General features: G+C 32.0%; 9 protein-coding genes across 18 annotated transcripts; 4 read left to right on the plus strand and 5 right to left on the minus strand.

Moving 5' to 3' along the window:
* Positions 1-2414: 2414 nt before the first annotated feature.
* On the plus strand, positions 2415-8119 carry LOC115698670 (A-agglutinin anchorage subunit). 8 transcript variants are annotated; one of them, XM_030625802.2, is made up of 9 exons: positions 2415-2832; positions 3296-3339; positions 3552-3666; positions 3768-3876; positions 4412-5311; positions 5401-5701; positions 6124-6285; positions 6738-7160; positions 7470-8119. In XM_030625802.2, the coding sequence occupies exons 1-9, from the start codon at positions 2652-2654 to the stop codon at positions 7782-7784; spliced, it is 2550 nt and encodes an 849-aa protein (XP_030481662.2). In that variant the 5' UTR covers positions 2415-2651; the 3' UTR covers positions 7785-8119. The 8 variants fall into 8 exon arrangements, with proteins under 8 accessions (XP_030481662.2, XP_030481663.2, XP_030481664.2 ...); XM_030625803.2 differs by having other exon boundaries at positions 2426-2832; positions 6127-6285; XM_030625804.2 differs by having other exon boundaries at positions 2426-2832; positions 3771-3876.
* A 377-nt stretch (positions 8120-8496) lies between these two features.
* Positions 8497-11418, minus strand: LOC115698671 (pentatricopeptide repeat-containing protein At2g42920, chloroplastic). 2 transcript variants are annotated; one of them, XM_030625809.2, is made up of 2 exons: positions 9712-11418; positions 8497-9457 (listed from the first exon to the last, which is right to left on the minus strand). In XM_030625809.2, coding segments are annotated over exons 1-2 (1596 nt in total). In that variant the 5' UTR covers positions 11307-11418; the 3' UTR covers positions 8497-9456. The 2 variants fall into 2 exon arrangements, with proteins under 2 accessions (XP_030481669.2, XP_060958127.1); XM_061102144.1 differs by having other exon boundaries at positions 8497-11418.
* On the plus strand, positions 8592-9689 carry LOC115698672 (AT-hook motif nuclear-localized protein 16). Its single transcript, XM_030625810.2, has one exon. The coding sequence runs from the start codon at positions 8592-8594 to the stop codon at positions 9393-9395; it is 804 nt and encodes a 267-aa protein (XP_030481670.2). The 3' UTR covers positions 9396-9689.
* A 9632-nt stretch (positions 11419-21050) lies between the features above and the next one.
* LOC133030656 (protein FAR-RED IMPAIRED RESPONSE 1-like) lies at positions 21051-22841 on the minus strand. The gene has a single exon (XM_061103466.1). It carries the CDS (start codon positions 22839-22841, stop codon positions 21051-21053), a length of 1791 nt encoding a protein of 596 aa, XP_060959449.1.
* Positions 22842-25152: 2311 nt separating this feature from the next.
* Positions 25153-26012, minus strand: LOC133030082 (uncharacterized). Its single transcript, XM_061102293.1, has 2 exons — positions 25930-26012; positions 25153-25840 (listed from the first exon to the last, which is right to left on the minus strand). The coding sequence occupies exon 2, from the start codon at positions 25645-25647 to the stop codon at positions 25165-25167; it is 483 nt and encodes a 160-aa protein (XP_060958276.1). The 5' UTR covers positions 25648-25840; positions 25930-26012; the 3' UTR covers positions 25153-25164.
* A 4309-nt stretch (positions 26013-30321) lies between these two features.
* LOC115698592 (PLASMODESMATA CALLOSE-BINDING PROTEIN 3) lies at positions 30322-34183 on the plus strand. The gene is made up of 4 exons (XM_030625699.2): positions 30322-30964; positions 32234-32731; positions 33494-33524; positions 33616-34183. The coding sequence occupies exons 1-4, from the start codon at positions 30883-30885 to the stop codon at positions 33776-33778; spliced, it is 774 nt and encodes a 257-aa protein (XP_030481559.1). The 5' UTR covers positions 30322-30882; the 3' UTR covers positions 33779-34183.
* An 8048-nt stretch (positions 34184-42231) lies between these two features.
* LOC115700504 (glycerol-3-phosphate acyltransferase 1) lies at positions 42232-45221 on the minus strand. The gene is made up of 2 exons (XM_030628048.2): positions 44345-45221; positions 42232-43323 (listed from the first exon to the last, which is right to left on the minus strand). The coding sequence occupies exons 1-2, from the start codon at positions 45077-45079 to the stop codon at positions 42373-42375; spliced, it is 1686 nt and encodes a 561-aa protein (XP_030483908.2). The 5' UTR covers positions 45080-45221; the 3' UTR covers positions 42232-42372.
* An 11430-nt stretch (positions 45222-56651) lies between these two features.
* Positions 56652-60390, plus strand: LOC115700475 (ribose-phosphate pyrophosphokinase 4). Its single transcript, XM_030628016.2, has 7 exons — positions 56652-57023; positions 58345-58660; positions 59105-59200; positions 59364-59432; positions 59528-59656; positions 59789-59885; positions 59988-60390. The coding sequence occupies exons 1-7, from the start codon at positions 56902-56904 to the stop codon at positions 60119-60121; spliced, it is 963 nt and encodes a 320-aa protein (XP_030483876.1). The 5' UTR covers positions 56652-56901; the 3' UTR covers positions 60122-60390.
* Positions 60391-60465: 75 nt separating this feature from the next.
* LOC115698751 (protein MEI2-like 2) lies at positions 60466-66942 on the minus strand. 2 transcript variants are annotated; one of them, XM_030625917.2, is made up of 13 exons: positions 66427-66942; positions 65601-65659; positions 65365-65511; positions 64780-65249; positions 64517-64675; positions 64316-64432; positions 64056-64207; positions 63411-63502; positions 62356-63298; positions 62161-62245; positions 61939-62007; positions 61615-61794; positions 60466-61160 (listed from the first exon to the last, which is right to left on the minus strand). In XM_030625917.2, exons 2-13 carry the CDS (start codon positions 65641-65643, stop codon positions 61047-61049), a joined length of 2571 nt encoding a protein of 856 aa, XP_030481777.2. In that variant the 5' UTR covers positions 65644-65659; positions 66427-66942; the 3' UTR covers positions 60466-61046. The 2 variants fall into 2 exon arrangements, with proteins under 2 accessions (XP_030481777.2, XP_060958128.1); XM_061102145.1 differs by lacking the exon at positions 66427-66942 and adding an exon at positions 66132-66414.
* Between the last annotated feature and the right edge of the window lie 4056 nt (positions 66943-70998).

The raw sequence follows: 70998 nt of genomic DNA on the forward strand, positions 1-70998 counted from the left end.
TCTTCCTCTTCCAATATAAAAAAAAAAAATTAAAAATTATTTTCTCATAAAATCTATCTAGAATGTTTTAATGTTTGCTTATAAAGATATTTTCCTTTTTCAGTATACAAATTAGTTAGGAGTGGCAAAATGTATGTTCGTGTCATGTTTTATTTGATTCATTTTTATATTTCGTGTCAGGTGTGTTTATCTGTTTTTAACTCGTGTCTAATTTTTTCAATCCTAATTCGACCCGTAAAAAATTGTATCGTGTTCGTGTTGACTCACTTTAATTTATTTTGCTATTCTTGAAGCTAAAGTTGTAAAGAAAATAATAGATTTAGGTTCATTAAAAAAATTTGTATACGCATATATAATTGTTTATATATATTATCTATACATTAAATATTAAATTTTTAAAAATAATTTCAATTTCTTTCTAAATAAAATTAAATTTAAATTTTTAAATTTTTACATAGTTATATTATTAATAATTTTTTATTTTATTGTTCAAAATTTTATTTTATTTTATTTAAAAAATCGAATTAAACGTGTTAAATTCGTGTTAAACAAGTTGTGTCATATTTAATCCATTTTTATTTTGTATCAAGGTGTGTCGATCCACTTTTAATTTTCTCGATCCTAACTCGAAAAAATCGTATCATATTCATGTTTATACCGTGTAAAAATATATTTTGCTACCCCTAAAATTAGTAGGGTTGTTATTATATTTAGGTATTGAATTTGGGTTTTTTTTTTTTTTGAGTGTAGCGTAATGGTATTTTACAATCATTTAATAGCTTAATAGCTACAAGATCCTATGTTCGAACTCATGACCTCTCCCTTTTTCCCATCCCTCCCTCACCACTAAGCTAGCCTTAGGGCCAGTTTGGCACAGCTGTGCTGTGGGGAAAAGCAGCTGTAGCTGTGCTGTGGGAAAAAGCAGCTGTAGCAGAACTGTGGAAAAAAGCTGAGCTGAGTGTTTGGTAAATTATAATTTTTAAAGTGCTGTGAGTTGTTAAGATTCTATTACAATAATGATAATATTTTAATTTAGTTCATTATAATTACAAATATATAAAAAAATATGTTATATAAATTTTTTATTTTTTTTGTATATTTTTAATTATTTTTTTCTATAGTATAAATTTATATGCATTTGATAAAAATAATTTTTAATATTTTTAAATTATATTTTTATCACTTGCAAAAGATAAAATTGTAGTTTATAAGAAACATAAATTGATATTGTTTGTTAATAATAAAAATATAAATATAAAATATTTTTTAAAATAAAATAAAAAATTAGAAATTTAAATATTATTTATTTTTAAATATTTTTTCATTTAAAAATATTTTTATTTTTTATAATATATAATAAATAATTAAATAAATTTTTAGTAAAAATAATTTATTATAGAGTCTTTTAATCAAAACAGCTTTTTCTAAAAGTTGGGTTGTACCAGCTTTAGCTTTTAGCTGTAGCTTTTCCATAATTTCTTCAATAAGCTGTTTTTTAACTGCTTACCAAACACCTTTTTGTCACAGCTTTTTTGAAAAGCAGCTTTTAGCTTTTCCAAAAGCTGTGCCAAACGGGCCCTTAGTGGCTTGAATTTGGGGGTTTCAAACTTCAACATCCTCACAAGCTTATGACCGCACTAAGAAAACTAATTTTTAGTCAAAGGCATGTCAAACAAAATCTTTTATTCCCATCTTCTCTCTTTTTTTCTTTCTACTTTTCTTTCTACTTTTCCAATGTACCTTTTTTTTTTCACTTTTTTATCTCCTTTATTATTATTATTATTATTATTATTATTATTAATATTTTATAAGAAATTCATTTAATTAAATTTAAGAATTTTTTTATTTTTACCCCTTAAAATAAATTTTTTTTACATTTTTACTAAATTTTACATAATAATTCTTATTGCAACTAGTGTTGCAACTTAAATTGCAACAAAAAATCGTATAAAAACTCTATTACAACTAGCACTGCAAACACTAATCCAAACATTAAATTTTAAAAAAAAATTAAAAAAAAATATATAAAGTAATTCCCTTAAATTTAAACCTAGCTAATTAACTATCTGATTAAAAACTATAACTAAACGAGACCCACTCACTCAACCCAAATAGACCACGATTATTGTCCTAACCTCACGGGCGAATCTCGCATCCACGATCGACCCATATCAAACCGTCAAATTGTCAACTTGAAATCCTTATTACACGTGGCACACGATTAAGTTAGCTGTGGTAGAATTACATGACTGGAAGTAAGATTAGCAGGCATCTATGACTTTACAATTTAATAAAAAAATTCGGGAAAATAATTTTTATTATTATAATTATATTTAAATAATTAAAAATAAAGATCTGGAGAGAGAGACAGACAGAGAGAAAAAAGGGGTTATTACAATTAATTATCGTGTTCTAAATTTATAAATAAATATATATATATTTATAGAGAGAGAAAAAAAGAGAAAGAGCAGCATAGAACGAAAGGGTTTTCTGTGGTGTTTGGTTGATCGGGAAAATTTGGAGTGAGAGCCGCAAAGAGTGTTGGAGTGTTTTCCGGAGCGAGAAAGTGAGGGAAAAACATTTCTTTGCTTTCTTTGAATTTTGAGTAGAAGGGGAAGAAGAAGAGAAGTAGTAAAGAGAAAGAGTTGGGGATGGGTAGTGACAGTGAGAGCAAGAACGGAACCGGATTAGGCGAGGTGTCGCCGGCCATAAAGAAGATTATTAAGAATCTTAAGGAGATTGTCACTAACATTTCCGAAGCAGAGATCTACGCCGTTCTTCTAGATTGTAATATGGACCCGGATGACACGGTTCAGCGATTACTTTCTCAAGGTTTCTTTGTTATCTTTGCTGTCTTTTTCATGCTCATCTTTTGTTTAAGGGTTTCCTTCTTATCTGTGTTTGGTTGAATGGAAAAAGTTGAAGAAGATAAGAGAAAATATTGAATGTGGTGGGATTTTTATTTTTTATATTTTTTTTAATTCTATAAGTATAGTTTATAAAATGTTATACTTTTAGAGGTGAGGGTTTGTTTACACTTAAAGATAGTTTTTTTAGGGGGAAATGGTTGAGTTGAGATTTTTGTTTGTTCTCAATAATTGAATGTTGTTTTGTTTTTGAGGCTATAACCAAAAGTAGGCAAGGATATATTGATAAGTTCTTTGATTTTATTTGTCTTGAATTTTGTGTATTGTTAAAACAATGATTAAGGATTCTTGAAGATTTTTCATACTCTAGTCATTCTTGAAGTGTTTGAATTTTATTTTCAATTGAACTAGTAACTTCAATTGTGTAGATACTTTTCACGAAGTGAAGAGCAAACGTGAAAGAAGAAAAGAGGTACAATATGAAAACACGTTTAGTTCAGTTTTCTTTTTCTTCTTTTCTTTATCATGTTTGGACTTATAAAGTGCTACACTGGTTTTTCTTTGGGAAGTATTCCTAGTTCTGGCTGAATTAGATTGATAATTGGTTTAATATAGAGTGTACATCTTATTACTTGTAATGTTTATACTGATGATTTTGTTTTTCTCTGTGTTAAATATTTTTAGATGAAGGAGACACAAGATTTAAGGCCACGATTTGCGTATTTAGGTTCAACTCGTGGTACTAGAACTGCTAACGAACGTAGCGGATGGAGTGGATCATCACAAGCCAATTATGAGGGTATCTTTAGCACATTGCTTAATATCACAGTTATACATATTCTTACTTATTCTATCTCCTTATATAATTCTTAATTTTCTTTGTGGAATTTTATTTGTTAGAAGGTGGTGTTGCACTCAAAGGAGATAATGTGTCAGTTGCTCCATCATCGTCTTATTTGACTCCTAATGCGAAAGGAGAAACTGTAAACCATCAACCTTCATTTAACAGGTTGGTTGCAACGTTCTTCAATGAAATTCTTGTCTATGGTTCCTTTATTTTGAAGTCACAATGTATACTGAGCAATGTGTTGAGAAAGTGTCTTAGATTTTTTGTTTTTTACTTGTGGTTCAAGTGGATAATGATGGAACTAGGAATATTTCAATGGTGGTTCATTCATTTAGCAAAAGTACAATACACTGATCAGTTATTTTATGGACTCACTGTGGAAGTGTAGGTATAGATAAGTAGGATGAATAACACTATTGCTTTGAGTATGGCACATGGTTTTATTTAAGATAAATCGAAAGGATATTAACTTTGAGCAACAGAACCACATCTTCATAAGTCTTCACTTGACCACTGCATGCTATTTTTTTTCTTTTCAAGACTGTGGTACTAGATAATATGTTGTACTAAAAGTAATTATTTTTAATATTATTTTTTTAGAAGTAACAAAGCACCTCTTAATATATGTATGTTTATTTGATTGCTCTCTAATTGGCAAAGTTTCTATGTTTGAGTAATTTTTTAATATCTGCTGCAGTGATTCTTTAAATACTGATAGTAGAGGACAGTCAATAGGAACAGGTGATGGCATCTCCCACACTCTGGAACCCACTCCTGCACAACAGCCTGCGTGGTCAGGGACAAGTGCTCTACATCTTTCTATGGCTGATGTTGTCAGACTGGGTAGACCTTCCTCAAAACATTCACATGTTCCATTTGAGAGTACCTCTTACACACATCAGGATGCAGCTACAACAAACTTAGATCATTACTATGAAAAACCCTCCCAAGCGTCAACAAAAACCCAAACAGAATTGCACCATGATCTGCATCCTCAAAATTCTTCGAATGTTATGATCAACAATTCACGCACTACTGGTAGCCAGAATGCTTTTCTAGAAGAACAATCAACAGCTCCTAGTTTGTTATCAAAATTAGATTCGTCTGCTGTCCCAGATTCTGACAAGTATTTTACTCAATCCAACTTATATGGTAATGAGTCTGAACTATCTAGGAGCAGTGGCTTAGAAAATATCCTAGCATCAGAGGAACATGATGCTGATCTCAATTCAGACGACATTGTGTCTGCTAACGCTTCCAGTAGGCAGAAAGATGTTGAGTCTTCTGCTGGAGTTTCTCATTCTGAATTGACAGAAATAGGCAGCAGTTCAAAGTCATCATCTGATGCTTTGGCTGATAATGATGTTGCGAAGTTTCAACACCTCAGTTTAGGAAAGGAGGACTCAGAAAATAATTTGATCCTCCCCAGTCATTTGAAAGCGTTCTCGGCTGATTGCTCACATTTGAGTTTTGGTACATTTAAATCAGGAAAATGTTCTTCATCGACTGGGTTATTACCATCTAATGAGTTAAATGGTGATCTCCAAGAAGCCTCTACAATGTTGGATGGTTTACCCGCTGGTCACTTAGAGACAAAGTATGAGGGATTTTATTTGCTTTTAATATATATTTCTTCATCAGTTAATTTTTTTTTTCTGATTTTTTTTCCTTTTGTTCATTACACAGGGATACAGAATATAATGCTAATGACTCAATTGGATCCTTGTATAATAAGCATAGAGAAATTGCAGATGTTATAAGTTGTGATTTACAGTCAGAACTGACGAAGCGAGATGTCTCTAGAGCAACCCATGGAAGTGAAACTGAATTCATCTACCCTTCTTTGAAAGATTACAATGCCATTAAACAATCAACCCGTGGAAGTGAAACTGAATTCATCTACCCTTCTTTGAAAGATTACAATGCCATTAAACAATCAACTCCTGAGTTGTCTCTTGGAGTTAATGCAAATGCTAGAAATATTTCTGTGAGTATGCTTTACAATTTGCATTTGCTAATCATTAATGGTTCGTCTTAACTTATTGATAAGTGGTTGCCTTTGCCATACAAGATTGAATGCATTTACCAAAACAATTTGAATTAAAGATCTCTTTTGTATTACTAGATTTGATACGAACAGCTGTTTGTTGATTTGTATCTTGAGTGCATTGTGTACTTTTCTTCTTTTAATAATTTCCCTTTTTTGCCAGTGATAATGATTTGTTTTTGTTTTACCCATATACTCATATTAAAGATAATCATGTTTTCATCACTATATAATCTAATGTAGGTGAACGTGTTTTATATATGTTATGACATACTCAAGTAGTCAAGTGGCTTTTTTTTTGGTACTGTGATTTGAACATTTTAATAGTATCTTGAAACCTTTATTGGATTTTATTTTTTAAGCAGACAATGCCGAAAAGCACACTAGATGACCTAGTGCAACAGTTGCAATTATTACAAGCTCCTGATAATCTCCAAGGGCAGTTCCATGCAACACAATCTTTACCTTCCAGGCACAGCAATGTAGTCCCATCCATAGGCAATCCAAACATCCCCTTTTCAGAGGTGAGTTAGGAGTGGTATTTTGTGATTGACTATGATGTGAAGTGATTTATGTAGTTTCATGCTCAAGAAGTATTTACCAAATTGGTACATATATTAGTTGGTAAGCCATAAAGAACAGTGTCTATAGCTTGCAATTGGAAAAAACTTGGATCATTATTCTTAACCAATGCTCTAGTTTTAGTTACTCAATATTTACTTATTTCATTTTTCAGATTATTAAGGATTAATATGTTACACGACCACATTCATACGTACTTGTTATTTTTTTTGGAATGTCTAACAAGATTTAAATTTTCTTATAATTATGATTTTGATTTTACATGTTGTGTGGTGGTCTCACTGACATATATTAAATGTGATGTCCTTCAGTGATTTTTCCCCTTCCAATGATAGATTTATGCAAGTTTATTTTGTGATCTTTTGGATTGAGTTATTATATGTTGATATAACAGTATAGGAATCCACTGAGCAACACCATTCCATCATCTGTGCTATCTTCTGTACTACCTCAACAACGGGTGCCAAATTACCTTCCCGTGGAACAACCCTCCAACAACTTAATGGGCTATTCTGGCTTACCTCAGAGTTATTCGTCGCATTTGCCTTCAACTTTCCGATCTGCATACGGAGGTGGTGATGAGTTCCAGCAATCTCTGGCTGATCTGAAGTACAGCCTTCCAGATTATGGAGCATCAGGGAACAGATTTCCTGCAGGTGCTCCTCCTGACGCCTATGGAGCTTACGGGGTGTCTAACAATGATCCTGGACACTATATACAATCTTCATCTGCATCTCCTATGATGGCTAATAACAACTATGGTGATGTTTTTCACCCTCGATTCAAGGATGGAAATCATTTCACTGCTCTTCAACAGGTACAGATTAAAGAACAATGTAATTACAGTTTGAATAATTAATCTGTTTCTGCCTATAGCAAATGCATCTGCGACGTTTATCTTTTTTCATCTCTGTGGAACATTTTAGTTTCTCAGGTTTATTAAAAAATTATGGCACTATCAGATGGGTAATTTTGCATGATTCTGCATTTGATGAAAGTAAATTAGTTACTGTTAAATACTTGCTATAATGATTTGCTCTAACATTTACCTCAAATAGAACCTTAGATATTTAAATGTATTTTTCTGGTCACTGTTATTATCTGAATGTTTCCCCCTGTTTACCAGAATACCAGCCCTTCTACATTGAATTATGGTCCTGGCTCAAGAATGCCATCTGCTGTTCAAGAAAGTGCTTACTACAACAGCTCACTAGGACAGAACCAGCAATATCCCAGATATCGACAGGTACCGCAGCAGCAGCCCTCACATCAATACGGGTCTTTAGAATACTCTGACCTCTATCGTTCGCAAGCAGGAATGACCCGTGAACATCAGCAGCGCAACTTTGGCAGTTTGAGCAATGACACTTCGGATCTTAAGTCTGAGCAATTGAAACAATTATACCGATTGCAGCAATTTTGGCAGCAAAACCGCCGCTGAGCATCTTAATTTTATTTAATTACGGTCTTTTTTCATGGGGATTTTCAAGTGAGTTTGGGGTTTAACTAAGTGTTTAATACAATACTGATCTTGTGATGGTTTTTCGTGTATAGCTCTGTCCAATTGTACATAATCGGAAGAGTTATTCATGCAGAGTCTGCCCCGTTGTATCTTACGAAACTTCACATTGGGGCATGATTTTTGATATTAGATAATAGCTTTCTATTTCAAATTTTCCCAATGAAGAAAGCTTTGTGATAGAACAGTTTTCTAACTTAAGTTAGTTTCTACTATATAGATATTTTGAAGTCATTTACGACCATATTCAAGCAAAATATAACCTGTCTCTTTTTTAGTACTATTGTTCATTCTATTTTTATGGTTTTATCACCAAATTTTCCTCAGATAAAACAAGGATGGGTGGTGCAGGTAGCTTCAAGACTTAAAAAGAAATCTTTAAATGTGTACTTTGTGCATCATTTATCTCATGTAGAATATATATTAGATTTTGGGTTATCTGTTGGGAAAGACAATTGACATGGAAAATTCAGTTGAAAGGTAGGCAGTGAGAGTAATACATTAAATTATATTAAACAATTGGATTTGGTAGTACTTAACCATCTCCTAATTCCAAATCATTCGTTCAGGTTCTTATGATATAATTATTGGCACAAATACTTGTATTTAAACGCTTGTCCTCAACACAATCCTCACTGTATCTTTCTGCTAAAATTTCCTTAAATAAGGAAAAAAGAAAAGAAAAAGGAAAAAAAAAAAACAAAGTTGTGTTCCTTTCGAGTTGGATAAATGGCAGGTGGTGTTGATCAAGCTGTCCCTTCTGTTGTGTCTAAAACTGCCATTGACAGGAGCCAAGAACCTGACAAAACTAACCACCACAAATCTGGTATTGAGGCCTTACTGATGGCACAGAAAATACCAAAGGCAGTCACACCGGTTTCTTCTGCTTCCGACAGGGAATCCATTAGACGGCCTCGAGGAAGACCAGCAGGCTCCAAAAATAAGCCCAAACCACCCATCATTGTTACCCGTGAATGTGCAAATGCACTTCGGGCACATGCCATGGAAGTGAGCTCAGGTTGTGATGTGAGTGAGAGCTTAGCCAACTTTGCCAGGAGGAAGCAACGAGGCATTTGCATACTCAGTGGCAGTGGATGTGTAACCAATGTCACACTTAGGCAACCAGCCTCATCTGGTGCCATCGTAACTCTCCATGGCAGGTTTGAGATTCTCTCCTTGCTGGGTTCGATCCTGCCTCCTCCAGCCCCGCCTGGGATTACAGGACTGACCATCTACTTGGCCGGGGCTCAAGGCCAGGTTGTGGGTGGATGCGTTGTTGGCTCGCTCATTGCCTCGGGCCCTGTTGTGATCATGGCTGCATCGTTCATGAACGCCACATTTGATCGCTTACCGTTGGATGAGGATGAAGTAGCTGCAGCCCTGCAGAATCAGCACTATCAAAATGGTCGTCATCATCCCTTAGATGTCTCAGATTTATATGGGATGCCTCAGAACTTGCTCACCAGTGGTAATATGTCTCCTGAGGTCTTCTCCTGGGCTTCATGCCGAACCATGTCAAAGACTCAAGTTTGATTTGGAGAATTTCCCATGTCTCTTTACTGATGGTGTTTTTATTCTGTGTTGTTCTCTGTTATCTGTTCAGCAATATATAAAGCTTTCTGAGTAGATTTTCTAGCTTCACTTATTAGATAATACCTCTTATACTACCACTTTCATTGTATTAAACAAGTGTGAATCTAAAGATTTAATATTCTTCTTTAATACTTTGAACACCTTTAAAATAGATATTAAAATTTAGGACGAAACTATGTAAAATTTCTTTATATTAACAAAGTATATTGTGAATCTGAATTTACAATTTATAAACAAGGAGTTTAACAGTCCTTACTAATTCAATAGTGAGTAGATCTCTTTTGCTCTAGGATGTGTCCTTCCAAAAGCTACAAACTCATGAACTTGTCCATCCACTTCAATAAGACTACACCCTGGTTCTTTCTCTACCATTTTCTCCTTCATGTTAAGCCTTTGCTCAATTGCTTCCTCAAACTGGCTTGAACCAGCATAAAGGTTTGACATTAGTACATAAGCCGAACTCTCACCGGGATCCAACTCAATCACTTGCTCGGCCGCTCGTTGTGCCATCTCAATGTTTCCATGCTTTCTACAAGCTGAAAGCAGTGACCCCCAAATAATGGCATCTGCTTTTATTGGCAGGCTTAAGATTACCTTTTCTGCTTCTTCAACAAATCCAGCTTGGCCTAACACATCAACCATACAACTATAGTGCCTTATTGATGGTTCAATCTTGTATTTATCTATCATTAATGAGAATAAATCAGTAGCTTTATCAACCATGCCAGAGTGAGTACAAGCCATTAGGACAGCAAGAAAACCCACATCATCTGGTTCAAGATTAGAGGACTCAAATTTTGAGAACAATTCAATTGCTTCTTCCTCCCAACCATTCAAGGCTAGACCCATAATCATAGAGTTCCAAGAAGATAATCCCAGTTTAGGAGCTATCTCAAACACATGAAGAGCTTCACTAATACAACCACATTTACAATACATGTCTATAATTGCTGTAACAACTATGACATTCAATTCAATTTCGTTTTTTATAATATAATCATGAATCCACTTCCCTTGCCTGATTGCTCCTAACCTACCAGAAGCATTTAACAAGCTTACCATAGTATACTCACTAGGCTTTATTCTCTCCTGCTGCATTTTGCCAAAAAGCTCTAAAGCCTCAAATAATCTCCCATTCCTAACATACCCACTAATCATAGTATTCCAAGAAATGGGATTTCTTAATGGCATCTTATTGAACAATCTTACAGCCTCATCAACTTCTCCACATTTAGAAAGACCCATAATCATAGAATTCCAAGAAACAACATCTAACTCAGAACTTTCATCAAACAGTTTCCATGCTTCACTCAAAAACCCACAAACGGCATACATATGTATGATGGTGTTACGTATATACCTATCACTTCCAAGACCCAATTTTGCTATTCTCCCATGAAGCTGGGCCCCAAAATAAGCCTGCCCAAGTCGAGCATAGGCCTTAAAAACAGAAGGGTAAGTCAATATTTGAGGATCAAAGGATGAAGTGAGTAACATTTCAAGGAAGAGAGAGACTGCCATTTGAGGAGTTGAGCTGTGAGCGAAGCCCCTGATGATTGTGTTCCAAATGAAATGATTTGGGTGTCGTATTTGCTTGAAAACCATGAAAGCGTAGCTCATGTTTCCGGCGGGGGAAGCGCAGAAAGCCAAGACGCGACTGGCGGCGATTTTGTCTTTGATTAGTCCGGTTTTGATGAGTGGTGCATGAATGTTTTGGAGGTCGGACATGGTGGTGCAACGTTTTTCTAGCAAAGAGAGGTATGGTTGGTCGGAGATGAATTGGGTAATGGAAGGGGATGATGATGATGATGATGATGGAGTGAAAGAGCAGCAACATGATAATGAAGCCATTTTTGGAAGTGGTGGTGGTTCTTCGTTTTTGTTGCCTCTTTCTTATTTTATCTGAAATGTTTGCAATATTTTTTTTCAATTTTTTTTCATTTGTTATAATAAACCATTTTTGTAAATGATTTTTGTTTTCTGTATTGTGTATTTTATTTAGAATTATTTAAAAATTTACATAATATTATATATAACTAACAACAAAATTTCAAAGAAAAAATTTGAACTTAATTAAAAAATTATAATTAGTATTTCCCTAAATTACTTGCGGAAGGACGAAAACTGAGGAGAAAATGTTAATTAGATGAATTTGTCAGGATTTTTTTATTTTTATACTTGTAAATATTTTTTTTATAATTTTATGAAATTTTATATAGAAATTTTTTATTAATTATAATTTTTTTCACAATAAAAAAAATATGTATGTATTTTATTTTTTTTAAAAAATAAGCATTTACAAAAGGAGTTTTTTTATGTGTATACTAAAATAAAAAAAAAATATTTGAAAGTTATTGTTAAAAATATATGAAGAAAGATCTTTGTTATCGAAAAACTATTATGTTTATTTTTATTTAAACGAAAAAGAATTTCAAACTAACTTTTATCATTACAATAAAATAATTGCATATATTTTTTATAAAAAAAAATTAAACATTGTACTTGTAATATTATTAGTATACCAATTAATTTATAAAATGATATAAAAAATATATAAAAATTTTAATAACTTTGAAAATGAGAGATACAAATTTATTTATTAACATACAATTTCAAAATATACATGTCAGTTATTTTATAATAAATCAAATAAATTTTATTATTATTTTTTTTGAATAAATTTAATAGAAATTTAACACTGTATAATATATATTTTTGTGGTAAGAAGAGAGATAACTTTGTTAAAACTTAAAATTAAATGTCACATCTAAGATGTGAACAAAGAAGAAGAAAGTTAATTTATTAAAGATTACTTAAAAATCATGAGTTTAATTTGAAAAGGCTAAGAATCTAATCTATATAAGGAAAAGAATTAAAGAAAGAAGAGAGAGAGAGTAGAGTGGCATGGAATTTTACTAGCTACCATAACTGAAAGCATGAAAGAAAAGAAACTACCATCTACCATAGTAGTGACCACACCACACAACCCCTATGAAAATGGCCAAACAAAGCTTGTAACACCATGCATTGTTGTTGGTTGGTAGTAACTCTATTAATTCTTCTCTTCACCAGCTCAAATTAGACACTTTGCAACAAGTAACATATATAACATTATTCCTTTCTTTCTTTCTTTATTATGAATATATATATAGTTGAAATGGACACTTAGAAACAAGACATTGCACCTTTTCACATACTTTTTAACTACCCTTTTTCAATTCTTCACTAAGCAATCTCCAACAACAAATTCTCATTATACAAATTAGTAGTGTTCAATTATTCCCATATGTTTTAAAAATATTACATACTATAAACTTTAATTTTGTCCAAACAAAATTTGATTGCATAATGGGAAATGACAAAAGACATTATGATATTAGTATGTCAAGGAGGACTAGAAGGCCATTCCAAGTGAGAGATGTTAAGGGAATGATCTCTCCGAATAGTGGTGGTGGTGGTGGCGGTGAAGGAGAAGAGAATGATCGAAAGAGCTTGAAGCAACTCATCGACGGGGATGAGAAAAAAGTAGGGCATGAGGGCGATGAAGGCGGTAGAGGGAAGAGTTCTCTCGGCGAACACTTAGTGATGGAAGGAGGAGAAAGAGAAAGACAAGAAGAGAATAAGATGCAATTGCAAATAGTTGGAGTGCAAAATCAGAATGATGGTATGAATTTGAAGAAAATGGTGAGTCGTTATGCTAAAGTTTTAGGCCATTTGATCAAGAAAAATAAGGACTCTTCTAAGAAAAAACCAACTCTCATGTTAAAATTCTAGATTATATGTATAAATATATACTTGAGCTTTGAGTTGCATTTATAGAAGGCTGTGATATGCAGTGTATATATATATATAAAGAATATTGAAATATGTATATGCTATAATATCCAATGATCTATAATACCCTGATGGTTTGAGAATAAATTTGTATTGGTTTTGTTTAGAATAGGTGGATATGTAGTTAATAGTTTGATGATGTTGATAAGTTGGATGATTGGTGGGATAAGGAAGAATTATGTAGTGTTTTAATTTTTATGTGTGTAGTAAGAGAGGAGACAAGGTAGTAGGCTAGTAGTAAAAGACTTGCTTTGGCTACTCAAGCTTAGTTACAATTTGGAAGTTTGATGGGGTATTTATAGTTGCTCACCCCTTACACTTTATGGCTAGAATTATTTCTTCTAGATCTTTCTAGTTCAAGGATTTTATCCATACATTTCTACATATTTCTTAAACATGCATAACTAGAAACTTCTAGACTAAAGTTTTCTAGAAATGCCTATGTTCTATTGGATTTCTACATGTCTAGAAAATTCTAAATTACTCTACAATTATCTAAAAGTTTAGAGTATGTTTTTCTACAAATGTGTAGAAAATTCTAGACTTAATTTAGTATTGTAGAAATGTGTATCAATTTCTAATACTCCTCCTTGGTACACATTTCTGTAACTCCAATCATGTTTCGTAGTAGCTCGAACTTGCCTCTTGGTAGTGCCTTTGTGAATATGTCTGCTACACCGCTCTTCGCCTTGCGGTTGCTTGAGCTCGATTTCTTTGTTTGCTTCTGCTTCCCTGATGAAATGGTACTTGATGCTTATATGTTTAGTTCTACTATGAAATACTGGATTTTTCGCCATTGCTATAGCTGATTTGCTATCGCAATATATCTTTGTAGCTTCTTCTTGTAATTCTCCCATGTCTTCAAGTATTCTTTTGAGCCATATAGCTTGGCTTGTAGTCATTGCTGCTGCAATGTATTCTGCTTCAGCTGATGATTGTGCAACAGTTGCTTGCTTCTTTGATGCCCATGAAAATATTCCTGATCCAAGTGTGAAGGCATATCCTGACGTGCTCTTCATGTCGTCCATGGATCCTGCCCAGTCACTATCTGTGTAGCCAACAAGTTTTGAGTCACTTGTAACTCCGTACCATATTCCATAGAATTTTGTTCCTTGCAAGTATCTGAGGATTCGCTTGGTTGCTCCGTAGTGAACTTGACTTGGATCATGCATGAATCTTGATAGGAGACTAACTGCGTACATTATGTCTGGTCTTGTAGCAGTTAGATATAGAAGGCTGCCAATTAGACTTCGAAATTTTGATTCATCAGCTTTCGGTGAGCCATCTTCCTTCTTGAGAGCTTTGTTATTGTCTAATGGAGTTGATACAGTCTTGCATCCCTCCATTTTGAATTTCTTCAATAGTGTCTCTGTATACTTCTTTTGTGAGATGAAGATCCCATCTTCTTTTTGAGTTATTTCGATCCCGAGAAAGTAGTGCATTAATCCCAGGTCGGTCATCTCAAAATTTTTCATCATGTCTTCTTTAAACTTCTTTATCATCTTCTCATTATTGCCTGTGTAGATGAGATCATCAACGTATAAAGAGACAATTAGTGTATCATTCGTACCTTGAGTTTTGATGTAAAGAGTTGGCTCACTCTTGCTCCTCCTGAATCCTTGCTCGGTAAAGTAGCTGTCAATTCTGCTATACTAGGCTCGCGGAGCTTGCTTTAGGCCATATAAAGCCTTTTTCAATTTGAGGACTTTATCTTCTTGTCCTTGTACCACGAACCCTTGAGGTTGCTCCACATAAATTTCTTCTTCAAGATAACCATTTAGGAATGCTGACTTCACATCGAGTTGAAAAATCTTCCATTTCTTTTGTGCAGCTAGAGCTATTAAAGCCCTAATAGTGTCGAGGCGTGCAACTGGAGCAAATGTTTCGTTGTAGTCGACTCCGTATTGTTGTGAGTATCCTTTCGCAACTAATCTTGCTTTGTGCTTTTGGATAGAGCCATCTGCGTTGAGCTTTGTCTTGTAGACCCACTTGACTCCTATAGTATCTTTGTCTTGTGGACGATCTACAAGCTCCCAAGTCTCATTCTTCATAATCATCTTTATCTCTTCATTCATAGCTTTTCTCCATACTTCTTGTTTATGAGCTGCTTCAAAGCTTTCTGGCTCCATAAGTACTAAGTTGCATGTCTCGTAGATTTCTGATAGTGGTCTTGTTCGCCTTACTGGTGAGTCTGGCGGAGATTCTATGACTTGTGCAGGTTCTTGTGTTCTTGGTTGAGTAAGAACTTCATTTTGATCAGTTTCTTGTCTTGGCGGTAGAGGAATATTGACTGTCTTTCTTTCAACTTCTTGTGTCTCCCAGTTGTATGCAGCATCTTCGTCAAATTTTACGTCTCGACTGATTATTAGCTTATTTGTTTCTAAGCTATAGACTCGATAACCTTTTGATTGAGTACTATAGCCTAAGAAGATTCCTTTCTCTGTCTTCTCATCAAGCTTGCCTCTTTTCTCTTTTGGAATGTGACTGTAGCATATGCAGCCGAAGACTTTGAGATGCTTTGCTGATGGCTTACGTCCGCTCCAAGCTTCGATCGGCGTCTTATTCTGCACGGCTTTGGTTGGACATCGGCTTGAGCAAGTAGACCGCAGTTGCCATCGCCCGCCCAAAATCGTTTTGGGAGACCTTTCTCTAGCAGGCATGGCTCTTGCCGCCTCCATAATGCTCCCGTTTTTCCTTTCGGATACACCATTACGTTGCAGTGCGTATCCAACAGTGAGTTGGTGCTCCATCCCTTCATCTTCACAGAACTTGTTGAATTCATTAGAAGTGTATTCTTTGCCTCTATCACTTCTAATTGTCTTGATGTAGTGACCACTTTGTCTTTCAACACGGGATTTGAACTTTTTGAAAATATCGAAGACTTGCGACTTTTGTTGCATAAAATAAACCCATGTCATTCTAGTAAAGTCATCAATGAAGAGAATGAAGTACCTGTTTTGGTCATTTGATGGAGTGCGCATTGCCCCGCAGACGTCAGTATGGACTAGCTCCAGTGGCTTTTTGGCTCTCCAAGCTTTGCCAGATGGAAAAGGTTGTCGATGTTGTTTCCCGAGCATGCATCCTTCGCAGACTGTGTTGATCTCCTTAATTGCTTTGGGAGGTCTCGCATCATATTCTTACGCTTGAGGATCTTAAGCCCATGGAAGTTGAAGTGACCAAACCTTCTATGCCATAGCCATGACTCATCTGTTTGCGCTTGCATTGCCACATTGCTTGCATATCTCCATTGTATTGGAAAGCATCTATTTTCTTTCATTTTTACCTTTGCAATTTGAAAGGATTTATCTTGCTTATCATATATTGTGCAAGAATCTCCTTCAAATTGCAAAGAGTACCCTTTTTCAATCATTTGACCTACGCTAAGTAGGTTTTGATCAATGTTGGGTACTAAGAGTACATCATTGATGTATCTCTTGCCTTTTTTAGTGTCAATGGCAATGGTGCCTTTGCCGACTGCTTCCATGAAGTCACCATTACCGATTTTGACTTTAGTCTTGGATCTATCAAGACTACAAAAGATGCCTTCATTTTTCGTCATGTGGTTACTGCAACCACTGTCAAGATACCAAGTATCCTTTTCTTCTTCTATTGCAGCTTGGCAGACATAGAAGAGATTATTTTCATCATTTTTCTCTTCAGAAAAATTAGCTTGATGGGATTTCTTTAAACGACAAGTTTTTTCAGTGTGGCCAAATTTTTTACAATTTTGGCACTGTGGTTTTCCTTTAAACCAGCAGTCTTTCTCCAAGTGACTATTTCTTTTACAAATGCCACATGGAGGATACTTGTCGTTATTTTCTTTTTGTTTTTCTTGTGTCTTTTTCCCATCAGCTTTTGGTTTTTGAGACCGCGAATTGATTTTAGACTGAAAGGCATTTTCAGCTTCACTTTCCTTATGCCTTTCTCGTCTACTTTCATATGCTTCAAGAGAGCCCATTAGTTCAGTTGGTGATAGAGTTTCTAAATGTTTAGTTTCCTCTATCACAGAAACTATTGAATCATATTTTTCTGTACAAGAAATTAGTATCTTTTGTACTATATTCTTGTCAGAAATTATTTCTCCATAGGCTCCCATTTGATTTACTATTTCTTTAATTATAGAATAGTAATCTTTTGCAGTCTCATTATCTTTCATTCTAAGATTCTCAAAATCTCTTCTAAGCTTTTGTAGTCTAACTGCGCGTACCTTGACTGTTCCTTGGAACTCCTCCTGTAGCGTGTCCCATGCTTCTTTTGCCGTTGCTGCGCTCATAATTCGTGGAAAAAGATTGTCCGCCATAGCTTGTTGCAAGCAATATAATGCATGAGAATCCTTTTGTTGATTATCCTCGAGTGCCTTCTTTTGGTCTTCCGAAAGAGATGTAATATCTTCCGGAATAGTGATTCCTTCTTCAACAATTTTCCATAGATTTTGTGATCGAAAATAGGTCCTCATTTTGATGGACCAAAAATCATAATTTTCTCCATAGAAAATTGGAAGAGGTAGTGAAGAGCGATTGTACTCCGAACTCATGTTGATGAGTGAAAAAGATTACGCCCAGTGATATATGATCGAACGGGGCTCTGATACCACTGATGGTTTGAGAATAAATTTGTATTGGTTTTGTTTAGAATAGGTGGATATGTAGTTAATAGTTTGATGATGTTGATAAGTTGGATGATTGGTGGGATAAGGAAGAATTATGTAGTGTTTTAATTTTTATGTGTGTAGTAAGAGAGGAGACAAGGTAGTAGGCTAGTAGTAAAAGACTTGCTTTGGCTACTCAAGCTTAGTTACAATTTGGAAGTTTGATGGGGTATTTATAGTTGCTCACCCCTTACACTTTATGGCTAGAATTATTTCTTCTAGATCTTTCTAGTTCAAGGATTTTATCCATACATTTCTACATATTTCTTAAACATGCATAACTAGAAACTTCTAGACTAAAGTTTTCTAGAAATGCCTATGTTCTATTGGATTTCTACATGTCTAGAAAATTCTAAATTACTCTACAATTATCTAAAAGTTTAGAGTATGTTTTTCTACAAATGTGTAGAAAATTCTAGACTTAATTTAGTATTGTAGAAATGTGTATCAATTTCTAATATACCCTTTAGTTGTTAAGAATTGTTTGATGAAAGATCTGAGTAAGAATTGTTTTTTGGATTTTATATGGGTGGAGATGTTGATGAAGCTACTTTGATATGCTATCAATTAATCTCATTTCTTGGACTAATTGATTATTGGATAAGTTGATAGAGTTCATAGCTTTTGGAGAGAGAATTTATCAAAAGTGTAAAACATATAAAGTTTTCTTGGTTTTGATTTTTAAAAATATGCAATAAAAAAAAAAATAGTTGTTCCTATTTATGTGTGATTGATTTGGAAAAGGTGCGGTATGATATTTATGCATATATTTTGAGTGCACATATCATTACTCAATAAAAGAAAGAAAAAAAAATAAGAAATTAAACTTTTATAACATTGTTAAGTTTAAGATTTTGTGACATTTAGATGTTTTACTCTTTATAAACAAAAAACAAATTGATTAATAAGAAAAATTAAAGGATGTTAGTGCACAAATTGGTGACACACTGCACTCACCAATGTCCACCCTCACATTTTTTGCTAAGAAAATATTTAAACAACACAAAGAGTCATATTATTGTTGGGTTTAGGAAGGCTTGCTTTTAGTTTTTTTTTTTGTTAATAATTGAAATAAAATGCACTAATCATTTAAAAACAACATTAAAGTAAACTTTGCTAATCTAATGAAGATTAATATTTACTGAGAAATGTGGAAATTAAAATCAACTTCTTTCTTTCCCACATGGTGCTCACTCACTCTAACAAAAGCTAGAAGAAAAAAATACTAAGTATGAGGAAAAGCATGCTAATTTTCAAAGATAAAATATGCAAAAGCATAATTTATTAAGGAAAAGGAAGTTTGTGTTGTAATAGCTACTAGCTAATAGCTATAGCTATTAAGAAAAAAATCAATAAATTACCATGGTAGTAGTAGCACCAAATTATAGATTATTAATTAATTTATACACTAATAAATACTAGTCTTAATCAAAATATTCCCACTAAATTTTAATGGAAGCAACAATCAAGAAGGGCCTTTAGTTTTATTTTGAGCCAAAAGAATCAAAGCTACTAGGAATATAAAATTCACATAGGTATATTTGGAATCCAATTGGTCAAAAGTGCAGGTCTAGGATTTATAGTCTTGGATTGGAAGATCAACTTTATTTTGAGGACTAAATATTTATTAATTTCACCAATACAATATATAAATTAATCTTGGTCCCCTCTCTCCATTACCACCATTATTCATCCTCTACAAGATAATTAATTCTTCCCCTAACTTCTTCTTCATATAATTCAAAAATAATGTCATTGTAGTAAAACTTGCTATAAAGCATAATGAAGGAGGGAGCTCATTATGGTGTTATACTTATAGTGATTACCAAAAATTATTGTTTTCTATTATTAATTTTTTAAAAAAGGAAAAGAGAAAGGTAATCATTCCCACATACATACATTCATGTCAAAGTCAAAAACATTTTCCTTACATGGAAAAATAATGGTCATGCAATTTGATTATTTATTATGGCACTAAAACATAATAACCTTCCTTGCTTCCACACAAGGCCTTGGCCAAGCAATCAATATCAATCCAATCTCAAAAAGAAGAAGGGTTTTATTTAGCTTTATAAAAGAAAGAAAGAAAGAAAGAAAGAAAAGAAGGAAAAAAGGGTAGGGAAGGAGTCAGAGAAGTGAGGCTTAGATTATTATTAGATTCTTTAAACTTTTGGTAACCTGGGCATGAGTTGAGGGGTCCAATATTCTTAAGACTTCTTAAGTCATTGTTCCCCTTAATCTTACTACTCGGTTCACTTGATAACCTATTTTATTATGTAGTGTTGCTCTTCATTTCATACATATATATATATAGGCAGCCGATTTTGTGCCCATATATGCAAAACACGGATTGGAATCCGTTGTACGGCAGGGGGGCCCCACCGTACTTTTAAATGTTTTTTAATTTTTGAAATGTAAGTGGTAACCGGTTGTTGTAGGTGTGGTTACCGGTTGGGATTTTATTTTTGTAATTATAAAATAATTAGGTACGGAAAAAGTACAAAATGGTACTGTTTGTGTTAGTTAGAGTACAAAAAGGTACATCAGTCTTCACTGTTCCTGGCAGTTGATGGTACGAAAACACTGTATGCAGTGGGTCCATGTTGTCGGATTAAGGCTATTTTGGTATTTTCCTTCATTCATAAGATCATATGTATTTGTGGGATGGTAATTAAGTACATTATATAGAGTACCGTGTACATTACTTATTTCTGCGTGATGTTTAGTAAAATTAGTGTACATAATATCACGTACCGAGTACAAAATTTCACGTACCGAGTACGTTCATTTACGTTTCGTAGTATAATGTTTAGAAATTTTTTTTTAGTGATGAAATTATTTGTTGTTATACATTGAGTTTTTAGTTGGTGTAATTTTGTAATTGTAAATATTTCGTATATAAAAATTACCAGAAAAATATATTTTTTCACCTTATAAGATTCAGTTTTTTTTCCTAGGCATAATTTAGTTGTTTGTCAATAATAATTTTGAGGTTTGGTGAAGATGAGAGAATTACCTTAAACACAGCAAACATAACAAGAAGTATATAAATGTAGAATTTTTGAAGCAATAAGTAGAGTCATAAACGTTAAAACAACAATGGCTAAAAGTAGCTAGTTATAAGAATGACCATAGTAAGACTCTTGTGTGGAGGAAGGCGGTTCCGGGAAATACGCGTTGGAGTGGTCATTGAATGAGTCAGATGCTGGTTGATTGTTTGGAGGTTGTTGCCCCTGAGATCCAGTGTTATGTTGACGATTTGGGCACCGTCGATAATCATGGTCTGATGAGCGACAAATGCGACAATGTCTTGAGTTTCTTGGGATCTGCTCCCCGTTTGGTCCTTCCCTTGTATTTCCCGTACCCTTTGTTCTCACAACTTCGGGGTCTTTAATAATGTTGGGGTTGCTACGATATCTTCCAGGTTGTGGCGTCTCTCCTTCCGGATTGGAATTCAAGTCAAATTCTTCCTTGAACATTAGAGTTAGCCGTTCAAGCTCTTCCTTTGCACGGTTGTACGAGTCCTCTGATTTCGCTGCATAGAAAGTGAAGTTATAAGTCAGTGAACTGAGAGATCCAAACCTAGCCATCTCGTAAATGTGCTGTTGTGGTTGTGCTGGCAGGTTAAAATGTAGGTGGAGATTTATCTTTGCGGATTTGCTCCATCGCTTCATGAGAAGAGAATTAGGTATTCTTCTCATGTTTAATCTTTTCATTGTAGCCCATAAATGTCTACAAGGGTACCCTTGACTTTCATAGAGCAAGCAACTACAGTGTAGTGCTCGTCGGCCTTCACAGTAATGAACTCGGTATTGGACGTCCGGATGCTGGAACTTTCCAATGGTGAATATCCGCCACTCTCCTTCTTGCTCTTGAGTTAGGACAAAATAGTTATTCTCTAAATCAAGCTGCTCAGCAACCTTGTGGTACATAGTTCTTGTGTAGAATTCAGCACATTGGTTGTAGTAAGTGGTCAAGCATGTAGGATTAGGTGGGTGAGGTCGAGTGCATCTACTTTTGAAGTCATTTGCAGTCTCGTTGTGTCTGAGCTTTGAGACTGTCATATCTATGGTTGTTACAAATTCACGCAAGCAATAATTCTTCTCTAAAAATTTTTTTAGAGCGGAGTTGATGGATTCGCAACGTTGTGTGGTTCTCATTCCTGCAACGAATGAACCCCTTAAATACGTTTCTGCCCATTGTTGTCTTGACTCGAATGTTGTTTGACACCATTCATTATCTGTTAGTTGTTGGGTTTGGATGACGTCTAACCATCTTGCTTCAAATTCTTCCTCCTCGTAGTAGTTGTACATGAGATCCTTAAATGTTTTTAAGAAGATCGGATCTTTAACCTTTTTCGAAGCATTTGTATTGAGATGCCAAGCGCAGAGACGGTGCGTAACATCAGGCATGTGTTCAACGATAGCCTGTTTCATGGCCGCATCTTGGTCAGTAACTACAACACTTGGCTTCTTATCTCCATGGCATTCTAGAAATTTTTGAAGTAGCCAAGAATATGATGGAAGCTTCTCGTGGAGGAGGAGAGCAAATCCGAAGATGCATGTGTTGAAATGGTGGTTGACGCCAATGAGAACAGTGAGGGGCTTATTGTACTCATTCGTCATGTAGGTTGTGTCAAATCCTAGTACATCCCAAAAAGCTACATAGTCCACGCGTGAGTTTCCATACGCGAATAAGTTAGCCAAGCGATTCTCGTCGTCAACCCGATAGACAACGAAGAAATTAGGATCCTTCTCTCGCGAGACAATCAAGAAATCCCGCAGCCCCTTCGAGTCCGTCTCTATCTTCTCTTCTCGCTTCGCACCAGCAACCCTGTTGTACACATCTCGAAGTTGACATGGCATTTTCTCGTAACCTCCACTTTGCAAAGCAACATGAGACATTATGTTGGCAGTTTTAATTCCTACGGAGTTCATCGACCTAACTTAGGCAAGCAACCTATTGGAGACAACTCTATATGATCTCAAAAATTGTACCTCACTTGATGAAGCCAGCTCGTGATTGTGCATTGTGCTGAACTCTTTGCATTTCCAAGTGTTACACGGCTGTGTGAGTAAAATACGCAATGCTGCCTGACATCCGATTTTAGTGACATCATGAGGTCTTTTTTTTCTTGGTGTGTCCGGTGATGCGATTTTTTTCGAACCCTCGGAACAACAAACCCACCTCCGCATTACAATGACCCCATGAGAACGTCGTACATCGTCTTTCCTTGTGCCGAAACCCATCCGTTTCGCATACATTTCGTAGAATGCTTCCCATTTTTCCAGTTTGTCGAGACTCTTGCCTAGCACGTCCTGTATCTCAATCTCATTCACTGGTTTTATGATGTTTAGCTCTGCTGTGATGGTTTCCCATTCATAAGTGTGTTCGTCATTCATGTTGGCTTGTTATTGATTTGTAAGAATTGTAGATGAGGAGTAAGGTGTAGAGGGTGCTGAGGGGATTGAAATTAGATTTTGTGAGTTTAAAAGGCTGAGATAATAGGGTTGTGTGGAGTTGGTGATCACATTTAAAGTCGTTGGCCGATATTAATGGGCCTCTTCAATATTACAATCTGAACTCAACTCCTCTCGTACGTCATAACAGTATAATAGTACAAATTGTTTTAATTTCATTCCACATGTAATTGTGAAATAAGGTTATTTGACGAAAAATTTGAAGGGTTGATGTTATTGAGTTGAAAGGTTTGGTGGTGGGATTTAAATAGATTGGGGTTATGTTAATGGGCCTTCACCTAAGTTTTTCAATGAGTTGAACCATATTCGTACGTCCGAAATAAAACATTGTACTTTTTTTGTTTTTGAAAAAAATATGTTAAGAAAAGAAGAAAATTTTAATAAATGGTTAGTTGTTCACATTTAAATCCATTGGGCTTATATTAATGGGCCTATACCAACATCTTTTAATGAATTCAACCATTCCTGTACTTTACAAAGATAACGCAGTACTATTATGAAAACCCCATGCGTGTACACGTGTATTAAAGTGATGACTTTTTTTAGTAGAATGGGTAGTTTTACTGATTTATATATGTTGGGGATTTATTTATGTTGGTGATATTAATGGGCCCTTCACCTACATCTTCTTATAAGTTAAACCATCGTCGTACGTTAGAACGATGCAAGTAGGACATTAGGTTTTTTGGAAAAACGGGATTGATGAATAATGTTGACATTTGACCATACTACGTACGCCTACACGTGTATTTAATTGTGTAATTCAGAGATTTAAGCACCCCTCTTTTGACACATCACATTTGCCCAATGGAGTACAGCTAACTAAAAAACGTACTATAGGGTTATTCTCCACGACTTATATAAGACACTTGAGACGTTTTCCAATCCAGCATCAAGTTTATAGAGAAATTAATTTGTAACTTAGTTATTAGCATTACAATATATCAAGTATGAGTTCGAGTCTACACTGGGTTATTTTCAATGGACCAAATGAAGGTATCTATAGTACGTACGAAGATGCTGTAAGCAAAAACACTACTTCTGATGCGTCCATAAAAATAATTCGTTATGAATCTTTCATAGAAGCTTTTTCTGCTTTATGTCTACATGGAGAGACGGGAGAATGCTTCACTGGGCAGAAAGTTAGAGAACTTTGCTGTGTTAATGAGTTTCCCTACATGTGGGATTCTGATGATGATAATGATGAAGAGGCTATCCTTAATTCTGTTTGCTCACTGTTTGATGAGGGTGAATGTTCTGGTGCAATTAAATCACCCGAACAGGACAATGTGAAAGATTCGACTGAGAAAGGTGAGGACCGAAATGGAGATGATATAGAAGTTGGGGACAAAGGAGGAGTGGATACTTCTCCCAAAAACAGTAAATGATGCACTGTGTTAGTGTCCAAGTTATGTTATTTTATATTTTAAGCTATAATGTTGTACGATCAGTATTTGTTATGAAATATGTACTTTGGTTTATTTTGGAGTATTAATGTCACTTTCCTCATTAATTAATTGTGGAAGTAAAAGTGAAGTGAATCATTGTGAAATCACAACTGCAAACAGAAAGCAAAAAAACTTAAAATAATATAGTAAAGTTACAAACAAGTAGATATATAATAGAAGTGCTTCAATCTCATTAAATGGCCTAACAAAAAGTTGATTCAACGGCCATATGAGATGAGTTGTAACAAAAGTACAGTATATATATATGAAAAATACCACGACTGAAACCGAACGGATGTTCAATCAAGTTCTATAACTTGAGGGAACTTCCTTTGAGACGGAGGGTTATTGTCTCTGAACGGGGACTTTGGTCGTGAAGGGCTTTCTCTTGGAGTAGTGCTTGGTGATTCTTGTTTCACATGAAGTGGGTAGTGGGGAATGGACACCTCGGTGTAGTCGAGAATGTCATCCATGATACCCTCTAATTTTTCTCTTGAAGTGTTGGCTTCTTGCATGGCGTGGACTGAATGGTACAGATGTTCCGCGAGTTTGTATGACTCTTGCTTGGCCTCCGTGGCTCGTAAATGAGCCTTCTTTATAATTTTTTCGTGTTCGTGGAGAACAGACTCGAGCCTTGCACAGTTAGGACATCCTGACATGGACGCTGAACGGAGTCTTGGACTCCGTGACGGTGTACCTACGGGTCTTGTGGAAGAAAAAGGATGCGGTGGGGATTTTTGAGGACTTGTTTCAAAAGGGTTGAAGTTTTGGTAAGGGTCCATTTGATGTAGGTAACAGTAAAACGGGGTTTGATAAAAATGCTTAGTAAATAGACATAACCTTTACTTATATAGTGGGTTGGTGGGTTGATGTACACGTGATTGGGTTGATGTGTTTTGTGGTCCAAAAGTCAATTGGAGCCACAGTTCGGTCCACGTGAGTAGCAGTCCAGTCTACGTGCGTCAAATATACAAGCTGCCACCAAACAAAAGTGCATACATATATTACCACACCAGTACACGAGAGAATAAAATTACTACCATCACAATAATTCGAAAACTTACCTGTAAAAATATCGTGCAACCGGAGACATTTTTGGTGTTCTTCGTCTTGTACCGGTGTAGAGAGCTCATTAGATATCGATATCGAGCCGCCCAATTCTTCTTCTTAATTGACCTTATGTCAACTAAAGAATGCATGTAGCTAGCCGACCTCGGTACCATTCTTCGGCGAAGAACACGGCCCAATACAGACAAGGAGAAACTTAATGAGAAACAGGTAGTCACTGTCGCTGGTTTCCCTGAGCTCATTCTCCAGCAAAGTCAGGGAATACCTATAGTCCTTGGCCTTGAAGAGGACGTCAAACTCAACCAGGTCACGCTCACTTTCGGTTGCCACGGGTTCTCCGCCATCCCGGATTCCCATGACATCCTCAAACAGCTTGGAGGATAGTTGGATTGTTCTTCCAAATATCTCCAGCCGAGAAGTGGTTGGATCCACGTGATCGATCAGCCAACTAACTATCTTAGCGTCTATGTACGGGGCATCCTCCCTTAAAAATGTTGAGAAATCGGCATTTCTCACCATTTCTTTTTGAGCCTCGTTGAGCAGTGGGACTATTCTCCCCAAACGCTCGAATGAGCAACGACCAGAATCTTGAACGTCCCCCACACCTTCGTTGTTGTCAATCCCTGGCTCAGCAGATAATGTCTCCTTCACCTTCTTCCCTTTCCCTCTACCACCAACCTTGGCGGGGGAAGCCTCGACTTCGTATGCAGCCCAATTGTCAATCTCTTCATCGCTAAGAAGCTTGAATTGCTCCTTAAAACTACGAAGCACCTGCAATATTAAGACTCGATTATTAACAAAAGTACGCTAAATCAAAGATAAAAAATAAAAGATCCATAACACGATCCAAGTCACTCACATCCGCTTTAGGTTTCTCTTTGTGTGCATCAAAGCATAAGCATAGAAATTGGCTTGGCCGCATCAATTAAATAAAGGAATGGAATTATAAATATTATTTTCAAAACCAAAAAATATTACCACTAAAATAATCGCCACAAATAACTCACTAGTACTTCGGCCAAGCTTCCTTCGGATCCTTCTTCTTTATCTCTGTCGCATCCTTTTTGTCCGCAGCAGCCCCCTCTTCCGTTTAAATACCATTTTATAAACCTATTACACAAGACAAAATAACTTAAATTAACAAACATTCAAAACACTAAAATATTGGAAGACAAAGACTTTGAATAATTCATGCAATTGTCTAACATTTCAGTGTATTCATGACATCCCGACACTTAATTTTCTATATGTGTACAATAACGAGTAAGCATCTCTTCCCATATAACATAATTTCATAATATGTATTACATGGAAACTGTTAAGTACAATGTACCAATATGCCTAAATAATAGATTCTGTAAATTGTTAGTTTTGTTATAATTCTAATTTCCCAAAAGGAAAATTCAAATAAGATTAAAATTCAATTAAAAGCAATGTCAATTTCCCAAAATCGAGTGGGTTGTACCAAACCAACAACCTCCGATTCTTGATTGGAACAAAAAAACCGCAAAGTACAGCAGTTCACAAACAATTAATAAAATAAACAAGTAATAATAACAATAAAAATCACTCATCTTGTTGCAAAATAGTCTCCCTTTGCTTCCAAGTTATCATATTTTCCTAAGATAATTTACTATTACAATACCATCCCGAAAGTCGGTTATACGGTATTCACTTTTAACATACAATGATGCCAACATATGTAATATAAAATATAGAAACAATTATATTAAGATTTTATTGTAGGCATCTCAGTGTAGATGCAGAAGGAACATGAAAATATACACTGAGAAGAATAAATAATAAGGATCTACCACAATTTTTTAAACTTATTTTCTATCCCTTCCACATTTTTTCCTTATACCTAACATAGTCAAAAACTCCATAATTCTTCAAAGGAGAATGCAACTAATGTTTTACTTGCTAACTAGAGTACTTACTAATGTCTTATTACACTTCCTCAAGTATGAACATTAAGCTTTGATGGGGTTGCAAAATGGGACTTCTAAACCTTGTCCACTTCTATATTACTTTACAAAATAGCTTTCTTTTGATACTATTTTATAAGATGAATTCTATCTGCATAAGTGAAAAAATTTCGAAAGGGTTTTAATTTCATAAGGTCTCAAAAATGTACGAAAATTTTATTTTCTATAGTACAAATATCTTTACAAAATTTAAAACATATATTTTTTTAAATTATTCTTATCCGAATTTTTAATAGTACTCCTAATTTATCTGTGTTAAGTTTTTAATTCAATACACAACTTGTTCGATTTGATAATATCTCCTATTTCTATTAGGATATTTAAATTGTATGACATTATGCTCAGTACCAATAAGTTTAGTGCCTCTAAAATTGGTACCATACTTACAAATACTTGATGTTTTCATATTTTAGCCCAAAAACAAGAAAGAAAGCAAAATCAGTTACATAATGATAAGATCACTAAAACAATATCCAACCTAATATTATAGAACTTGTGAATTATATTTTTGGGGTGTTGCTCAAAAACATATGATACATTTATATCTTTAGTCTTCACCGTACACATAACTGAAAAAGATAACATCTTTTTCTCTAATACCTATACATAAGGCCATAATAATAATAACAATACAACTATTTTTGTTTTATTGGGTTCAGATTTTTAAATTGAAATGAGTTTTGTCATATTGCTCAAAAAATCTCCATTTATCCAATCCCCAAATATTCAAAATCCAAACAAGTCAACAAACACATTTCACAAATACCGAAATCAAAATACCTAAATCAAAACCCCTAAATTACAGTGCATTCCACTTTAAATAGAAATACCGAATCATATATTCATAAAAAACTAAAACGAAAAACTCAAAACAATTTACAGTACATTCCACACTAACAACCAAGCACATGCACGGGGGGAGACAGAGAGAAAGAAATACAAACTCCATTCAACACAAAACCAGAGAGAAAGAGATAGAGAGAGATAGAGAAAGTAATACCTCCACACAGAAATGCACAATCCTTGCAACACCTCACCCTCCACACCTGAGACAAAATGGAAGATATTAAGTACACGAAAATGCAAAAACACCACGTTCGCTTGAAAAATGTATTTTTTTTTCTGTGAAAAGTATGTAAAGTAGAACGGACAAAGTGTAAAACCCACCGTTGACACTCCCTGTAACAACTCCAACAATGGCAGACTTCGAGTAATGTACACCACAGTGAACAAAATGTACAGTATGGGTTTCACCAACTCAAATGAAAATGGAAAATAGAAAAACAAAATGGAAAATGAAAAAGAAAATGGAAATGAAAGAACTTTGCTTTTGCCCTAGCAGAGACGAAAATGGAAATGAAAGAACTTTGCAAAATAAACAACAAAATAAAAATAACAATGAAATGGTATAGTGGAGAGGGACGACGGTTGATAGGTTGATAGGACTTGATTGATGGATGTAACTGTTCACTTTTCCATTTTTTAATAAATTTAAATTTCAAAAAAGTAGCCGGTACCCATTTATTTAACCCTACATACCCCTACATCAACCTCTACATGAACCTCAACCTTTGGATCAAAATAACTGCCCATCCGACGGTTACAGTACATCACGGATTGCAATCCGTGTCCGTACAGTAACGGGACAAAATCCGGTCCCTATATATATATATATATCTTAAACTCTATAAATTAATATAACTGAAATTTGAAACTCACATGTACTAACATTTAACATTGAAGGTACGGGTGGTATTTTGTGTTAATAAGTTGTATCAAAATAAGTATTACAAGCAAATATCATATTTAAATTTGACTTATCTATACGTTTGTCAAAAATTAAAACTTTAATTCAACCTGTTTATAAACGTGTTGATCTGTCACTTAGCTCTATCCGACCAATATAATTTATTTATATAAAGATTTTTGCTTGATTTTTCGTTAATTTATCAATTTATTAACATATTTACAACAAATTTAACATATCCACAATCTTTTTATAACATATTTATTGCACTAATCTAACTAACTTAATACAGATATTATATATTTGTAAATAAGTTGTTGTGTGATTTTTAATTCAATAATAACCCCAACTCATTTAACAAAAATCCAAATCTTTTTATTTAATGCAATTTTTGTTATTGTCTGTCACCCATCTTCTTCCGGCCCCTAATTGAATAGATCAAATAATTCTAACTAACAAAATTAAACATGAAGTAGAAAAAAGTATAAAGACCACTCTCTACTTTTTTTTCTTTTCATAGTCCTTACTACTATTTGGCAGTGTCAATATCAGAATCATCACATGTTTTTAGTGTAGGGCTCACCCCTTTAAATGGAAGGTATAGAAGACCAAACCAAACTATTTTCTCAAACTATGAAAGAAGCTCCTTTATTATGGTTTGGTTTGGGTAATGACTACTCCTACTACTACTAAGAATCAATGAATATATAATGTGAGTGAGTCAATATCACCAAAACAGAAAAAAGAAGAATGCAAACACAATAAAAGAGAAAAAGCAAATGCACACATCATCACCATCATTACAATCATCACTTACTTACTACCACCCCACATACCAAACCTAAATTACAAACAATTCTCTCTTTCTTTCTCTCTCTCTCTCTCCAACTTTTATTCAACTCTTCTTCTTCCCCACCTTTTCCCTCCTTTTTGCAATTGCACCCTCTCTTGCTTGAACCCTCATACACCCCACCCCCATCCATGTCTCCTCCTTTCTCTTTCAAAAGGGTCTTCTTATTCAACAAGATTTCTATATTTAAGTACAAGAGAAGAGCTATAAATACCTCTTCTTTTCTCCCACAAACTCCATTGATGACTACTTTCTTCTCTCCCTTGTAATATAACCTTTCTCTTTCTCTGTTCTCTTTTTATACCAAAGAAGAAGAAGAAGAAGAAAAAACAATTCTTGATTTCAAAAGAAGAAGAGCTAAACAATGGGCAAGAGAGAAGGAAGAAGAACAAGACTTCATTATTGTCATGTAGTGATTTTCCTATTGGGTCCTTTCCTTTGTTCAGGTGACTTGCTTTGTCTTGTTTTGTACTTTGGTTTCAATTTTATAATTTTTTATTATCATTATTGTTATAAAAAATTAATTTTGTGTTTTGGGTTGTGTTTGGTTGTTTTTCCCCTTACTCTATTCCAATAAAGATTTGATTTTTATTTTTTTTTGTTCAAAAAAATAAAGATTTGATTTTTATATCAAGTTTAGTTTTTTATTTTGTTCAATCTTCAGTTAAGTCCCAACTTCTTTTTCTTGCTTTCTCTTTATTTTCCTTTGCATCTTTTCTCTCTTTTTGACTGTTGAAATTGATGCTCCAACCCTTTATTATTTAACTTGTTGATAGCTTCTTAAGATTCTTCCAACAGCTTCTTATATTTTTTTTTCTTCATTTTTATTTATTTCTATGATAATGTGCAATGAGAGATGGGTATTCAATGTTCTATATCTAATCTAAAGTATGCAAATTTCAAGGGTGGGTTCTTACTGTTTTGGGTATAGAATTTCTCTGCTGAATCTGATACCAATGAGCATAGTTCTCTTAAAAAAGACTATTCAATCTATAAGAATAGGAATCTTCTTTAAAGCTTTTATTTTTATTTTTTTCAAACTTGCAATAATTGCTGAAAAAAATTCTATTTTCAAACCTTTCTTTAAAGCTTTTTCATTGAACCAGTTTGTTCATGTAGATAAATAAGGACATCTTGAATTAGTACTCTTATTTTTTTTTTTTTACCTCGAAGATACCCAAATTGAACACTCCCCAATAAACTTTTTTTCAAGATATTTTATGTATATTTTTCTCAAATTCCAAAAAGAAACTTTTCCACCTACTATTTGGTATTTGCATACTTCACATGGATTAAACTTAGGTCACCTAACTATCCAAAATGGTAAAAAAAAGAAAAAAAAAAGAACCCAATTTGTGTGTGGTGACCTTTAGCAAGAAAAAACAAAAACATTTTGTTTGTTAAGTGTTGATTTTTAACTAATGTGAATAGAACTATATAGATGTATGACATTTCCAGTCTCTTATAAAAGAAACAAAATACTATTTTGTATTTTGTTTTATGCTACAGCATAAAGACAAGTTCAATCAGAACCCTTTTATTTATTTATTAATTTTCTTTTGTCAAAAGAAGAGATATTGGTAATAATTTGATTTCATGATCCCTATTCAGATTTTGGCACCATTACTTTCTTCACATGTTAACTCTGTTTGCCCAAAAAAAAACAACAAAACATGTTAAGATTAAAGCTAACTTTAATTTGCTTTGAAGTACAGGTTCAAGGGTAAGTGTCAAGGAAGGTATTGAACACATCAAAGATTCAAAATTTACTTCCCAAATATCAAATACTCAAAAGGACATTACAACACCAATCACAACTGTTCCAACATTAACTCCAATCAATCCCACAACTTCTTCCATACCAATTATGAACCCGAATTCGAATCCAGATTCGAGCTCTCCTGTTACCATGACACCTACACTGAATCCAAGTACCACTACTACTACCACTGCTGCAACCCCTGGTTCTTCAGGTGCAAGTTGGTGTGTTTCAAGTCCAAGTGTGTCACAAACTTCATTACAAGTTGCTTTGGACTATGCTTGTGGATTTGGTGGTGCTGATTGCTCTGCAATTCAGCCTGGTGGAAGTTGTTATAACCCGAATAATATTCGAGATCATGCTTCTTATGCATTCAATAGTTATTACCAGAAGAACCCAGTTCCAAATAGCTGTAATTTTGCTGGAACTGCTGTTATCACTAGCACTAATCCAAGTGAGATTTCTTCTTATACTCTACTCTACTATGCTATGCTTTTTATTTTTTGTCCTAGTCTTAAAAAGAAAAACTTGTTTGGGATAAATCCATGATATGTTTTCCACAAGGGTTAATACCATTTTGGATCATGTGTTTTACAAAAATTACTAATCAGGTTTTCTATTTTATTAAATAATAAATTTGACTCTGTATTTTTTAAATAGTACAAAATAGTATTGTGTTCAATTTTTAACCATTTTTTTTTAAATATAACTAATTTGAAGACGGTATCTATTCATGAACAAATTTGTCGTAATATCCCTAGATCGACTTATTGTTAAATTTTATTTTAATAAAAAATTAGCTTAAGTACTATTTTGTAAAATTTTAAAAAATACATAGCCTAATTTATCATTTAACAAAATAGAAGATCTAATTGTTAACTTTTATATAACACGATCTAAAATAGTATTTACCTAAAAAAAATAGAAAACAAAATTATGAGATGATGTCTAGTTATTATTTTCATCTGTCATTCAGTCCATTTTTCCGGAATTAGAGGATGTGTCTAATTAATTATACTATAATAGTGTGAAATAGAACAAAAAAAAAGTGACATTTGAAAAATTCAACCATGATGCCAGAAATTATCCACTTGAGAGTGGCATAAAAAGTCAAGGTTCCTATATGTTTATAATGTAGAGATCCCTATACCCAATTTCAACACTCTTTTCTTCTTATTATAACACCTTTTTTTCTTATGTTTTTCCTGTTGACCAGGTACAGGAACATGTCAATTCCCATCCACTAGGTAACACTTGGTTATAATTTTACCTAATACCAATCATGTGATGTGAGTAAGAAAAGAAAATGACTTGTTTATTAAAATGTTGGAATTGCAGCACTAGTTCTTCAGTGTTAAACACAACAAATTCAAGTGGCTCAACAGTGTTTGGTGCAGTACCATCTGGTCCCCCACCACCACCCACATCTGCAGCTCACCCAAGTACTAGTTTCTCACATTTGTTCATCATCACATGTTTCTTTCTGTTTTTACCCAAATAATAGTCACAACAAGTAAAAAAACAAAAAATGACCATTTCTACTATTTTTGGGACTTATTTTTGTGCATATTGAGGAATCATTTCTGGGGTCTTGAGATAATTAACTGAAGAAGACAGACATGTTTTTGAAGCTTTAGATTCCTCCATTATTCAAAGATTGATTTTTTACACCTATAAATGGGGAGAGAAATAGAGAGAGACAGATCATATAGAAACATATGTTGGGTTCTTTGTAGATTTTAACCATAGTGTTTCTTCTTGTCTTGTAAATTTTATGAATTATTGTAATGTTGTATCTTCATTATTAAACATGGTTTTGAAAGGTTTCTAAACCACTAAAGTGAATGTCTTTTTGTGTGTTAGACAAAGTGTATATACAATAATACAAGAATATTTTTATATTGAATAATATTAAAGTATAATTAATCAAAGGTTCCTATATATATTAAATTATTCAACTTTCCAAGTTCTATCCCACTTTATTCACATGTTCAACTATGAATTATCATTATTCAAATGTCTGTTTTGAGAGTCTTATGCAATAATAGTTTCTATCTTATAAGTTGATTATGATGTTTTATTCTTAAAAAATATATATATATCATAATTAAAGACATGGTTTAAGATTTTAGATCTTATCTGCTTATAAAAGTTGTCAATCAGCGAGTCTTTTAAAAGATATTTATAAATGTGGATAGGTTGCATTATATATGTAACTTTTGCATGCTTTTATTCTATTGCTTCACTTAACAATTATTGTCGTTCTAATCTCTTTTTTGCCCCACATCTGTTATTTTCAATCCAATTTTTACAGAAGATTCCTTATAACCATATGCCGATTAGATTGAAAATGTGAATTTCACCCTTGTGTCCATCCATTTAATCGAAAATACTTTTTTATAATTTGAACAAAACCCAATAACCTTAGCCAAGGAGTCTTTGTCTTCTTCTAAGCTTTGAATCCTAACCTCACCAACTTGCAAAACCCAAACACAAACACAGCTAAACAACAACAAAGATCTTTGTTGGTTAGAGATAAACACAAATACACAAAGAGATTTGATCTCGGAGCTCACTCAAAAATAGGGTTACATCTCTGTCAAGCAAGCTCGTCTCAGAGATGTTTGATCGTCCACTATCAACATTGAAGGGTTACAAGAATAATGGTAAATCTTGGAACAACCCAATTTTTGTCAAACCGATAGATGACTCGTTATTGATTGTATCATGGATAGCCCCTCCCACGGCCAAATGAGGATTGAGGAAGGTGATATTGTGAATTCTTAAAAGTGGGAAATAGTTGAAGACCACTAGATCTCCCATTTTCAAATGCAAGATTAACTTGCATTTTAACAGCAATATCAAACATGTTCTGGTGATATTCCAACCTACTCTCAAGTAGGGCCTGCACTTTTTCAACGGTGAAGGCATCACTTCTTGATGTAATATCAGATACAACTCTGAGTCAACTTCTAAGGCCATTAAGGAGCTAAAGAACTAGATCTTGATCATTGACAAAGGAACCAGCAGCAACACTTAGGGCATCAGAAATGGATTGAGCCTTGTCAACATACTCAGAGATGGAGAGATTTCTTTTTTGAACATTGGAGAGCTAACCCTTGAGTTGAAGCCGCAAAGCTGTTGTTTGACTGGAAAATTTTTGTTCTAAAGCACACCAAACAATAGCTGAGGTGTTGTAATTCGCGACTAAGGCAAGAATACTTTTTGTCATTGATGATCGAGGCCATGAAAGTAGGAGTTGATCCTTTCTCCGCCATTAAGCATACTCTGGATTTTGGACCCCTATGATAAGATTCTGAGGTGGAGGGACTCCAGTAAACAAAATGTCATCAAGATCTTGGCCAATTATGTTTGGAACCACTTAAAATTTCCAAGACAAAAAATTTAATCGATTTAGTTTTAAGTGTAAGAGATGAGGTGAGCAAGTTGGAAAATGGATTCCATTTCCATGTTAAATTTGCAGAGCAGTAGAAGAAGAGGCATTCGCCATTGTTGTAGGTGCAGGATCAAATGTTGAGGACGACATAGACGTGAATCAAAAGCAATTGATATCATGTAAAGACACAAGAGAATAAAAATGCTTATTGAAATTAGCTTTGCAAAAGCTAATCAAACAATTAGACCATTTTTTTTATTTATAGAAACAGAGAGTTTGTTACAGCCAATACAAAAACCAAGAACCAACTAACAACTTTTAGCAAACACAATTCACAGGATCTGTTATATGCCATATCTTTCCTGAAGTAGATTTTATTTGGAGATTAGAAATTAGTGATATTAATAATGAATTGGATGAACTTGTTGATATATCATCATATCTTTTTAGTACAAATTAATGTACTTGATTATAATAAATCTTAGCAAGATATCATGAGTTATGTCAACAAGTGGACATACTCTATATTAACAATACATTGATGGAGTACTATACATAATCAGACTTTGAGATTTCTCTTCAATAATGGATATATATATACATATATAGTACTAGGACCAGTGTATAAATATATATATATATATATCTATTAAGTTGATTTGTAATCTACCAATATTTATAATTCAAAGATTTTTTTTTCTTTTTATTAAAAATAAAAATAATGGATGGCTAGAATAGAGGGGGAGATGGAGAAAGAGAGAATAAGTAGTTGAGAAGAAAACAAAAGCATTGAATAAATGAAAGTACTGCTTTCAATATTTACTTGACAAGTATAACCATCATCCTCATATTAATTCAATTTTATTTTAAATAAAATTCATTGTTTTTTTATTTATTATTAAAAAAAATCATGAAAATAACTTCATGCTTTAATATTTTTGATGACTCAGCTCAATCCACATCCAGCTAGACCAGGACAATTCACATCATGATCACATATTACAACATCACCATCACAAATATAAAATTTGTATGTGTTTGTGTGTGTGTTTTTTTTCCCTTTTTCAGAGAAACAACAATATAATTAAAAAATTTAAACATGGTTATGTTATTGAAGTGAGTTGGGGTTTTGAAGTAGATTTGAGTACAAAAATATTGTTATTTAAGTGTTTGATTTTTTATATTATTTATTAAATTAAAATATGTGAAATTTGATATTAAATTACACAAATAGTAATACATTATTTTTTATGGTGTTTTAATATCTTATATATATCAATTTTCAAAGAACTAAATATATTAGATTGTATTAGGACTCTAATGTTGCAAGCTGGTGTAATGGGTATTTCTTTTGTTTATAGAGAAGCGAATGGAGTCGCTCATGGTTTAGCCAATTATGCTTTGGTGAACAAGGCTAGTGCTATGTGGATTGGGGTTAATCCCTCTTGTGTACGTTTTGCTATTGAGCAAGACATGCCTAATCCTATGTAATTTGTTTCTGTGTTCAAAAAAAAAAAAAAAAAAAAAGAACTAAATATATATATATATTAAAAAAAAAAGGACTTTTTTAAAGAAATTTGAGGGAGCTTAAATATAAGTTTTCTTAATTTAGAGAGTTGTTTTTTTAATTTTGGGAGACTTGAAATTTGGAATTTTCATAACATAAATTTTATTAAAAAATAAAAATTATGTGGAGGCTTACTTTACATGCCTCATGCATGTATGGTGGGTTTCTTTAATTTAATTTATTTATTTTTAAAAAATATATATTTTTTTTAACGAATTGCTCAATGTTTTAGGACTATCATTCAATTATTATTATTTTGTTGTGTAGTATTTAACTATCATGTAAGTATTAAATATTCATTTAAAAAATACTTGAGCAAAAAAATATGCACTAATTTTTATTTTAAAAAGCACACTATAAACATGACATATTTTTTAATTATATCGATTTTATTTTAAAATTTTAAACAAATATAATTGAGAGAAAAATATTATCACTTAGATTTTTTTTTTTTTTTTAAAACAAATTACAGATATGCTTTTAGATCATCTTTATGTTTGAGTTGATTGGAAATGAAGTAGTTATCAAATCTGAAAGATGCTTATAGATATTATTGATGATGTTATATGTCTCCCCAAAAAAGTTGATAATTAATTAAGTTTCACAATTCTTAATTAGATTTGCTTAAGCTTTCGCTAGCTTCCATATATCAGTTCATTAATTACACCGTACAATAAAAACATAACAAAAACAGCTAATACATTACCTTTCAAAAAAAAAAAAACAGCTAATAAATTACATACATGATTACATCCATAATACGTATAACTAAATCTAAATAAGTAAAAAATATAAAATATATATATATATATGGTATATATATTCCTATATAGTTTCAACTGGTCTAATGAATTTTTTATTCGTGCTTATAAATAAGAGACTTTATTATTTAAAAATAACTACAAATTCTTGACCAATTGAAATTTTGTCACAATACATTACTGACATACATAGCACGAAGAAGGGAAAAAATTATGTAAACTAACAGAGTTACAATATAAAAGTTAAAATACAAATTTATTATTAAACTAATCAACAATATGATATATAAGTTTCTACTAGCTATCTTCTTAATTATTTTCTTTTAATACGTATGTAATAATAATTTGGCTTAATTATCATAATAGTTCTGCGAGGAAAATTGTTTAAAATAAGGAATGTTCATAAAATATTTAATTTAATTCAATTTATACAATTTAATCTAATCTAATTTGTAAAATGTAAAAATTTATATTTGTGCATATTGGATTATTAGAAATTTAAAATTTAAAATGTAAAATTTAAAATTATCATAATGTTGATTGACATGTAAAAGTAACTAATCAAATTCAATCTACACATATTTATAAATATATTAAAATATTAAAATTAATATTTTAATGTAAAATATAGTACTTTAAAAATCTAATACATATTATATATAAAAGTATATTTCAAAACATACTAGATATAAGTATATTCCATTCTTATTTATAACAAAAATATATCTGATACAAGTTTATAATTCAATAAAATGTATATTTCTTTCTTATTTATAAAGAAATATAATCTAAATCAAAATCAAAATCAAATATTTATTTATACATATAATTTTTTTCTTCTTCCTTTAGATTTGTTATTTTTTATTTTATTTATTTTAAGTTGTTGTTAGAGACATAAAATAACAATAATTTGAGTTATTTCTTGTTAGTTATGTAAAAAAAAAAAAATTTAACAAATATTAAATAATTCAATATTAAAAAGTAAATAATTTAAAATAACTGATTGCTATAGATTTTCTATTCAATGGCCCACACTACAAGAAATGTTGCTTTTGTCAGCACATTTCTAAATAAGTTGATTTTTGTGGTTAAGTGTTAAAAAATTAGAATATTGGCGGCTAAACCAGCTGAACTTTAAATTTTTTAACACTTAACCACAAAAATCAATTTTTTTGGGGCAAAACTACATGAACTCTCATTCCGTTTTGCTCTGTATCTCTCCGTCCAAAAACACAGTTAAGTATCATAGTGGACTGTCCACGTGTATACACTTGTACACATGGCAAATTTTTAGTGACCCACGTAATATTAATTTTAAAAATAATTATAAATATTTAAAAAATTAAAAATTTGAAAAAAAATTAATTTTAAAAATATTTTCTTTTTGGGATATTGTCAACTAAACCATCTGAACTTTAAATTTTTTAACACTTAACCACAAAAATCAATTTTTTGGGCGTAAAACTACCTGAACTCCCATCCGTTTTAACACTTTTCTTTTTTCTTTTCTTCTTCTTCTTCTTAACTGAAAAAACTCGAGCACCTAGTCGCCTACCCCACGACCCAACCTTCTCCGACTCCACTCTCTCTCACGTTGCACAACGCCAGCCTTCTCCGACCATCCCATGTCAGACGGGCCACAGAACTGAACCCCACGATCCGAAAAATCCCAACCTCGATCTGCCTTCTTCTCTCTCTCCTTTGATCTTTCTCTGACCTCCCTTTGTTTTTTTTTTTGTTCAGTCCGACCCCCCACCAACGATCACCACGGAGAGAGAGAGAGAGAGAGAGAGAGAGAGAGAGAGAGAGAGAGAGAAGAGATGAGAAAAAGAAAGAGAAGGTCTGTGAAGGAGAAGATCGAGAGAGATAGAGAGAGAGAGAGAGAGAGAGAGAGAGAGAGAGAGAGAGAGAGAGAGAAAGAGATGGCAAATGGTTCCATCGAGGGCCCGGGTGCTTCGCCTCCAGCGAGGTCTTAGGTGGTGAGACAAGAGAGAGAAAGAGAGGGCCTACGAGGGAGGGCCGAGAGATTAGGGTTTCAGAAAGTTTAAGAAGAAAGAAGAAAGAAAGAAAGAAAGAAGAAGAAGAAAAAGAAAAAAAAAAGTAAAAAAAATATATTTTTAAAATTATTTTCGATTTTTGTGGTTAAGTGTTAAAAAATTCAAAGTTCGGGTGGTTTAGCTGCCAATATCCCACAAAAGAAAATATTTGTAAATTTTTTTTTATTATTTTTTTATTTTTTTAAATTAATATTATGTGGGTCACTAAAACTTTGCCATGTGTACAAGTGTATACACGTGAGCAATCCACTGCGGCACTTAATTGTGATTTTTAGACGAAGGGGTACAGAGCAAAACGGAATGGGAGTTTAGGTAGTTTTGCCCCTAAAAAATTAATTTTTGTGGTTAAGTGTTAAAAAATTTAGAGTTCAAGTAGTTTAGCTGCCAATATTCCTAAAAAATTTAAAGTTTGGGTGGTTTAGCTATTAATATCCCTATTTATAATTATTTTTTAAAAATTAATATTACGTGGGCCACTAAAAATTTGTCACAAGTGTGTACACGTGGACAGTCTACTGTGGCACTTTACTGTGATTGTTGGACGGAAGGTTACAGAGCAAAACGAAATGAGAGTTTAAGTAGTTTTACCTCAAAAAATCAATTTTTGTGGTTAAGTATTAAAAATTAAAAATTTAAATTATTTAGCTGCCAATATCCTTTATTTAATTAAAATATATAAAATGGGATATTAAAATAACAATAAGTGACGAGTAATTTGCGGTATAAATATTTAAGTATAACTTTTAGTTGCAAATAAATACTTAAGTTTAATTTTTGGCGGTAATAATACCTAAGTTATATTTCTGGAACTCTGTTGGTACCTAACCGTTAAATATTAACCCATTATATCCACGTGTTATTTTTTTATTGGTATATTTGAATTATTTTTTTTAAAATAATAAAAATTTAATGATTTGGACTAATCAACGATTGCCACGTGGCAATTTATTTAACCAAGTACTTACAGAAGTTTCAAAATTATAACTTAAGTATATTATTACCGCTAAAAATTAAACTTAAGTATTTATATATAATTGGGAGTTAAACTTAGTATTTATACCGCAAATTACTGATAAGTGACTCCATATAGAGTTTGGCAAAGGTTAACATTTCTCAATATGGGAGGATATCTTATTAGTAAGAAACAAAACATAAACCAAAGAGAGGACACCCAGTAAACCTCGAAGCTTTCCCAACACCGACGAGGCAAACCTAATATCGTACAGTGAATAATGAAAAAGAGAGTACGTTGGGACAATTAAATAAGCATTTAATGTCTTTTTTGGTTCAAGTAAATAAGCATTAAATTGTTGCCACATATTGTATAATGTAGTACTACCACTGCTCATCATAGGTGTCAATTGTCACTAGTACACATTTGAAAAAAGGAAAACAAAATTACTATATAAAGTAGGGAGTGATAATTTAGGTTAAACACAATAAGATTACTCATAAATGTATCATTGTAAACTTGTTATAAATAAATTTACTAGTTGATAAGTTAATAAAAATTAAACATGATTTTTAATATAAATAATTAAATATATTAGGTCGGGTCAACTCGTTTATAAACGAACAAGCTCAACCCTAAATTTAAGTGGGCTAAATCTGTGTCTAGGACTAACTTAATCCAGAGGCCAAAAAAGTTCGATGTTTAACATTTACTTATGTCGATTATGTTACCTTGTTAATTTTAGTACCCACGCCAACCACAACTAAACAAATAATTTATTCAACGATAAATAAAATGATAATAATAATTTAAAGGTGTCTTGACATTTGACATTTGTACTGTTCGTCTTCATGATTTTGTTCATTGATACTGTATAATTTTTGTCTGATCACCTACCCTTTTCAATCTTCATTTAAATGCAACTATAAATTATAATAAATTCTTCCTTTAATTTCTTCTCCCCTCTCTCTCAGCTATCTTCCAATTTGACGTTTTTTCTTCCAAAATTCAAAAATACATCTAAGGCCCAGTAAAATTCTTCTTACCAACTGTAAAAAAAGAGAACTGAAAAATGAACACAATAATAATCCTATACAAGTATACATAGATTTAGAATATATACACAGTAGGTTGAATAATATTGTTACTGTTAATGAAACAAGTACTATATATTAAAATTTACCCCAAAAGAAAATAATATATTAAAACAGAATGTAGTACTAATAAACTAAATAAATACATATATTTATATTTAAGGAAATATATACGTTACATCATAAGATGAGAAAATACAAAGTTATAAGTCTTTCCCAAAATTAAAACATAATAATAATAATATTATATTTTTTAAATAATTTGAACTAGAAATAGGAGAAACCTGCTGATTTCTTCTTCTTATTATCATTATTATTATTATTATTATTATCACCAACTATTCCTTCATTCCCAGCTAACATCAAGTACTTGTCTCTCCTAGTAAGACTAGTACATTCAAAACCCAAAGTATTAGCCAATTGTTTTTGTATGTAATTAGCTACTTCCCAGCTGGATTTTCCACCTGCACCACAAGACATTTCTTTTGGAATTTTCCCGAGAAAATGAACAATATATCCAGGCCTAGGATTCATGAAGAAGAAAAGTGGGTCCAAACATTTGAGCCCACTAGCTGTAGTCCCATAAAACATAGTGGCTTTTGCGTTAACAGCTACAGGGACAATTTCGTCACTTAACTCAGCAAATAAAGAGCTAAACCTCAACAAATAAGGCTCTCTACAAGTTGTTCCTTCAGGACAAACAACCAAATCACCTTCACTAAGCAATTTCTTCATGGTCAAACCATCTTGCTCTCTATCTCTAGTCAACCTAACCGTTCGAATGGTTGAGATGAATTCTGACATTTTGCTTAGACTGTAGGTGACAGCTGTCACTGGTTTGGCCAATGAAATGCTTATGAAAACAGGGTCTACTAGAGTTCTGTGGTTGCACACGTACAGGATTCCTTTCTTTTTGTTTTGAGGATCGTTACTTTCCCAATTGGTGTCACCTTTGACCGTTAAGTCAACGCCAGCTAAAATCCCCAATGGGGTTCCAATTTGGAATGGAAGAAACCCAACTGAGATTCTGAAAATGGCTAAAATGACCCCCAAAGGTAACCATAAGAACATGACTAGAGTTGCAGCTGGTGTGGGCAAGAAGGCTAATCTTCCATCATGGAAAATGAGGGGTTTTGGGTAATTTTCCCTTCTCATAGTTACTTTATTGTTACCATTTTTTATATTCTCAGCATCTTTCACGTTCACTATGTAACCCTCCTACAAAAATTAATACAAAATACATTTATTAGTATATAAGCATAGTCACATCATGATAATTAATTTAGAGTGATAAATAAATGGTTGCAATTATTTTCTACACCTATATTTTTACACGTGTAATGGTCACACGCTCCATATTTTTGGATTTATTAACTTTACCTTTTTCTTCTTGTGACGAGTAAAAAAGATTTAACCCTATTTGCATGTAATGATATTAATACAGAGCCAGCTAGCTATCAAAAGTACATGCAGCCATTTATTAATGCGCTAATTTTCGAGGATTAATTAGTATTAAACCAAAGTAATTAATTTAATCATAAATAGAGTTTTGACAAGAAAGTACTGTTATAGTTGTAAACTTGTAAGGTTAGGTAAAACCATAAAAAAAAAATTAATTACAACTCTCAACAAGAAGCAATAACCAATAAGAACAATTACAATGAAATAAAAAAAAAATTACATTCTTAGGTTTAAATTTTTATATATATATTTACGATATTCTATAAAAATATAAGAAATAAAAGTAATAAGAAAAGAACATCAAAATAACATAAAAATAATATATAAATAACAAAAAATCAACAACGAAATAACAAAAATCCAATAAAAAACTGTATTTTATGTAAACAAAATCTAAAAACTTAAAAAAATGTTGAAAATTTCATACCTACTGTATTTTGTAATTCTTTTATTATTTTTATACTTTTTAAAATTATCTCTAAGCAATATATCTCTTGGATTGTTTTCAATTTCTTAATAATAGATTTTTCTATTATCAGATATATATATATATATATAATGATTCATATTACACCTAGTATTTTCCAGGTCTTAACCCTAGGTGTCGGTAATTATTAGATAAAAACTATATTTGGTATGATTAAATCCATCCAAAAAAACTAAAAAATTATTATGTTATTTCCTAATACAAATGCAAAATATATGTACATTGTTATGATGAATATGCAACAAAAAGAGAAATTAAAAACAATATTAATAATTATTTTTAATTAATTACCTTGCATAGAGATAAAATGAGTTGGTCATGAAAGCTTGGAGTACCAAGTCCAATATCAGGCTTTTTATCACCAAAATGTTCCTTCAAAGCTCTATGCTTAACAAGCAAACCATTTTGAGAAACAAAACCACTAAATCTTTTCCCATTAACTTCTAACTCAGTTCCAAAAACATCATCAACACTCAAATACTCCTTAACAAAACCCTCAACCATAACTCTAGGAAGACTAGTGAGCAGAGTCTTAGTACCAGCCGAAGCCAAAACCTCGTACGCCTCAACATTAAGATTCTCCAAATAAAACTTGGGCAAAACAGCTCTGCTAACGTTGTCCATGTCCTTAGTCTTGAGCCCACAAAAGGATATGAAAATCATGGCTTTGAGCTTCATTTCATAGTCCAAAAGCCACAAAAAAGAACAAGACAATAGAAGAAGAAAAGCCCTTAAAATCCCACCACCTTCGAAGGCCACTAACATGAAGTAAGGGAAGAAAGAGTGAGTCCTCAGGAGAACTCCGTGGAAATCAGTGACAATATGAGCATGTTGTGATCCTCTAGAGTCAAGACCACACTTTGTTATGGTGGGGAAGAGTTGTTGTTGTTGTTGTTGTTGTGATGAACGGAGTACTATTGCGTAGAAATTTCTTCTCATCTTTCTTAAAGCTCTGTAACATGAATTGGCTAAGAGTTGGTATATGATCCAATCTATTAACTTGAGAATCACCATAGGAAAGAACATAGTTTGCTATAGTAGTATTGTATAGTATAATTAGCTAATTAGTGTTAATATTATGTATATATATGTGATGAAGAGAGAAAAAGTAAGTTGATGTAATTTGAAAGATGTGTTAAAATGAGAGAGAGAGAGAGAGAGAGAGAGAGAGAGAGAGAGAGAGAGAGAGAGAGAGAGAGAGAGAGAGAGAGAGAGAGAGAGAGAGATGAGATTGTGGTAGAAAAAGGGTTGAGGAGTAGTGATTATTTATAGGAGCCATTAAATGAGAGATGTAAATAGGGAAGTTGACCAAAGGGGGCCACTACTTCGTTTTATCATTAATATAACAGAGGTTAATTAGTTAATTAACAAAGAAATGCTAATTAGCACCTTCTTAGCTAATTCATTTTAATTAGTATTTTTTACGTGTCAATATCACTATTTGGGTCTTATATAATTTAATGTAATAAAATTTAAATTGTATGACTAACTAATTCAAGACTATACATTTAGAAAATACTAAGTACCACTGGTGTCCAACAACAAAGGAGGCCACTACAGCTTTGTTTTGTCATATACCAACTCTTAGCTAACTCATGTTAATTACCATTCTTAATATTAGTGCAATTAAGTATCTCGTTTCAAATAGTTTAATGTAATAACATTTATAAAATATTACTAACTAAGATGACACATCTAAAAAATATTAGACACCACTAATATCCAATAATCATACCCTAATTAATAATATATTATGTGTCCGCCGGGTTTACTATAAAAGATTTATATAAATATTATTATTTATTGGTGACCGGTCAAATATTATTATTAGTATAGTACATATATATGTCAAAAAAAGAAATGTGAGTCAGATCAAGAAACCTTTAATTAATTGCTTTATTTAATTTGTGTGTGTTTTTTGATTAATTGTAATATTTATCGTTGTATTGTGGGCATGGAAGAGCATCATGAAAATGTTTAGTTAGGTAGAATTATTGGTCACCGCTCAATTAACAAATTTTGGTTTTGTTTCTCTTTGAAAAAAGAAATAAAACACACCATCTTTTCTCTTTATTCACCAATCTTAATTAATTTCTTTGGTATATATCGAGAAGCGTACATATTATTATTATTATATATATTGGTCTGCTTTTTGTGCTAGCTGATCTACTAAAGCTCATATTCATAGACTTTAGTACAATTTTTCAACTCTTGATTTGTAAAATTGTAATATTTAGTCCACAGATCAAGATGAAATTAAAGATGACTAATAACGAGTTAGATCACCCGTATTTTGTTATTTGAAATTTTGACTTTCAAAAAAGGCAAAATTAAAAAGTGTATTAATATATATGTAAATATAAATATAAAAATGAGACGAGTCATTACTAATTTACAACTACTTTTTTTATATTTGTGTTTTATCCAATGAAAGTAGCATGGACCATCATTGATATAGGCATTAAGTTTGGGAACTGTTAGTGAAAAGAGTAGTCAGTATCATGAAATAAATCAAAATGATCACAGCCCTTGAATATTCCAACAATTTCTGAATTATATTAATTTGAAATAAATTAATTAAATGTTCTTCAAGTTCACATTATAACTGCCCATTCAGATTTAGAATTTATAAGATTAATTATGGGGTCGAATATACGTGAGAATATATATATATAAGTAGTTTTTTCAATTTTCTCCTTCTAAGGATATTTACACATTTATATCTATAATATATATTACCACTATTCATTGAATGCTTTCTTGCTCAATATGTATATATATAAGCATATTGGTGCCAAATATTATCAGTATACGGTGACGTTTTAAGAATAACTAACAATTTTTTTTATAATAATTATTAATTACATGAAAAGTGATATGACATATTACGATGGTTAATACTAAGAATTGATATTTATAATTATCTTTTAACATTTTTCGACTAGATATATAAGATTATTTTGAGATTTCTGAACTGCATTCAATTCACAATTTGATGATCACCACAGAAAAAAAAAGGACAAAATATTCGTTTCAATAATTCAATTACAGATTAATAACATGCAATCATACATATAGTAGGTGAGAAAATTTTGCGTGAAAGGAATTAAATTTCGATCTGCATGATGATACTGTGAAAATCAATATATATATATATATTAAATTATAATATATTTATATATGTATATGCAATGCATGCTTGGTTGAAGATCATTGGAATTTCATTTATCAAAACCATGCTATAGTTTTTTCTAAAAAAATTATTAGGTAAAGATCATAAAACTCTCGTTAGTTTGTTTGGTGAAATTTAATCATTTGATAAAGATGTGTGTTAATCACATTGCCATGCTATATTATATGATTTGCAATTCATTCATTAATTATCCCATAATTATTAATTAATATACAACAAAAATTTAATTAATTAATTGCTAACAAAATATCTAGACTACCTACCAGCCATACCCAATAATCTAATATGTGTACGTATACGTTTAGTTAAGTTAGCTATTAATCAATTATTTCACAATAATTGTAAGCTTAATTATATATATTGTACATATATGCTCTAATATTTATTATGTGCAAGAAACAATAATATATATAAATTATTACAAGGAAAATATTGGTTCAAAATTTTAAATAGCTAGCATGTGCACTGCAAAAGTAATTAATTAATATAAAAATTAAACAAGGGCATGCATCCAATAAGGGCTGCAAAAACAATTATATGATCATCGTCATATATATAAAATGTAAGAAGATGTTATATATAGTGTTGATCTAATTTAATTTCTATTATTTTGTTTATAGTGTATTGATCATTATGTGAATTTTATACTTTGGATTTAATCCAATAACTTTAAAAAAAAATTAATTGAATCTATTATTTTGGATTGATTATTTTTTAATATTAAATTATATATTTAATATTTATTAAAAAAATAATTTTTTTCACATAAGTAACAATAAAATAAATTAAAGTATTATTATTTTATATCTCCAATAATAATTAAATTAAATTAAATAAAAAATAACAAATTAATTAATTAGGAAGAAGAAAAAAAATTATGTAAATATTTCTTTAGATTATATATTTTCTTTATAAATAAGAATGAATTATGTATTTGATTTATTAAGTTTTGAAATATATTTGTATGATATGTATTAAATTTTTAAAGTATAATTTTTTACTATAAAATATGCACCTTGCAGATTGTATTAGATTACATCATGTGGATTAGATTGGATTACTTATGAAAACCCTAAGTATGGATATATAATATGCATGATCATGATCATGACCTTTTTGCTTTTGGGTTATGAACATTTCCTGTCAGGTTCATGGACTTTGTACATGATCTCCAGTCACTTAATAATGAGAAGTGATATAGATCGATGTATATATATATATATATATATATATATATATATTTATAGACATTATGATGTATAGTTTCATTATTTTCTTTGTTGAACTAAAATTATGGGTGTAGCATTGCCCACGCCATAATGCATGAGAAGTTATAAATAATCCCCATAATATGTGACCATATTTTCCTTCTACACCATCATGTGCTTTAAATAATATTCTCTATCCCCAACCCAACACTACTCCATTCTCTTCCAATTCCCATATTCAAACCAATTTACAGGCACATTTTATATATATATATATATATATATATATATACATATATACAATGTTGAAGTCGGCAACATGTTTTTTTTTTCATGAGATAATTTTGTATATATGCATGCTTAAACTATAGCTAGCTAGAATATCATTATTCGTTTTGTTTATCAAATATTATTTTTGAAATATTTTTAAATTCATAACACCCTACTTAAATGTTTTATTATATTGTTTTTGGGCAAATTAATATTAAATCTTCTATATTTTTATTTAGTATATTTTAAATTGCTACTCACCCTTAAAATATATGTATAATTATAGTCACACAAGCACAACTATAATATACATGCCCTCATAATTATAACAAAAATATTATACAACTACTTCTACAAATGAATTAATAAACATACAAGTACTATAATATTGTTAATGATCAACCACATTCGATGAGATATATCATCCATAACATTTTATAATAATGATATGTACTATATATTAGCTGTTAATAAATAAAAATAGTAGATTTAATTAGTAGCCAAAAAGTACGTAAAACAAATTAATTTAAAGTTACACGCATTATTATATTGACATGTATATATTCCTACTAAAATTAAAGAAAATGTTTGCATTTTATATATCATTATAAGATTAATAAAGTGTGTAATATTTTGAAGCAAACTGCTTAGTGTGTCTGTGTTCGGATGATATGTTTCGTCTCTTCTTTGTTTGGATAATCATTATCGGTTCTTAGGGTACATGTTCTTTCTTGGGTTTTAGCCTCATAATTTTTAATCAGCGTGATTTGCTATCATTTGATTATCGGGATTTGTGCGACTTTGTTTTCGCTTGGCTTGTAAAGTTCTGCTCCCGTGGTGCTAGCCTCCTATGTGTCAATATTGTTTTGGTCCAACTAATTATCAAGTCTTATATAATTTAATATAATAATTTTTAAAAATATCGCTAGCCAAGCGCAATGCAACATGTCGAGAAGTTGACAGACACCACTTGGTGCCTAATAGCAATGCTCATAAATAAATAATCATTTTTATTGCTCAAGCTAATTATATGAAATCTTAAATTAAAATTATCCTTAAACACTATGTAGTTTTGTTATAACTGAAACTTAGTTTGTTTATTCTTATTATTATACATATTATAAATAAAATTAATTGAGAAAAAACAATAATTTAATTAGACAAGTTCCAAATAAGAATTTTAGTATAATGTCTTTATTACTCTGTTAATAATTTACCAAGTGTACATTTTGTATTGATCTTTTGATCCTTTGGCTTTGTGCCTTTTAATCGAATTGTTCCTTTATTTCAAATTAAAACACATTTTGTTGAGGCGTGGACTAATAACCAAGTAAAGACCTAATAATCCATAAATTAATGTTATTGATTAAAGAATTTACAAAGTTTTCTTAGTCTATATTTTCAAGTTTGGATTTTGGTAGGAAAACAATTTGTTTATTACTTAATCCTAATTTATGGTACCAAATCGTTCCCCTAAATATAAAAGATAGCCTTTTTATATATAAATAAATAAATAAAAAACAATCACACTAGTTATTAATTGATGTGTAATATTATTAATTTCGCTTTAAAAAAGACTAAATGTTACTTTGGATTTTATAAAAGTTATTAACTTGATTTTTTATTCTGTTAAATGATAATTTAAATTTTATATTTTTAAAATAATACAAAATAATACTTTGAGCTTAATTTTTGTTAAAGTAAAATTTAATAATAAATATAACTTAAAAAGATTATGACTTAATTTTTTGTATATATGTATTTGTGTTAGAAATTGATTTTAGGTTGGTTATACTAAAAAATAAATTAACAAAAAAATGAAACTAGAATCTAATTTTTCATTTAACAAAATATAATATCAGATTGATAAATTTTATAAAACACAAAATTTAAAATAGTATTTACCTAATAAAGATTAAGGTATACAAAGTTGGACGTACACTTTGACATAGAGGGACCATGGTCCCCCCACAATATATTATATGTGCTTAAACTTATAGGATAATTGAGTATCGTTGTCAAACATAAATTATGAATATGATATATTTTATAGGGATTTGCTTTTATTTATTTTTATAAAAATTTATTCGTTTCCTTTATTGTGTTTTAAGATATTTATTTTTCTTTTTAACAATATTATTTTACTTTGCAAGATATGCTCAATTGTCTATAAAATGTAATATAAATACTATAAATTATTAAAATTTTATCATGGGATAGGGTTAAGGCTTAGTAGCTACTACAAAATAATTTTTTTCAACTATTAATCTAGTGAAAACTACACGCTGCAATAAGATAAAATAAATTTTTAAATGATTGTTTACTGGTATATATTGAAAGAAATTGTCAAAAATTTTAATATAAATTCACTTATTGATGACTTTTGTAATATGCAAGGAAAACATTCTTTATTTTAATTTTAATTATGAATTTAATAAGAGATATTTACGCTGAACTTCTTTAACATTTACAGTTGTTACAGATATGACCTTAATAAAAAAAAATAGCAGTAAAAATATATTTACTTAAGATTTTATTACAGTCTTACCCTTATTGAGTGCCAACTCAAAAACACATAGCGACATTATTAGGCCACATTTTAAATAACTATTATTTATCTTATTTTTAATTAAAAATAAACAAATTTGAATAGAAAAACGAAACCAGTTTTTCATTAATTAAATAAATAATAAAATAGAAAAAAATGTAAAAGCTTTTTTTTATTTATTAAATGGTACAATAATATCTTACCACATGTTTCTAAGTTAGTACTTAATGGGCTTATTTGACACTGAAAGGTACAGCTGTAACAAAAGTATAAGATAAAATACTTTTGACGTTATTTTTTTTTACGTCATTTTTTTTAATTAAAACCGTATGTGTAACAAATACAAATATAAAAAGAATTTTGCTAAAAATATCTCATTTAATAAAGACTTTTTGAAATATTTATTACTTCAATTTATAATATAATTTGGCCTCCTAATTTTTTATCCTAACTCCATCCTCAAAATATATATATGTCTATCCTTAAGCTTTTGAGGAAATAAATAAAATATTCCCATATATATAAAGATATATTTTTTTTTGCTTGAACATCCAAAATATCCCCATAATTTAATGATGATCGTATCATCCTTCTCCCTCCTTTTCTTTCATCTTACTTAATATTAATATGGTTCATTGAATTGCATGCATAATTATTTGTACTCATCAATTGTGTGTGTCATGTTTCTATTTTTTTTTAAAAAAAATGTATGGACAAATTGTAAAATGTTATATATTAGTTAAAAGAAGTTTAATTATCAATATATCTATTTTCTGTTTTAGCATCTTAGAGAATTTTTTAGTCCAATTTTTTATGATCGTCGTTATAGTTATTTAAAACATATTTAATGTACACATAGTGCACCTAATAAACCCAAAGATTATTTTTTTTAGTAGCAATGTCCCACACATATTTGCTAAGAGCACCCACATTCTACCGCTCTATGTCTCTAAAGTCAAGACCGCCCTCCCTTTTAGGTTGGCAACTATAATTCCAAGCAAGATGTCATGGCCCTCAAATATCAACATCACCTTTCTAAAGAAAAAAGACCTGTAAATACTATTAATTTTTTCAAAAATGTATTGGACAAAATCATGATTTAAGCCCAAAATGTGTGAATAGCCATTAAAACAGAATTAATCAGGATACACATGTCCGCATAAGAAATATATTTCGAACTCCAAATTTTATTGAATCACAATTAGCTTTAGAAATTTGGGATGCACAAATCAGTAATCCCAAATATTTAAAAGTAATACTACTAAGAGTGAAACCAAAGCTATCAATTTCACAATAGAGTTAGATATATCATATAAATAAATGGCAGTTTTACTTGTATTAGCTTGAAGGCTCGAAGTATCTGAGAATCACTTGAAAGCTCTTAGAAACAACATAACCGACTGAATATCCCCCTTAGAAAAGAGTAGTACATCAACAGTAAAGGAAAGATGATTAAGTTGATTAGATTTACATCTCGAGTGGTAGCCAAATTCTTCCCTTTTAGCTACTTTTGAGAGCAAATGAGACAAACACTCTATTCTAATGACAAAAAGGAAAGGAGACAAAGGATCTCTTGCCTAAGTCCTCTCTTAGGAGGGAAAAATCATGAAGAGTACCATTAAAAACAAGAGGGAAATCGATGCTTCTCCTCATATTCCTATCCCTAAAAAAGCAAAAAGTTCTCAGCCTGGGTCATCCTCAAACCCTAGTGTGTCTGAGCCAAACAAATCGACTGTGTCATTCTATTTGAATGATAAGTTGCTTAGGTTTCAAGATAATGTCTATTTTCACCTTTTGTGGCCTGAATATCGAGTCAAACTTAAGTACTTTCTAAAAAATTGTGAGTTGATTGAAAAAAGAGGGTGGTTGTTGACTGTCACTCATCTTCAACAACCAAATGAGAATCTGGTTAGGGAGTTGATAACCTTGATGATAACAATTTGAACAAGAAAAGAAAGTTTCAATACTTAGCTTATATTCAGGGTAATCGATTTCGTTTTGCCCCTTCCACTATTAGTTGTGTCTTGAAGGTCAAAACTATTGTCAATCATGTTTTTAATGAGGATTATAAGCCTTCCTTTAAAGAAATAGAGTCTGAGATCACTGGCAACTTTGAGTTTTTCTGGAATGGAAAGGAGTACCTGTCATAGTGCTTACTGAGTTTTATAGAGTTTTTTACAAGATTGCACTCTCCAACTGGTGGGCTAATTCACACATTTCTACTATCAACTATAACACCAAAAAAATCTATTTGCATTGGGTACTGGTGTTAGTATTGATCTTCACTCACTTATGTATGATTGGATTGTGAACTCTACACACTTTGCCTTATCCAAGTCTGATTAATCGTGTGGTGCAAAGGGGGTTTCTTGCTGTGTTTGATCAAGACAAGATTTTTCATGTTCCTACCCTTGACAAATCTTTCTCTCTTGTTTTTGGCAAGCCTTTACTCTTATTGGTTATGGATGTTCTTGCTATTAGTAAGGCTTTAGCCTCTAATGTCCCATAATCCTCGACTGCTCCTTCAACACCTCTGGAAGGGTTCAGTCCTACTACTTGGCAAGGTCAGATATTTTCCTAGGTGAATACTTTTGCTGAATCTTATGCATGTGATTATCTTAGACAACGTTAGTTTGAGAAGGTTGTAATTGACGTTTGGTCTACTATGATTGAGGTTTTAAATTTTTTTGAAGTTGGTCCTTTTGTTCCCACTGGTGGTATTTTTTAGCTTTTCATATGGTGATGGTGCCTTCTCTGTGCATTCACCAGTGTTCTCTCCATCTAATTTGGATGCAAATCCATCTGCTGCTGTAGTCCCTAGGCCTTCTATCCTTGTTTCTGATGTTCAATCTTCTTCTATGGTTGTCGATCAAGGTCTTAATACTTGTGTTGTTGTTTAAAAGGAGCAAGTTCCTGAAGGTGTTCAAGGGGAGAAAGTTTCTGCAACTATTCAGGAGGATACCATTATTGTTGATGTTCAGGGGGAGAAGGTTATTGTAAATGTTCAGGAGGTTTCAAAAACTGTTGGTGTCTAGGTGGAGCCTTCGAGTAATGCTCTTCTTGCATCTCTTGTCGCCTATTCCAGTAGCGAGTAATTATGATCATCAAGGGGAGATATTGTGTTTCTTTTTTTTATACAAATATTCTAAACATTGTAACTATTTTGGGTTTAGTTTTTAGTTTGTTATTTTGTCTATTGAACTTAACTTTGTCAGTTTGTAAGCTGACTTGATTTTACCTTTGGATAGTTAGTGTCTTTTTGTGCTTAGCGTTTTGTTTTCTTTCTTGAATATTTTGCTTAGTTGTTGATCATAATTTGTCAAGGGGGAGATTGTAAGTACCATATTTTTGTAAGGAAAATTATGTTGCTTTATATTAGTTTAGTTGTGTTTTGTTCTAGTTTTTGGTTTGACTTTTGAGTTGTTCATCTAAGTTGGTCTTAGTTGCATCTGTTTGGTCTGAATTCATTTTTCTTTTGCCAAGTCAGCTTTTTAGTTTGTTTCATTAGTTAGTTTAGCTTGTTGCTAGCTGGCTTGAACTGTTGAGTTAGTAGTTAGTTAGTTGAGTCAATTTTACTGAAGTGTGAGATATATTAAGCTCATAAAGCTTTTTCTAACTAGCTTTCCATCTTTGATAGAATCTTTTTGTGATTCTTGCTCTGCTAGGAGAAAATACTTTTTTCTAACTAGCTCTCCATCTTTGATAGAATCTTTTTGTGATTCTAGCTCTTTGTTGATTGTGTGTTGCAGATCGTAATTCATTGGATCTTCAAGGGTTGAAAGAGTGTGAATTTGCAATGTTTGAAGGGAGTTCAGACTAATCTACTGAAGGGAATTCAGCTTGGTGGAAGCAAGTGGATCTTGTCTTCTCAGATCTAAGTGGACTTATATCTTTGTTCCTAATTAGTTAATTGTATTCAAGTGTATCGGCCGATAACTCTCGTGTAAGACCATTTCAAATTATGTTATTGATTTGTAAATCAGAACTGGTGAATGTATTCTTAATGATTTTATAGTGGAGGTTACTTTACCCAGTTCTTGGGGATCCAAACACTATTCGATTGGAATGTGTTTCTAATACAGAAAAAACTTGTAAATTCTGTTATCTTTCTAGTTTTAATTCATCAAGAATCATACCTAAAATCAAATACTTAGCTTTAGAATAACTAAAACTTTCAACTCCTAATGTAATGGAGCATAATAATAAAATTTGGATTAAATATAATATTAATTTTTTTTTATTTTTTTTTAACTAAATTTAACATAAAATTTTTATCATTTATTGGAAATCGTCTTAGTAGCTTTCTCGGGTTGAGTTTTTAGAGAAGCTAAAAATAAATGTAGAAATCTATCCACAAAGGGTATTAAAAATATCTCTAACTAAGAAAATGTTCATGTTATTACAAGAAAGAGTTCAATTCTGGCTAAAGCCCCTCATTTAATAAATAAATAAATATAAAAGTACTACTTGCATAATTTCTTTGGGGTGTCTATAACTTTTTACAAAAACTTTCTATATTTTATAAAATGTTCTACTTATGATGCTTATTATTATGAGTTTATATACATAATGGTCCCATTTGAGGAAAGCCTATTCCAATTGCCAAACATGATTTTGAGAATATTAATTTCTCAAAGCCTCTCAAAGTGATATTGGCCTCTCTTTTATATATGTCATTAGAAAGTGAAAAAAAGGACAAAAATCATAAAATGTTTTCAACAAAAGAATTCAATGCTTTGATTTGATTTTGGAGCCAAACAGACCAACCAATGCTCTCTGCCTTTATTCTATTTTAAACTTTTAATTTTCCATCTTTTGCTTTAAGCCATCAGAATAAAAATTTAAAATTATTATCTCATTTATTTGAGTTTGTTTACAGCATCTCACTCCCACCAAAATTATATAAATCATTCTGAGTGTGAATTTTGTTTATATATATTTATATTAAAATAAATTATTTTTTGCATTTATATATTGAAGTTAGATGGTTTGAATGATATAATAATAACACATCTTAAAACACACATTTTTATCTTAAAACACACATTTTTTTTTTTATAATTTTTACAGTTTTGTTGAAGAAAAGAAAATTGATTATGCATTTTTTTTAAATTCCTTTTTTTTAAAAAAAAAATTGATATAATAATAATATATTACTTATGTTTTTTGTACTAATTTAACATAATTTTTCTGTTATAATTGGACTTGGACTTGGACTGGGTATTTTTCACAACCTATAATAGGTAACAATTCAAACTCTTGACTTATTATTATTTATGACATTACAAAATTTTGATTTTGACAATTTGACATGTTCCCTAGAAATTATAGGAAAAAAAAAATTAAAGTGAAAAAGGGGTTTTACTTTTATAGCAATGCTTTATTATATAAGATATCATATAATTGCTCTTAAAAGTGTGTAATTTTATTGCCTCTGTTTGGTTACCAGTAAAGCCGGCTGGGGTTGTCCTTGCACAGAGCTGTAACAACCTTATTCCTGTAACCAAACAACTGTCCAAACCTCCCTAGTCTGCTCCCCTGGGACTGAAAAACCTTTCTAACCTCGAAAGTGTTGAGCTTTGTGAGGCACAACTCAAAAAGACTCTATTTTTGTGCTTATTTTTCTGAAATGGCAATGGAGAATTCTCGAAAGAAGCAGGTGTATCTCTTCTACTGTGACGAGTGTGAAGACCTTGCCCGAAAAGTTGCCTCCCAATCAGACTTCATCAATCTCCAGACCATCAAGTGGAGGTCTTTACTCTCTCTCTCTCTTTTTCCATTGTTTTTAAGTGTTAAGGAATATGGGCTATGGCTTTTTTTTGTGCTTTGTTCTATCTTTCTACCCATAATAAAACATGGGCACTTTTCCTTTGTGCTCAATCACTAAAACAATAGTTGGGTTTTTATTTTTGGGTGATGATGTGAATAGGAAATCTTACATGTGACATAGATGTAATAAAACCCAAGAAGAAGGAACAGAAAATGTTGTGAATTGTAGGAAACGTTATTAGAGTAATTGGGTAGTGAAAAAGAGTTTAATGACTTGATTGGTGTAGGATTAGTATGTGCTGATTACTGAAGTGAAAATGAAGCACATAATCTGTTTGTGGAATTGTTTGACTGGGCTGGGCCACTCTCTTCTAAATGTTATGCTCATTATGATAGCTGGGTTGTTGGGGAAAATTAAGGAGATCCAATGAGAAGAAGATGTTTTGACGTTTTAGTTATTATGACTGTGGTCCAAAATCAATATTTACGCACGCATTTTTTTTCTACTCAGTCTCCTAAATGTGGTCTCTCAACTCTGTCTGTCTGTGCATTGAAATAAAGTTAGTTAATGTATTAATGTTTTCCCCCACAAGTCCAGCTATTGTAGGAATAGAGGTCTATGTATGTATTTATAACTTAATTCTTTACTTTCAGTTCAGCCCTACAATCTTTAGAAGGCTAAAGGTTCAATCATAATGCATATTACTTGTTAATCCCATGGGAAGTTAAATCTCATACATCATGAAAACATTGGGCTAACCACTCTACAGAACCTTGTGGAAAACACTTACTTAATCCTTAATATAAGTTATCAATTTTTTACGTGATGTTTTCGATATTGATGTTGGATTTTACTAGAAGATTGAAACAGAAAGTATGGAATCAACACAACCTTCACATACTTTCTTTGCTGAACGTACCCTGACATTTCTCTAAAAGATGCTAGTCTCAGATAATGGAGTATGATAGTGTATTTTACGGTCTGACACTCATTTGAATGCAGAGTTTATGTTCATAACTTCACTCACTTGAATGCAGAGTTTATGTCTATTTAACTTCACTCACTTGAATGCCGAGTTTATGCCCAATTAACCTTGAAAGAAGAGTGTGTAGTGACGACATGTCTGTCATTAATATTTACTCATATCATTTCTGACTTTACTGTTCCTTCCATTTTCCTGTGTGTGTGTGTGTGTGTTTGTTGTTGTCGTATGTTACAAAGCTAATGAGCTTGACTGGAGAAAGATGTGATTGTTCTAAAATATGAGTAGCAACACAAAGATTGATTTCTATTCCTGTACAGGAGTTTTGCTGATGGATTTCCAAACATTTTTATAAACAACGCACAAGATCTCAGAGGTCAACATGTTGCTTTTCTGGCATCCTTCAGCTCCCAAGCAGTTATCTTTGAACAGCTTTCTGTAATATATGCACTGCCACGACTTTTTGTGGCTTCTTTTACTTTAGTATTGCCTTTCTTTCCGACTGGTTCTTTTGAGCGAATGGAAGAAGAAGGGGATGTAGCCACTGCATTTACCCTTGCTAGGATGTTGACGAATATTCCCATCTCAAGAGGAGGTCCAACTAGTTTGGTCATATACGATATACATGCTTTGCAGGTTTGCCTATGCTCAAGATGATTGTTATTTTCATTTTTCTTTATTATTGAAAAATTATTTTACTAATAGAAAGATATTCAAGTTGCACAACTTTTCTTCAAAAAATAATCGAGGTATTCAATGATATTGCTGCTGAGATTGTAATTTGAACAGCATAATCTCATATTGATTTTCTAGGACATTTATAAACCTTTCCCATCTTTTATATTAGTTTCGAGTCATCACTATGTTTACTTTAAAATCATAACTCTTTTGATAACATAATCTTTATGGATAATGATATGTGCGCACACAAATTACACCTAATATTTTTCAACCAATCGTATTTATTGAAGAGATGTTTGCAGTCCTAATTATTTTCTAATTTTATTTTAGATTTCGATTCTTTGACTTAGCATTCGTTATTGTAACTCCTAATGTTTCCTAGTTCCTTTTCCTATGCAGGAAAGGTTTTACTTTGGAGACCATGTTTTGCCTGTGTTTGAGACCGGAATTCCTCTCTTAAAGCAACGTTTGCACCAGCTTTCTGACTCTGATAAGGTCCTTATACAATTCCACATCACAAATAATCTGTTACCATATTCAAATTGTTTTTTCTTTTTTCACTTCCAACATTAAAAGTTGTTATCATTGAGTCCTGTCAGAACATCTTTCAAATAACAGATGTGGTAAATAGATTCATTTTGATTCTTGTCCTCTCCAGATAGTTATTGCATTTCCCGACGATGGTGCTTGGAAGCGATTTCACAAGCAATTAGATCACTTTCCCACGGTAAAGATTTTGCTGAAGAAAAAAAAAAGAGAGTGCTAATAAGCAGAGCCTCATATCCTAAGTTATATTCTTAATAAAATTTTATCAAATGGCAGGTGGTATGTGCTAAGGTTCGTGAAGGTGATAAGAGGATAGTCCGGATCAAGGAGGGAAACCCTTCTGGTTGTCATGTAGTAATTGTTGACGATTTGGTTCAATCTGGAGGCACCCTCATTGAGTGTCAGGTATCCCTTTCACGATTTCATGTGATCAACCATTAGAACATAATATGATGAATACCATAGCTTAAAGACATGTCAAAACCTTCATTTCCCAAAATATCATTGATTTTTAACATTTCCTTCTGCTTTCACCAGAAAGTCTTGGCAGCTCATGGTGCGGCCAAGGTCAGTGCCTACGTTACACATGGTGTTTTTCCCAAGCGTTCATGGGAGCGGTTCACCCACAAAAACGGTAAGTAATCAATCTGCTGCATGTTTTTTAATCCATAAGATGGGAATAATCTCTCTTGATGAAGAGTTTACTGAACTCATTGCCATTTGATAACTGTTTTAGACTGCTCGGAGAACGCTTTTGCTTACTTTTGGATCACAGATTCTTGCCCGATGACAGTCAAAGACATAGCCAACAAGGCTCCTTTTGAGGTTATAAGTCTTGCCGGATCAATTGCAGATGCTCTGCAAATTTAGAAAAAATACATTTGCAGGATTCCAGAATAAAAGTGGGAAAGCATGAGTTATGATTTAGGCCTGCCTTTGGGGCTGTTGTTTTACTAGAATAATAATGTAATTTAGGAAATATTTCATGCTTACGAGGATTGCCCATCTTGTTTCTCAGTTTATGTCAAAATCTTTTGCTTGAAAGAACCTATAAAATGATGTGCCAAATTCATTTCATAACAGTGTCTGTTCTGACAAGTATTGTTAGTTGAAAGTAATGAATGAAAGGTTTCATAACACATTCTTTTTATTATTATTACATGAAATGAAATTCTAAATCATCATATGATATGAGCTATAAAGAAAAGGGAAAGTAGTAAAACATCTGTACAAGGCTTTTATATCGTCCAATTCACAAGTTTCTCTACAACACACAACTAAAACATCAACAAGATGGTTCAGTTTTTCCCCCTTTATACAAATTGTTGAAAGCCCCTAAAACTCGACCGACCCCTCTAAATATTAACAAGTAAAAACATATTTGCAACTGGATTTTAAAAAGATCCATATGACCAAAAGCAGATAAAAAAAAGGAGAAAATGAAAAACCTCCAAGGGAGATGTCTGCACAAACCGGCGACTAATCCATAAGGCTGCACAGAGACTTCACAGTTCGGCCATAGACTTTCACCTTATTCTTCTCCCTTGGTTGAATATCAAATTGTTACTCTACATAAAAACAAAACGCTCTCTGCTTCTTTTCCCTGTGATATTTTCCAAGAGTGCTGTGATAATCCATAACTTAAAAGCGGACACCACCACGAAACGAACGAGCAAAAGACACCAAATTCCTCGGCTTCTCTTCTAGAATATACACTTAGATACCTATGAAACAGTTAGCATCACCCCTTATAATACCTATTTCTCAAGGGCTGAGAATAGGATCACCAACACTGTTAATTCTCTATTTTCTCATCCAGACTTCCCCTTGGGCTGTCAAGTGGATCTCCTATATAAGACCCATCTGGCTGTCGAATGCATATGTTCAAATTGCTTGAAATAAAAGGTTCCTGGAGAGTCAAAAGATAGAGAAAGTGTCAAACAAGTTATCCACTTACTGCTATTTTTCAAAGGAAGATAATTTTCTCATTTCCCATAATATGATTATGATCCCAAGCAGGGTTGTAAATGGAATTTGATGCCAGGTCCTTAGATTCTACTCCAAGACACATTTACTAACTTAGCTACTTGACATCTCTCTTTTCGAGAAATATCACTCCTATCGAGCTACTTATGAATTGAAAAGCTCAAAAGCATTTATAAATTGTAGAACAGGTCTGGAAAATATGACAACAAATCCAGACCAACTTATGAGTAAAAATTGAAATGCTTTTTGTAAATGGTAAAATAGGAGTACAACACAAGCATTATAGGGAATATTGGTCTTCGGTGAAGATGGAAATATACAAGCTCAGCAATTAAAACATATACAAAAATAAGAGTTCAGCAAGTCAAACATATTACCTGATCACCAGTCTCTTGACCTTCCGAGTGGAAGACAATTGGGCGACATCGCTTGTCTTCATTCATTAGACTTGAATTTTGGAAGTGTGTTACAAGGGCAGCCTTACCCTGGATTCGTGCATATGCCAATGAAGCAACTTTCTCGCTATTAAACTTCTCCCATTTCTTCCCATTAAATGCCTGTAATAATAGTTTAGTTAGCAAAGTGAAAAACGCCAAGTAATTTATAATTATTTGAGCAGTTGGATAGTAGGAACTAATTTATTGCTATGAGCCTAGCATTTTTATTTTAACAGATGAGATGGTAAGGGGACAAAAGATAACCTTATAGAAGGGTATAATGTGAGCAGGAGACACCATATTGATGAACGCATAACCCACATTGCACTTATTCTGTTACAAGGAGAGAAACCATCAACAACTATCTAATGAAAAGGGTTCATAAAAGAGAACTTTACTCCAACAAGCCTTAATCTCTCAAGTTCTAGGAGCCAAATACTCAGTAGTTAAGGTAATTAGAATGAAAAGTATCAAAAGTCTGAATACCTTGAAATCAATTGGTAAGTATAAGAAGTCATAAGTGCCCCTGTGAAATTCATCAATAGCAGCCAGCAACATCTTTGAAGTGTATCTAATAAAGAAAGAAAAAGGGTGAAGCATTAAGTCAAGGCCTTCAAATGAAAAACTAACAAGCAAATGTATCAAAAAGAAAAAAGTGAGAGAGGAAGAAGTTTTTTTTACTTGTTGGGGATGTTTTTAATCATTAAAGTAGTCCTGGCATCCTCCCCGTTGACAATTTTGTCTAAGTCAAGCTGGTACTGCTTTTTGTTATCCAAATTCCCATTTTCAACACGCCGACTCCGACTTCGTTCAACTAATCCCTCACCATTGTTCGATGGAGATCCTACATAAGAACCATTCCCAATGAAAACTGAAGAAGGCTTTGGCAAAGACAGCAATCTGAAGTTAGGTGAACCGGTTTCAGTAATATTTCCTGGAAGACCAACACCAGCACTCAAGGCTGTACGACCACCAACATTCACCATATAATTCCCATTATTACGGTTTAAACCAACACCTCCAAATCCAACTGGATTCATGAAAGATGATTCTGGAGACTCAGGGAAGAAGCCAAAGTGCCTTTCGAAAGGAACACCAGATGGAGCTGATCCCACGTGATGGTGAGATGATCCAATTAAAGAGCCATGCCGGCTAGTGTATGGAAACCCCTGTGCCTGTGCCTGCCCATTGGACGAGAACTGGCGACTCCCAGATGATATAGACCAAGCAGAAGAACTTGAACGCTCAGAATAAGGGGTTGGACTACCCCAGAGAAATTGAGGACCTGACAATGTTCCAATACCAGGTGGATTTGATTTTGATTCACCAAAGGAAATGGGACCAGGGCTAGTGCTCAGTTTTTGATCACTAAAAGAATGTGACTGCTGATAGGCTGCTCCTTGAGATGACCCGCCATTGTTATATATCTGATTTGTCTGGTTAAACCTTCCCTGGTCCTTGCCAATTGGTGCAATCTTTGGAGAGTTAGATATGTGAGGCGGGAGAATTGAAGCTAACCCAGTCAAGTGGTTGCTACCTACAGGGCTGAGACTTCCTATACCAGGAGACTTACTAAAAGCCTGCATGGGATTATGTTCTACTGAACTGCCGAATTGCCAGTTACCTGTTTTGCCAGAGAAGCCATTTCAGCTTATATCTTGCCATACATCTGAGATATATCTCAGGTAGCCCAAAAGAAGTTCAGAGATCAACTAAGAGTATGAATGGGTATCTACCTGGAGGAGAGCTGGCTATTGGTGAACCAACTTGAGGTCGGAAACTTCTAGCTTCATCTTGTTCAAGCTCTTGAGTCAGTTGTTGCATTAAGCTAAGTGAAAGAAAGAATTCAGTAAGCGATGTTAACCCCTTAATCAACAAAAGCTTATGACCAAGAATATAGGTTTTGATTCCATAAACAATATATTGGAGCCAAAGTCATATGCCACTGACAGAGACAAATAGATTAGAAGGGAACCGAGAACCCAGAAGTCGTATCACCAAAAAAGCACCTAAGCTAAATCATACAGCTTAAGGGATCTCAACTCTTTTTTTTCCCCCATTATTCACAGTCCTAGTCTTGCACAAACATATTATGACAAGTATTGATTTCTCACAGTATTAAGCATTCCATTGGAAAAATATGGAAATGACATTTAAATATTTATAACCTATTAACCTTGTAAACAATTCAGGAAGAAAATCATCCCACTGCTCTAATTTGGTGAAAAGATCAAAGCATTTTAATTCCAATACTGCATAGAATTAGAAGCCATTCTCAAGTATGCACCTAATGAATATATATGATAAAACTCGTAAACATTTGAAAATCTGAATATCTAAGAAAGTAAGGGAGATGACCCAGTAAAAGAGAGCAAACTTACTTTCGACGAGCTCCACCAGGGCGGCTTGGTTCAAGTTTTATGCGTTTCCCAGCTATGTCACTCCTATTTAATGCTCTGAGAGCCGCATCAGCAGCTCGAACATCATAAAATTCTATGAACTTGTGGTGTCTCTTGTGCGGTGTTTCTCTAATCTGCGAACAAAAATGAGAATTCATAACCAAAGGAAAATTCCTAAAACATAAGTATAACAAGGAAAAAGACATGCAAATGGGTGAACCCTGAAACAATGATATCCATACCTCTTTGACCTCCCCATAAGCCCCAAATATTTGACGAAGCTCATCATTTGATACTGATGCATCCAAATTAAATACTACAAGAGTTCCTTGGTTAATATCCTTTTCAGATGGGTTGTCCTGGAATTTTAGGAGAAAAATATGTATTATATGGTTGCTCATATAACTCTCAAACATGTCATATGAGAGGGGTTAAAAACCAACCTTGGGAATTGAAAAATGAATGTCAAGTTTTCTACGCCTCAAGGGTTTGTTCTGCAACGCACGCATTGCTGTACGAGCAGCTCGGATATCATAGTAAGATATCATCACAAAACCTCTATGCTTGCACGCGGTGTACAAAGTTCGGATATCTCCATATTGCTATCAAGATGACATGAATACCATAATCATAAGCAGTAAAGTAAATGTAATGAATAAGATTACAAAAGAACTATGATAATTTTAGTAAGAAAAATGCTAAATACCTCAAAAAGGGTTTTCAATTCTGAATCCTCAACATTACTATTAATATTTCGAACAAACAAGGTTCTTGATGGATGCTCTCCATAAGGATGCTCCCCAGCCACAGTCCCCACACCATTCGGAAGTGGATAATGATTAATACCATTTGAAGAAACCCCATCACTGATGCTCATCTTAGATATACCTATACTTAGACCATCTTGTGATTCAAAATCCATCTCCATTCCTCCTCCACTGCCAAAAAGATCATAGTCTTCCATATCCTCAAGCTGATTAGGCAACCCACTAAGGTCAAAATCATCAGTCAATCCAGCTAAAAGATCATCTTCATCGTCAGGAAGGATGCTTCCAATTTCAATTGGTTCTATATCTTCAAGAGGATCATTACTCCACTTTGCTCGCTCAATTTTGTTTAAATTAGGCAATCCATCATCAATTGATTTACCACCATTTCCTAAATCAGTGAAATTCACTGCATACAGAAAATAACAAGAAAGAAAAAGCAAAAACTAAAGAACAATTCCAAAAGATAGGAAATCAAAATATCATGAAGGGGAAATTAACAGGTGCAGAGTGCAAACACATACACTTCTCATGGGGAAGAACAGGCAATGAGCTAGAAAACAAGCTGGCATCATTTGTTGCATGATATGCATCAGTTTTACCACGCATCACCCCCCAAAATTTGCTTCCCATGTTTCTAGAAAAGTTAAGTGGTGGAATCTCAGAAGGTCCTGCAGAAAAATCATGAACATGAATTTAAGTAACTACATTTGTGTCATCCTTTGAACAGTTAAAGAAAATGAAAGAACAAAAAAAGCACCTCTTATTTGACCAGATATAGAATCCTCAGAATGCTTCTCCATATTGAAGTTTCACTTTCTGCCCAGGAAAGATCATTACAAAACTTTGAGATAAACAGAAAGATTGCTAGCACTACCAAAAATAACATACACAGAATGTGAAAACCTTGTTATTAAGTTAATCATAAATCAGATCAATCAAAAATGTCTTCCACAAAATTAACCATAATCAAGAAAACCATCATTAGCTTGTAAAGACACATGCTTTTAGAGCAGATAAAGAAAACATCGGCTTTTTTTCGAAAAGATAAACAAAAGCAGAGTAATCAATGCAGAAAATTAAAGCACAAAACAGCAACAACATGTGTGTGTGTGTGTGTGTAACTGTGTGCTTGTAAATTCTAGTACAAAACATCTACTAAAGTGTACAACAAATATCAACGCCGACAGACGATTGATTCCATTAACAAAATCTCTACTCAAGCAAAATCATGCAAAACCCACTTGATTGATCAAACAAAATCATCAGAAGAAATGAAGAGGAAATGCACCAAAAAAGTTTCAAGTCAAGTCAACACTGTCCTGCCTTCAATTTTAGCTTTGCTATCTTCCAGAACAAGAAGAAAAATCATCACTTTCAGCATACCCAGATAACAAAAAGCCGAAATCATTTCAAATTAACATATTTCCCCTAGAAATTAATAGACACAAACATGCAACCCCCAAAAAAAAAATCATATGCCCAAAAAATAAAAAAGAGATCAAGCCCAGATGCAAAACAAAAAAACAATCAAACCCAACTTGAATTACTTCATAGTAATTGAGAGAGAGAGAAAGAGAGAGTACCTGATGAAAAATAATAAATATGAGAGAGAAAAGAGAGAGAGAGTAATTAAAAAGAGTTCATTTCCAATGGGTATTGTAAATAAAAGAAAAAAGGGTATAGAGAGGGAGAGTGTTTCGTAGAAGCAGAGGAATTTCTTTCTTCCACTCTTCTACTTCCTCCTCTGTCGCCGGAAAACTAGAAGTGAAAGACAAAGAAACTGTAAAAGAAACTCCCTTTAATTATTATTATTACTTTTAAATTAAAATAATTAAATAATTTAAGATTATGAGAATGAAAAAGGAGGAAAATGATTGGAGTTTTAGGAAGTAGTAGGAGTAGTACTATTCCCTATATATATATACTAACTCTACCAAATTATTATAACACTCAGAAACACTTGACAACTTCAAACTCTTTAACTCTCTGCAACACCCAAAAAAAAAAAATAAGAAAAAAAAGAAAACTTTCCCTCTCTACTTTCTCTCTCTAAAAACTAAGAAAATTAGGCTGCATTTGAATATCTTTTGGCGTCCGTTGACACAAATGGCTATGCAGTGCACTCCTAAATATATATTTTTTTTCTTTTTTTTTTTTTTTGAGAAAATATTATTTATGTATTTATTTTACACGAATGCTCTGCTTGCTAAGTTGCTATAGGCTCTTTTTGTGATTTTTTTTAATTAATAAATAATAAAAGTCCTAATTTATTTATGTTTTATGAATAGCTATTTATTTAGATGATAGTATTATTAGAATCTAATATTTTTTTTTTAATGAGGATTGCTATTAGGTACTAGTGGTGCTTAGTATTTTCTCGATATGTCGCGTTATGATTGGTTAGCGATACTCCCTAAAAGCTATTATATTAAATTATAGTGGACCCGATACGTAGTTTGACCAATAGCAATATTGACACATAAAAGGATGCAAGACACCACTGTGCTATTTAGCATTTTTCTTTTTTTATAGATGATATTTCATGATTAGTTAGTAATACGAAATTACATTAATAACAGTGTATGACATTGAGAAAGATACTAAACAACGGTAATATCTCACATAATTTGATTTAATAAATAATATTAAAATTGTTAACCAATTACAACGCGCAACATTTATATAGTGTTAAAATACCATATAATACCTAATAACAATCTTTCAAAATATATATTATAGTTATTAAACATATATTCTTTTAATAAATTTATAATAATCTTTCAAAATATATTTATAAAAAAAAATTAGTTTGTTTTCTGTGTTAAATTTTATAAAAAAATATACGGGATAATTTCAATGATAATAATAATAATTAAAAAAATTTGGGAAAAAATTAAAATAATATTAAATGCCTCAAAAATCGTGGTTTTTTTAGAAACATGTTTCTCCTTGAAATTACGAAAAAGGCCAGTGATATCGTGTTTGTTTTATTTTATTGGCAGCGCCGTCAGTTAGCGAGGAACATACGTGGCGAGTAATGACTGGGTATTGTAAATTGTGAGTGTAGAAATTGGAAGTGAGAACATGTGGAGCCGAGTTTAGAGGATTATTGTCTCTTACTTTATTGGTGTGGGGCTAGTGACGTGGTGTTGCGTCGGCAGCATGGCTGGGATTAAGCTGCTTTTGTGGAGTAATGCGGGTAATGAAAGTGTCCAATAAAATACTGCCACGACACGTTTAGTCAAATGTGGGTCGAGATTTAAGCAAACCCGTTTCGTACGTGGGCCGTTTCGTGGCTTTTGGTTGGGTGGGTATCTATCTCTTCCCACACTACACTCATAATTTATAATATCCATTTTTTTAAATATTTATTTATTTTTATTAAGATTCCACCGTATATGTGGATGTAGTATTTTTTAATTTTTATATTCTTTTAAATAAAAAATGTATTTTTATTTTGTTTTTTAATTGGAACAAAAAATAACATTCTTCAAAATTTTCATGATATCAAAAAGAAAAATCTTTGTAAAAACAAATAAAGGAAATATCTATTATATAAAATTATTATAACTCTATAAACAATCTACATCTTTTAGGAAAATGTTTTATTTTATGTATTTTAAATAATATATTAGTTTTTCTTTTTAAAAAGAAATCATATTTTATTTATTGTTAACTACTAACTTTAGATTTATTCTAAAAAAAAAAAAAAAAAAAAAACTACTAACTTGTAGACAACACATTTCAACAATTTAATATATTAATAATAATATACTTGATGGAATATTTTGAATTTTTAGTTTAAGTTTATGAAGATTTCTATTTATGTCAATACCAATGCTTTATGTCATGTTTTGACGTTGCCGTTTTTTTTTTTTTTTAAGTATTTAAAAATGAAAAATAAAAATTATATAGGATAAATTATTATATATTAAGTGAATTAATTGAATTCCTAAGGCTCTGAGTAGTATAGGATTTAATTTTAAATCCTATTATATCATTTTGAAACCTAGTCCCTCAAAACAATATGATTGGTTTACCCTATTTGTAAAAATTGTTTTCAAATCTGAATTACAAAACGAAACTAAAAACTGAAAACAAAGAATTAATGTCTTCATTAAATTACAATATACTAATAATTTAAAGATGGTTCTATTGTGTGTATGTTTTTTTTCTTCTTATAATGTTTGGTTTTCTATATTTTAAAAAATAGGCTTTCAAAAAAAAATCTATTTAGAAATTTATTTATCGAATTTTCTTTTGGGATTATTTCATAAATACACAAAAACAATAAAAAAAATTAGGGAAATTACTCCATATATTTTTTTTTTAATTTTTTTTTTCAAATTTACGGTTTAGGTTTCTAAAGTAGTTGCAGCGGTTTCTATACGATTTTTTGTTACAATTTAGGTTGCAACACTAGTTGCAATATGAGTTTCTATGTAGAATTTCGTAAATTAAAAAAAAAAAACTATTTTATAATGTAAAAATGAAAAAACCCTAAAAAATTATAAAAATACAGTTTCGAATTTTAAATATTTTTACGATTTTTTTGATTTTATTTACAGAAAATACGATCTTTTTATATTATACTCTTGTTAATTTGTTATTGATTTTTTGTTATTTATGTGTTATTTTTTGTTGTTATTTTGATGCTATTTAAATGTTATTTTTATGCTACATTTTATGTACTTTTCTTGTTGTTTTCGTGTTGCTTTATGAAAAATCGTAAAAATATATAAAAAAAAATCTTTAAACATAAAAATATAATTTTTTTTGTCTTAAATATTCATTTTTTTTTCAAGGGTAAATACCATTTTGGACCTTGTATTTTGCAAAAGTTACAGATTGAACCCTGTGTTTTGTTAAATGACAAAATAGACCCTGTATTTTCTAAAATAGCAAAAATAGGACCCTAAGCTTAATTTTTGACAACTTTTTTTTAATACAACCAACTTGAAGACAATGCTTAATACGAACAGATACAATAAATGTAAACAGTTTTGTCATAGCACTTTTAGATTAGATTATAATTAAACTTTATTTTGACAAAAAATCAATTCAGGGTCCTATATGTACTATTTTAGAAAATACAGGGTCCATTTTATCATTTAACAAAACACAGGGTCCAATTGGTAACTTTTGTAAAACAGATGGTCCAAAATGGTATTTACCCTTTTTTCAATAATATTAGGGGAAATTTTATTTACACCCCAAAATTTTCTAAAGGCACCCCATTTTAATAATTTTTATTTTATATAAAATTTATATCTTTAATATTAGTGATTTTCTGTGGGAAACGTGTTATCGATGTAACACGCGAGTTTACAGAACTACCACAATTAAGTGATATGAATTTATTATGTAGAAGCCCAATGTCAAATGCCATTTAATGATAAACTTATTAGATTTTTAACACTTACTGCATTTAAAAATATTGTGGTCCACCAAAATGTGATTATCATGTCAATATAGTTAACATGAAACTGTAGGTAGTACAAATGTGGTTAGAATTTAGGATTAAGGTCCATGATGTTCCATCTTAAAAGTTAAAATCAATTGGCAATGAATGATCTTTAAGAGATTACAGGATCGAACGAGACATTTGAAAAAATTTCACAATACCAAATAAAGAAGTTTCTAGGTGTCCACATCCAAAAATTTGTGAATTTTTTTGAACAGGTTAAAGATCCTAACACAAAAAATGGGCTCACATTGGTCGAAAGATCCGAAATAAAAATCAAATGCACAAAAGTTTTTTAATTGTTCTGATATCATATTAAAATTAAGAATTGTATAGTAAAATGCATCCGATTTTATCTCAAAATCCCTTAGCATGGTTTTATACATCAGGCAATATGAAACTAATTCGAAGAAAACCAATTATCACTACATTAATTTTCAAAATTACCACTATCAATTGTTAAAATTAAGTTTCTTAAAAATGTAAGGAGGCTAAAAAAAACTACACAAACTTTAAAATCTCATATTAATCAAACATATAAAAAAAGAAAGAAAAAGAAACATATTACATCTATTTTCCTGATTATTTATTACAATTTATAAAACTTCTCATTTAGTATATTTTAATAATTATGTACTTTCTTGTGTTTTCATCACATTACTAAATTTGAATAATAAATAATATCCAGTAT

This window comes from Cannabis sativa, chromosome 8 (assembly GCF_029168945.1).
Source record: "Cannabis sativa cultivar Pink pepper isolate KNU-18-1 chromosome 8, ASM2916894v1, whole genome shotgun sequence".
Taxonomy (NCBI): domain Eukaryota; kingdom Viridiplantae; phylum Streptophyta; class Magnoliopsida; order Rosales; family Cannabaceae; genus Cannabis; species Cannabis sativa.

Coding starts and splice junctions, on each gene's coding strand:
- LOC115698670 (XM_030625802.2), top strand. CDS start 2,652: ATGGGTAGTGACAGTGAGAGCAAGAACGGAACCGGATTAGGCGAGGTG. Junction 3,667..3,767: donor ATCACAAGCCAATTATGAGG/GTATCTTTAGCA, acceptor TTTATTTGTTAG/AAGGTGGTGTTGCACTCAAA. Junction 3,877..4,411: donor CATCAACCTTCATTTAACAG/GTTGGTTGCAAC, acceptor TATCTGCTGCAG/TGATTCTTTAAATACTGATA.
- LOC115698672 (XM_030625810.2), top strand. CDS start 8,592: ATGGCAGGTGGTGTTGATCAAGCTGTCCCTTCTGTTGTGTCTAAAACT.
- LOC115698671 (XM_030625809.2), bottom strand. CDS start 11,306: ATGGCTTCATTATCATGTTGCTGCTCTTTCACTCCATCATCATCATCA.
- LOC133030656 (XM_061103466.1), bottom strand. CDS start 22,841: ATGTCTCATGTTGCTTTGCAAAGTGGAGGTTACGAGAAAATGCCATGT.
- LOC133030082 (XM_061102293.1), bottom strand. CDS start 25,647: ATGGACCCTTACCAAAACTTCAACCCTTTTGAAACAAGTCCTCAAAAA.
- LOC115698592 (XM_030625699.2), top strand. CDS start 30,883: ATGGGCAAGAGAGAAGGAAGAAGAACAAGACTTCATTATTGTCATGTA. Junction 30,965..32,233: donor GGGTCCTTTCCTTTGTTCAG/GTGACTTGCTTT, acceptor TTTGAAGTACAG/GTTCAAGGGTAAGTGTCAAG. Junction 33,525..33,615: donor TGTCAATTCCCATCCACTAG/GTAACACTTGGT, acceptor TTGGAATTGCAG/CACTAGTTCTTCAGTGTTAA.
- LOC115700504 (XM_030628048.2), bottom strand. CDS start 45,079: ATGTTCTTTCCTATGGTGATTCTCAAGTTAATAGATTGGATCATATAC. Junction 43,324..44,344: donor TCATTTTATCTCTATGCAAG/GTAATTAATTAA, acceptor TAATTTTTGTAG/GAGGGTTACATAGTGAACGT.
- LOC115700475 (XM_030628016.2), top strand. CDS start 56,902: ATGGCAATGGAGAATTCTCGAAAGAAGCAGGTGTATCTCTTCTACTGT. Junction 57,024..58,344: donor CTCCAGACCATCAAGTGGAG/GTCTTTACTCTC, acceptor ATTCCTGTACAG/GAGTTTTGCTGATGGATTTC. Junction 59,201..59,363: donor AGCTTTCTGACTCTGATAAG/GTCCTTATACAA, acceptor TGTCCTCTCCAG/ATAGTTATTGCATTTCCCGA.
- LOC115698751 (XM_030625917.2), bottom strand. CDS start 65,643: ATGGAGAAGCATTCTGAGGATTCTATATCTGGTCAAATAAGAG. Junction 65,250..65,364: donor TGTTCTTCCCCATGAGAAGT/GTATGTGTTTGC, acceptor TTCTGTATGCAG/TGAATTTCACTGATTTAGGA. Junction 63,299..63,410: donor AATAGCCAGCTCTCCTCCAG/GTAGATACCCAT, acceptor CTGGCAAAACAG/GTAACTGGCAATTCGGCAGT.